A 70,377-nucleotide genomic window follows, 5' to 3' on the forward strand; every position below is an offset into this window, starting at 1 on the left:
GTCCGTCTGTCCTCTCCTGGACACGTCCCTCTGTCCTCTCCTAGACACGTCCGTCTGTCCTCTCCTAGACACGTCCCTCTGTCCTCTCCTGGACACGTCCGTCTGTCCTCTCCTGGACACGTCCGTCTGTCCTCTCCTGGACACGTCCCTCTGTCCTCTCCTGGACACGTCCGTCTGTCCTCTCCTGGACACGTCCCTCTGTCCTCTCCTGGACACGTCCCTCTGTCCTCTCCTGGACACATCCCTCTGTCCTCTCCTAGACACGTCTGTCTGTCCTCTCCTGGACACGTCCGTCTGTCCTCTCCTGGACACGTCCCCCTGTCCTCTCCTGGACACGTCCGTCTGTCCTCTCCTGGACATGTTTGTCTGTCCTCTCCTGGACACGTCCGTCTGTCCTCTCCTGGACACGTCCATCTGTCCTCTCCTGGACACGTCTCTCTGTCCTCTCCTGGACACGTCCGTCTGTCCTCTCCTGGACACGTCCGTCTGTCCTCTCCTGGACACGTCCCTCTGTCCTCTCCTAGACACGTCTGTCTGTCCTCTCCTGGACACGTCCGTCTGTCCTCTCCTGGACACGTCCCTCTGTCCTCTCCTGGACACGTCCGTCTGTCCTCTCCTGGACATGTTTGTCTGTCCTCTCCTGGACACGTCCGTCTGTCCTCTCCTGGACACGTCCATCTGTCCTCTCCTGGACACGTCCCTCTGTCCTCTCCTGGACACGTCCGTCTGTCCTCTCCTGGACACGTCCCTCTGTCCTCTCCTGGACACGTCTGTCTGTCCTCTCCTAGACACGTCCGTCTGTCCTCTCCTGGACACGTCCCTCTGTCCTCTCCTGGACACGTCCCTCTGTCCTCTCCTGGACACGTCCCTCTGTCCTCTCCTGGACACGTCCCTCTGTCCTCTCCTGGACACGTCCGTCTGTCCTCTCCTGGACATGTTTGTCTGTCCTCTCCTGGACACGTCCGTCTGTCCTCTCCTGGACACGTCCATCTGTCCTCTCCTGGACACGTCTCTCTGTCCTCTCCTGGACACGTCCGTCTGTCCTCTCCTGGACACGTCCGTCTGTCCTCTCCTGGACACGTCCCTCTGTCCTCTCCTAGACACGTCTGTCTGTCCTCTCCTGGACACGTCCGTCTGTCCTCTCCTGGACACGTCCCCCTGTCCTCTCCTGGACACGTCCGTCTGTCCTCTCCTGGACATGTTTGTCTGTCCTCTCCTGGACACGTCCGTCTGTCCTCTCCTGGACACGTCCCTCTGTCCTCTCCTGGACATGTCCGTCTGTCCTTTTCTAGACACGTCCGTCTGTCCTCTCCTAGACACGTCCCTCTGTCCTCTCCTGGACACGTCCGTCTGTCCTCTCCTGGACACGTCCCTCTGTCCTCTCCTGGACACGTCCGTCTGTCCTCTCCTGGACACGTCCGTCTGTCCTCTCCTGGACACGTCCCTCTGTCCTCTCCTGGACACGTCCCTCTGTCCTCTCCTAGACACGTCTGTCTGTCCTCTCCTGGACACGTCCGTCTGTCCTCTCCTGGACACGTCCCCCTGTCCTCTCCTGGACACGTCCGTCTGTCCTCTCCTAGACACGTCTGTCTGTCCTCTCCTGGACACGTCCGTCTGTCCTCTCCTGGACACGTCCCCCTGTCCTCTCCTGGACACGTCCGTCTGTCCTCTCCTGGACATGTTTGTCTGTCCTCTCCTGGACACGTCCGTCTGTCCTCTCCTGGACACGTCCATCTGTCCTCTCCTGGACACGTCCCTCTGTCCTCTCCTGGACACGTCCGTCTGTCCTCTCCTGGACACGTCCCTCTGTCCTCTCCTGGACACGTCTGTCTGTCCTCTCCTAGACACGTCCGTCTGTCCTCTCCTAGACACGTCCGTCTGTCCTCTCCTAGACACGTCCGTCTGTCCTCTCCTGGACACGTCCGTCTGTCCTCTCCTGGACACGTCCGTCTGTCCTCTCCTAGACATGTCCGTCTGTCCTTTTCTAGACACTTCCCTCTGTCCTCTCCTGACCTAGACACGTCCGCTGTCCTCTGTTGTATTCCTGGAGGTGGAATGTGGAAGTGATGGGAACATTTATAGGCCTCTGATGAGCCAAGCTAAATTTTTGGATGTCTAAACTACGGGGTCCCACCAGAGTCGGGTCAGAGTCAAGGCTGCGATTGGAGGGTTTTCTTGGCACATGGAAGGGATTATGGGGGAAACAGGAGCGGGTTCCTTTGTTTTTCATGAGTTTATTATAACTGAAGGTGTTGAAATAATAATAGTATCATATCTATTTAAATTGTATATATTAAACCCAAAACCAAACACATGATACATTGCAGCTCGTCAGTCATTAGATCAGGACGGGTTTTGTGAGTAAATGAACAGTAGAATGAATGAAGGTCTTCACAAAGATGGCGCCCGTGAGGGGGTGACACTTCCTCCGCCATGATTGATGGGTCTCCTTCCACTCTAGTGCGCGTCCTGGCAGTCACGTGACGAGGAAGGCCTCCTGGAGTCACTTGCGGAACTGCGGCTTTTTTTTCTCTCCACCTATCAGCATTGTCTGGCAGCCGCGCCCCTCGCCTGGCTCCGCCCCTCTGTCTGTCGCGCTGCATTTCGGGCGAGAGGAAGCCGCGGAGCGCTCCGGTAGGGAGAGTGACGTGACGTCACATCCGCCGTGTGTGGTGTTATTATTGTTCCTGTGAGCGGAGCGAGGCGGAGGAGAGGAGGACCGGGTGAGTGAGGGGGATGGGTGGAGGTACCGGGGGGTGCGGGGACACCGAGGAGGGGGAGGGGATCATAGAGGACAGACAGGTGTGTGCAGAGACAGAGGATGGAGGACAGAGGAGAGGATGGAGGACAGAGGATGGAGGACAGAGGAGAGGATGGAGGACAGAGGAGAGGACAGAGGAGAGGATGGAGGACAGAGGAGAGGACAGAGGAGAGGATGGAGGACAGAGGAGAGGACAGAGGAGAGGATGGAGGACAGAGGAGAGGATGGAGGACAGAGGAGAGGATGGAGGACAGAGGAGAGGATGGAGGACAGAGGAGAGGAGAGGATGGAGGACAGACAGACAGAGGAGAGAATGGAGGACAGAGGAGAGGATGGAGGACAGAGGAGAGGATGGAGGACAGAGGATGGAGGACAGAGGAGAGGATGGAGGACAGAGGAGAGGATGGAGGACAGAGGAGAGGATGGAGGACAGAGGAGAGGATGGAGGACAGAGGAGAGGATGGAGGACAGAGGAGAGGATGGAGGACAGAGGAGAGGATGGAGGAGAGGATGGAGGAGAGGATGGAGGACAGAGGAGAGGATGGAGGACAGAGGAGAGGACAGAGGAGAGGATGGAGGACAGAGGATGGAGGACAGAGGAGAGGATGGAGGACAGAGGAGAGGATGGAGGACAGAGGAGAGGATGGAGGACAGAGGAGAGGATGGAGGACAGAGGAGAGGATGGAGGACAGAGGAGAGGATGGAGGACAGAGGAGAGGATGGAGGACAGAGGAGAGGATGGAGGACAGAGGAGAGGACAGAGGAGAGGATGGAGGACAGAGGAGAGGATAGAGGACAGAGGAGAGGATAGAGGACAGAGGAGAGGATGGAGGACAGAGGAGAGGATGGAGGACAGAGGAGAGGATGGAGGACAGACAGACAGAGGAGAGGATGGAGGACAGAGGAGAGGATGGAGGACAGACAGATGTGTGCAGAGACAGAGGAGAGGATGGAGGACAGACAGATGTGTGCAGAGACAGAGGAGAGGATGGAGGACAGAGGAGAGGATGGAGGACAGAGGAGAGGATGGAGGACAGAGGAGAGGATGGAGGACAGAGGAGAGGATGGAGGACAGACAGAGGAGAGGATGGAGGACAGACAGAGGAGAGGATGGAGGACAGACAGAGGAGAGGATGGAGGACAGACAGAGGAGAGGATGGAGGACAGACAGAGGAGAGGATGGAGGACAGACAGAGGAGAGGATGGAGGACAGACAGAGGAGAGGATGGAGGACAGACAGAGGAGAGGATGGAGGACAGAGGAGAGGATGGAGGACAGACAGACAGAGGAGAGGATGGAGGACAGAGGAGAGGACAGAGGAGAGGATGGAGGACAGGAGGAGAGGATGGAGGACAGACAGATGTGTGCGGAGGACAGAGGAGAGGATGGAGGACAGAGGAGAGGATGGAGGACAGAGGAGAGGATGGAGGACAGAGGAGAGGATGGAGGACAGAGGAGAGGATGGAGGACAGAGGAGAGGATGGAGGACAGACAGACAGAGGAGAGGATGGAAGACAGAGGAGAGGATGGAGGACAGAGGAGAGGATGGAGGACAGAGGAGAGGATGGAGGACAGACAGACAGAGGAGAGGATGGAGGACAGACAGACAGAGGAGAGGATGGAGGACAGACAGACAGAGGAGAGAATGGAGGACAGAGGAGAGGATGGAGGACAGAGGAGAGGATGGAGGACAGAGGAGAGGATGGAGGACAGGAGGAGAGGACAGAGGAGAGGATGGAGGACAGACAGACAGATGTGTGCGGAGGACAGAGGAGAGGATGGAGGACAGACAGACAGACAGACAGACAGACAGAGGAGAGGATGGAGGACAGAGGAGAGGATGGAGGACAGAGGAGAGGATGGAGGACAGAGGAGAGGATGGAGGACAGACAGAGGAGAGGATGGAGGACAGAGGAGATAATGGAGGACAGACAGATGTGTGCAGAGACAGAGGAGAGGATGGAGGACAGAGGAGAGGATGGAGGACAGAGGAGAGGATGGAGGACAGAGGAGAGGATGGAGGACAGAGGAGAGGATGGAGGACAGAGGAGAGGATGGAGGACAGAGGAGAGGATGGAGGACAGAGGAGAGGATGGAGGACAGAGGAGAGGATGGAGGACAGACAGAGGAGAGGATGGAGGACAGACAGAGGAGAGGATGGAGGACAGACAGAGGAGAGGATGGAGGACAGACAGAGGAGAGGATGGAGGACAGACAGAGGAGAGGATGGAGGACAGACAGAGGAGAGGATGGAGGACAGACAGAGGAGAGGATGGAGGACAGACAGAGGAGAGGATGGAGGACAGACAGAGGAGGGGATGGAGGACAGACAGAGGAGAGGATGGAGGACAGACAGAGGAGAGGATGGAGGACAGACAGAGGAGAGGATGGAGGACAGACAGACAGACAGAGGAGAGGATGGAGGACAGACAGACAGACAGAGGAGAGGATGGAGGACAGACAGACAGACAGAGGAGAGGATGGAGGACAGACAGACAGAGGAGAGAATGGAGGACAGAGGAGAGGATGGATAGACAGACATGTATGGATAGATATCGAGGACAAAGAGACAGATGGACACACAGGCATATATAGACACAGAGGAGAGGATGGATGTGGACGGAAGAGGGGACGGACGTAAGGACGTGGACGGAGGATGGGACGGACATAAGGACGTGGACGGAGGATGGGACGGAGGATGAAAAGGAAGTGGACGGCAGAGGGGACGGGCGTAAGGACGTGGATGCAGGAGGGGACGGGTGTAAGGACGTGGACGCAGGAGGGGACGGGCGTAAGGACGTGGACGCAGGAGGGGACGGGCGTAAGGACGTGGACGCAGGAGGGGACGGGCGTGGACGGAGGAGGGGACGGACGTAAGGACGTGGACGGAGGAGGGGACGGACGTAAGGACGTGGACGGAGGAGGGGACGGACGTGTGGACGGAGGAGGGGACGGACGTGTGGACGGAGGAGGGGACGGACGTGTGGACGGAGGAGGGGACGGACGTAAGGACGTGGACGGAGGAGGGGACAGACGTAAGGACGTAGAGGAGGGGACGGACGTAAGGACGTGGACGCAGGAGGGGACGGACGTAAGGACGTGGACGGAGGAGGGGACGGACGTAAGGACGTAGAGGAGGGGACGGACGTAAGGACGTGGACGCAGGAGGGGACGGACGTAAGGACGTGGACAGAGGAGGGGACGGACGTAAGGACGTAGAGGAGGGGACGGACGTGTGGACGGAGGAGGGGACGGACGTGTGGACGTGGACGCAGGAGGGGACGGACGTAAGGACGTGGACGCAGGAGGGGACGGACGTAAGGACGTGGACAGAGGAGGGGACAGACGTAAGGACGTGGACAGAGGAGGGGACGGACGTAAGGACGTGGACGCAGGAGGGGACGGACGTAAGGACGTGGACAGAGGAGGGGACGGACGTAAGGACGTGGACAGAGGAGGGGACGGACGTAAGGACGTAGAGGAGGGGACGGACGTGTGGACGGAGGAGGGGACGGACGTGTGGACGGAGGAGGGGACGGACGTGTGGACGGAGGAGGGGACGGACGTAAGGACGTGGACGCAGGAGGGGACGGACGTAAGGACGTGGACGCAGGAGGGGACGGACGTAAGGACGTGGACAGAGGAGGGGACAGAGACAGACAGAGGGGAAGATGAACAGAAGATCTGAAGGACGGACGTGGAGGGGGACAGGTGAGAAGACAGACGGACGTGGAGGGGGACAGATGTGTAAAAAAACAGGAGAGGAAGGATGAATGGTGGAGAGGTGCCCCCCCCCCACCTAGATCGATGGCCGGAGGAGTGGTCTCCCCCAAGATTGGTGGGTGGTGGAGAGGTCTCCCCCTAGATTGGTGGCCTCCTCCTTAGATTTATGACAATTAAAGAAACACTGTGCTAAAGATTTGTGTTGAGGAATCCTCTGGTGGCTATCTCAGAGTAGCCTTTCTTTGATTGGTGGTCAGTGGAGAAGTACAATACCCAAGATCTGTTGGGGGAGGGGGGGGGGGGCTTTTCATAACCAGTGGAGATAGGCTTTTCCCCTCTTAGATTGGAGGCCAGTGGAGGGAGCCCCCTTCGCCTTAGGTTGAGAGAGGCCCCCTATTAGATTGATGCCCACTGGAGAAGGCCCGCCTCCCCTTAGATTGGTGGCCTGTGGAGGGAGGGCCTTCTCTTGGATTGGTGGCCTGTGGAGGGAGGTCCTTCTCTTGGATTGGTGGCCACTGGAGAAGGCCCGCCTCCCCTTAGATTGGTGGCCTGTGGAGGGAGGGCCTTCTCTTGGATTGGTGGCCTGTGGAGGGAGGGCCTTCTCTTGGATTGGTGGCCACTGGAGAAGGCCCGCCTCCCCTTAGATTGGTGGCCTGTGGAGGGAGGGCCTTCTCTTGGATTGGTGGCCTGTGGAGGGAGGGCCTTCTCTTTGATTGGTGGCCCCTGGAGAAGGCCCGCCTCCCCTTAGATTGGTGGCCTGTGGAGGGAGGGTCTTCTCTTGGATTGGTGGCCACTGGAGAAGGCCCGCCTCCCCCTAGATTGGTGGCCTGTGGAGGGAGGGCCTTCTCTTGGATTGGTGGCCTGTGGAGGGAGGGCCTTCTCTTTGATTGGTGGCCCCTGGAGAAGGCCCGCCTCCCCTTAGATTGGTGGCCTGTGGAGGGAGGGCCTTCTCTTTGATTGGTGGCCCCTGGAGAAGGCCCGCTTCCCCTTAGATTGGTGGCCTGTGGAGGGAGGGCCTTCTCTTTGATTGGTGGCCCCTGGAGAAGGCCCGCCTCCCCTTAGATTGGTGGCCTGTGGAGGGAGGGCCTTCTCTTAGATTGGTGGCCTGTGGAGTGAGGGCCTTCTCTTGGATTGGTGGCCTGTGGAGGGAGGGCCTTCTCCTGGATTGGTGGCCTGTGAAGGGAGGGCCTTCTCTTGGATTGGTGGCCACTGGAGAAGGCCCGCCTCCCCTTAGATTGGTGGCCTGTGGAGGGAGGGCCTTCTCTTGGATTGGTGGCCTGTGGAGGGAGGGCCTTCTCTTGGATAGGTGGCCACTGGAGAAGGCCCGCCTCCCCTTAGATTGGTGGCCTGTGGAGGGAGGGCCTTCTCTTGGATTGGTGGCCTGTGGAGGGAGGGCCTTCTCTTGGATTGGTGGCCACTGGAGAAGGCCCGCCTCCCCTTAGATTGGTGGCCTGTGGAGGGAGGGCCTTCTCTTGGATTGGTGGCCACTGGAGAAGGCCCGCCTCCCCTTGGTGGTAACCAGTAGAGTTTGAAGGGTTTGGTTGTCATTCAGTATCTCGGAACCCATCGGGATGAATGTATTTCCTTTATTATTTCGGGGTCACCTAGTAGTGATGTGTGACTCTCATGTCTGATCCCTCCCCCATCTCTGAGATTTGTAGAGCGCCCTCTACAGTTATCCTGAAGTATATTCCTGAACAATTAATAATTTTCTTTATTTTCAGCTTTCAGCGCTCTCGCACTTTGAATGACAATTACTCAGTCATGTAACACCGTACACACATATATTTTTATCGTTTTTTTTCCCAAAAAAATAGAGATTTCTTTTGGTGGTATTTAATCGCAACTGGGGTGGGTTCTTTGTTGCTGAATAAACAACAAAAAAAAGACCAAAATGTTTTGGGGGGAAAAAAAAGTTCATTTGTTTCTGTTATAACATTTTGCAAATAAGTAATTTTTCTGCTCTGCTGGGCCCTGGTGAGGTGACGCTGGTGGGGTGACGCTGGTGGGGCGGCACTGCTGGGCCCTGGTGAGGTGACGCTGGTGGGGCGGCACTGCTGGGCCCTGGTGAGGTGACGCTGGTGGGGCGGCACTGCTGCTGGGCCCTGGTGAGGTGACGCTGGTGGGGGCGGCACTGCTGGGCCCTGGTGAGGTGACACTGCTGGGGTGACGCTGGTGGGGCGGCACTGCTGGGCCCTGGTGAGGTGACGCTGGTGGGGCGGCACTGCTGGGCCCTGGTGAGGTGACGCTGGTGGGGGCGGCACTGCTGGGCCCTGGTGAGGTGACACTGCTGGGGTGACGCTGGTGGGGCGGCACTGCTGGGCCCCGGTGAGTTGATGCTGGTTGGTTGTTGCTGGTGGGGCGGCACTGATGGGTGCTGGTGGGCCGGTTACCGGCTCTCCTCCCCTCACACTGTGAGGACACATGAGGAAAGGAAACGATCGGTCTCTATAATTTTATTGGTCGGATTATTATAATAGTGAGAGAAGAACAATATCCAGAAAAACACATTTCATAAAAGTTATAAATGGATTTGTATTGTAATGAGTGGAATAAGTATGTGAACCCCTCACAGAACATGGCTTGGTAGTTGGTGGAGAATCCCTTGTTGGCTCTTTACCATGTGATCAGCTGTGGCCAATCGCAGTGTAAACAGGAAATTGCCGCTAATCGTCAAGAATCGTTCTCACATTTCTTTTCCCGTTGTGATCCTGACAAAGTATTTCCCGATCCTTCTATGCAGAGAATTCTCTCTCAGAACTTTCTATCCGTGACGTGAAACATTGTAACACTTTGTCTTTTACTTCAAAGGAATGAACTTCTGTCTGTAAATTAGAATTGTTTAACCACTAAAGCCCCGGACCTTAAGGCAGCTAAAGGACCCGGCCAGTTTTTGCGATTCGGCACTGCGTCGCTTTAACTGACAATTGCGCAGTCGTGCGACGTGGCTCCCACACAAAATTGGCGTCCTTTTTCCCCCAAAAAAGAGTTCTTCTGGTGGTATTTGATCACCTCTACGGTTTTTATTTTTTGCGCTATAAACAAAAATTTGAAAAAAATGCAATATTTTTTACTTTTTGCTATAATAAATATCCCCAAAAATATATAAAAAAACATTTTTTTTCCTCAGTTTAGGCCGATACGTATTCTTCTACCTATTTTTGGTAAAAAAAAATCGCAATAAGCGTTTATCGATTGGTTTGCGTAAAATTTATAGCGTTTATAAAATAGGGGATAGTTTTATTGCATTTTTATAAAAAAAAATTTTTTACTACTAATGGCGGCGATCAGCGATTTTTTTCGTGACTGCGACATTATGGCGGACACTTCGGACAATTTTGACACATTTTTGGGACCATTGTCATTTTCACAGCAAAGAATGCTACAAAAATGTGAAATTTTTTAAAATGTACAATTGCAGTTTGGGAGTTAACCACTAGGGGGGCGCTGAAGAGATTATGTGTGACCTCATCTGTGTTTCTAACTGCAGGGGGGTGTGGCTGTAGGTGTGACGTCATTGATTGTGTTTCCCCTATATCAGGGAACACACAATCGATGACGCCGCCACAGTGAGGAACGGGGAAGGTGTGTTTACACGCGGCTCTCCCCGTTCTTCAGCTTCGGGGAGCGATCGCGGGACTCCAGCGGCGGTCGGGTTCGCGGGTCCCGGTGCTTCGGACCAGGTCACGGGCGCGCGCTGCGGGCACACGCCCGTGACCCACGGCTGAGTACTAGCACAGGATGTACCTATACATGCTTCTGCCCAGCCGTGCCATTCTGCCGACATAAAAGTGCAGGAGGCGGTCCTTAAGTGGTTTACTACCAAACCTTTCTGACATTTGTTGTTTTCAAGATAAAATCTTTTTTTTTTTTTTGCTAGAAAATGACTTGGAACCCCCAAACATTCTATATATATTTTTTGTAGAGACCCTAGAGAATAAAATGGTGGTGGTTACAATATTTTATGTCGCACTGTAATTGCACAGCAGCCTTTCAAATGCAATTTTTTGGAAAAAAAATAATTTAATGAATAAAAAAAAAAAAAAAGAAGTATAATGTTAAAGATTTTACGCCGTGAGAGAATCGCGATCTTTATTCTAAGCAAAAAAATTGTGATTTTGTCATTTTGTCCAGAATCATGGCGCTCTAATGAGCGACATTCCTCAGTGGGAACAACTGAGCTGATCAGTGCAGCCCCAACAGTGCCCATTAGTGCCAACTATCGGTGAAGGAGAAAAACGAGTTTACAAAATTTTATAACTTTTTAAATTTTATTTATTCTTTCAAAAAAAAATGTTATTTTATTTATTTCGTCAAGTTTAAAATATACCCCCCCCCCCCCCCCCCCCCCCGTGGTGATTAACCTCCTCGCATCCACGCAATCGCCTAATAACGGCTACAGCGCGGCGCGCTCTGTGATCACCAAGTCAATGAGACTCGGCTGATCAGAGATAGGAGTAAGGAGTCGATCCCCCCACCCCCTTACCACGTGATCAGCTGTCGGCCAATGATAGCTGATCACATGATGTAAACAGAAGATCAGTATTTATTTATTTATTTTCTTCACGCTGTCAGCCAATCACTGGCTTCTGTGACATCCGTCCCAAAGAGGAAGAGCCACAGCCACCTCATCTGTGCCCACTAATGCATATCTGTGCCACCAATCGGTTCCACCTATCAATGGTGCCAATCGATGTCGCCCACCAGTGCATATCAGTTCCACCTATCAATGCCCACCAGTGGTGCCAATCAGTGTCGCCTACCAGTGCATATCAGTGCCACTAATCAGTTCAACCTATCAATGCCCACCACTGGTGTCGCCCACCAGTGCCACCTATCAGTTCCCATCAGTGCAGCCTTATCAGTGTATATCAAAAATGTCATTTGTGTAGAGTGTCACATGACCGTGTAATTGTCATTCAAAGTGTGACAGCTCTGAAAATTGGCCTGGGCAGGAAGGGGGTAAATGGTTAAGCAAGCTGCTAGCAGGCTTCCAACAAGCTTCAAGAAGTTCTGAATCCTGCTAGCAGCTTAAAGTGGCAATCAGAACCCCCATTAGGATCTGTGGTTGATCTCGTGTTTTTGCCTCCTCACTGTAATGGATTTGCACAGAGCAGCCCCGGTCCTCCTCTTCTCGGGTCCCCTGCTGGTGCTCCTGGCCCCACCTCTCTGTCCAGTGGCCTCCACCCGAGCCAAGTCGCAGCTGTTTGTGTCCATTCAGAAACGGAGCTGCGGTTCAGCCCCGCCCCCCTCTCTTCTGATTGGGAGCCAATGGCACAGCTGCCGTGTCTCAGCCAATCAGGAGGGAGAGTTCCAGCCAGCTGGACGAGGCACTCGTGGGCATTGCTGGATTGAGAGGGGGCTCAGGTGAGTATTGGGGGGGGGGGGGCTGTAAATGTTGGAAGACGATCACGTTTACAATCTGTAGCTGAATGGAAAACTCTTGCCGGTCCCGCGGCTCCTCGTCCGGGTGAAGTCCGGGGGAGACGGCCTGACGGTGACCCCACCCTAGTATTGGTTTTGTCTGGTGGCATTTCTTTTTAGTGAATAAAGAGAACCTGTCAGTGAGATGATGAGAGACTACGAAGCGCCTCGTCTGTATCACGGAACTCGCTGAATCTGCACTTATTTCCGAGGATTTTCACCACCCAGAATGCAATGCATTGATCGCTGAGACGCCTGCAGAAACCCGTCTCGGCCCCCCGGGGCACTCTGGGTGTTTAGGCCGGGTTTACACTCGTGTGATGAATCGCATGTGACCCGCATGGGAATCTCAACACATTCCTGTGCGGATCGGATGTGATTCTGTGCGGTGCTCGGTGAGCCCATTCATGTTTCTGTACGGCTCAAATCGCACCGCATCCCCATGTAAAAGATGCATGATTGCTATGTAATGCAGGAAACAGCGATTCCTGTGCGCTCCCCACATCGCATCAGTGTGAACGGAGCCTTAGTCTGGTTGCATGGGGCTCTGGTGTGGGTGGTGTGAGTAGAGGGCACGTGTGTGTGGGTGCTTGGGGCTCTGGTGTGGGTGCATCAAGGTCTAATGTGGGTGGAGGTCACAAGCGTGGGGGGCATGGGGTTCTGTTGTGCGTGGAGGGCACAGATGTGGGTGCATGGGCTTCTGATGTGGGTGGAGGGCACATGGGTGGGGTGCGTGCAGGGCACAGGTGTGGGTGCATCAAGGTCTAATGTTAGGTGGAGGTCACAGGCGTGGGGGCATGGGGTTCTATTGTGCGTGGAGGGCACAGGGGTGGGTGGGATGTGTGCAGGGCACAGGTTTGGTTGGAGTGCACAGTTGTGGGTGCATCAAGCTCTAATGTGGGTGGAGGACACAGGCGTGGGTGCATGGGGCTCTGGTGTGGGTGGAGGGCACAGGCGTGGGTGCATGGGGTTCTGGTGTGGGTGCATGGGGTTCTGGTGTGGGTGGAGGGCACAGGCGTGGGTGCATGGGGTTTTGGTGTGGGTGGAGGGCACAGGCGTGGGTGCATGGGGTTTTGGTGTGGGTGGAGGGCACAGGCGTGGGTGCATGGGGTTCTGGTGTGGGTGGAGGGCACAGGCGTGGGTGCATGGGGTTCTGGTGTGGGTGGAGGGCACAGGCGTGGGTGCATGGGGTTCTGCTGTGGGTAGAGGGCACAGGTGTGGGTGCTTGGGTCTGTTGGTGGAGGGCTCTGTTGTGGGTGCATAGGGCACAGGTGTGGCTGGAGAGCACAGGTGTGGGTGCAGGGCACAGGTGTGGGTGATGTGGTTTAAGGGCACAGGTGTGGGTGCAGGGCACAGGTGTGGGTGGGTGGGGGGGTCCCAGAGGCAGTTTGGAGGTGTCATATGCTGCCTACTATCCACACGTTTCCTTTATAACCTTCATCTTGTCTCAATGTGTAGATCAAGAATCTGGACTTCACTGGCTGCTTGCTTGTCCTGGGTTGTGCAAGCAATGAGTAAGGATGATGACATGAAGCGCTCAGCACCTTCTAACACTCAGCAGAGGCTTTTCTCTTATTATCCTTAAAGTGTTTGTAAACCTCAGACTTGAAATCTGAACAAAGCATATCCCTCTATAGTGTGTACTTGTCTCAGTCCAGAGCACTAAGTGTCATTTCTGTCTGCTGCTTCCTTCCTCTGCTATCTGCATGAGTCTCCTCCTCCTTCCTCCCCTCCTTCCTCTATCAGCAAGATGTTGGGTATCTATCTTCTCGGTGCGACCTCTGCTTTTATATTTTATCAAAACATCGGGTAACTTATTGTGTTTTTTGGCCCCTAAAATTAACTTTTAATGTGTTTTTTTTTTTTTTTTTGCTGAAATGTTGCATTTCCTAGACCTTTGCGGTAATAACGAGTGACATAAAAAATTGGAACTACCACCATTATATTCTCCGGGGTGTCTATATCCTTCCCTGGCCGTCTTCTCCTTCTCCTTCCTTGGTCGTCTTCTCCTTCTCCTTCCTTGGTCGTCTTCTCCTTCTCCTTCCTTGGTCGTCTTCTCCTTCTCCTTCCTTGGTCGTCTTCTCCTTCTCCTTCCTTGGTCGTCTTCTCCTTCTCCTTCCTTGGTCGTCTTCTCCTTCTCCTTCCTTGGTCGTCTTCTCCTTCTCCTTCCTTGGTCGTCTTCTCCTTCTCCTTCCTTGGCCGTCTTCTCCTTCCTTGGCCGTCTTCTCCTTCCTTGGCCGTCTTCTCCTTCCTTGGCCGTCTTCTCCTTCCTTGGCCGTCTTCTCCTTCCTTGGCCGTCTTCTCCTTCCTTGGCCGTCTTCTCCTTCCTTGGCCGTCTTCTCCTTCCTTGGCCGTCTTCTCCTTCCTTGGCCGTCTTCTCCTTCCTTGGCCGTCTTCTCCTTCCTTGGCCGTCTTCTCCTTCCTTGGCCGTCTTCTCCTTCCTTGGCCGTCTTCTCCTTCCTTGGCCGTCTTCTCCTTCCTTGGCCGTCTTCTCCTTCTCCTTCCTTGGCCGTCTTCTCCTTCTCCTTCCTTGGCCGTCTTCTCCTTCTCCTTCCTTGGCCGTCTTCGTCTTCTCCTTCTCCTTCCTTGGCCGTCTTCTCCTTCCTTGGCCGTCTTCTCCTTCCTTGGCCGTCTTCTCCTTCCTTGGCCGTCTTCTCCTTCCTTGGCCGTCTTCTCCTTCCTTGGCCGTCTTCTCCTTCCTAGGCCGTCTTCTCCTTCCTTGGCCGTCTTCTCCTTCCTTGGCCGTCTTCTCCTTCCTTGGCCGTCTTCTCCTTCCTTGGCCGTCTTCTCCTTCCTTGGCCGTCTTCTCCTTCCTTGGCCGTCTTCTCCTTCCTTGGCCGTCTTCTCCTTCCTTGGCCGTCTTCTCCTTCTCCTTCCTTGGCCGTCTTCTCCTTCTCCTTCCTTGGCCGTCTTCTCCTTCTCCTTCCTTGGCCGTCTTCTCCTTCTCCTTCCTTGGCCGTCTTCTCCTTCTCCTTCCTTGGCCGTCTTCTCCTTCTCCTTCCTTGGCCGTCTTCTCCTTCTCCTTCCTTGGCCGTCTTCTCCTTCTCCTTCCTTGGCCGTCTTCTCCTTCTCCTTCCTTGGCCGTCTTCTCCTTCTCCTTCCTTGGCCGTCTTCTCCTTCTCCTTCCTTGGCCGTCTTCTCCTTCTCCTTCCTTGGCCGTCTTCTCCTTCTCCTTCCTTGGCCGTCTTCTCCTTCTCCTTCCTTGGCCGTCTTCTCCTTCTCCTTCCTTGGCCGTCTTCTCCTTCTCCTTCCTTGGCCGTCTTCTCCTTCTCCTTCCTTGGCCGTCTTCTCCTTCTCCTTCCTTGGCCGTCTTCTCCTTCCTTGGCCGTCTTCGTCTTCTCCTTCTCCTTCCTTGGCCGTCTTCGTCTTCTCCTTCTCCTTCCTTTGCCGTCTTCTCTTTCTCCTTCCTTTGGCCGTCTTTTTCTTTGCCGCACCAGAATTGGATTACATGGGCACCCATGCGACCTGATTCTTGCGATCGCTCTGTGATCTGTTTTGGGGTGTCGTTAATTTAACATTGATGCTGATGGCAGGTCACATGAACAGGGTGCGATTTCAGTGCGGGAAATGCTCAGGATTCGTTGCACTTCCCGCACCGCATATATGTGAAGCGAGCCTAAGAGATGAGAATACATCTATCCTAGAACCTCTGTGCGTTGTGCAGAGCTTGGGGGGGGGGGGGGACGCGGTGTGCGGAGCTTGGGGGGGTGCGGAGCTCGGGGGTGGAGGTGAGATTTGATCCGCTTGTTTCGCACTAACGCTTCTTTCTGCTTCTTTTCAGACTTTTGTAACCTTCCCCCGCTGCTAATCCCGAGGAACCGCAGAGGAAGCCATGTTCAGCTTCATGAGGGACACCGAGCCACAGGACCCCGCCATGTTCCTAATGTAAGTCCCTCCACAGATTAACCCCCCTTTACCTCTGGAAGGTTTTACCCCCTTCAGGACCAGGCCGTTTTATGCTATTCAGCACTGCACTACTATAAAGGTGTTGTAAAGCCCCCCCCCCCACCTAATACCTGAGGTCAATTTTGATCCAGTGATGTTGCACGAGAGACTTTGCTGTCTGGGACGTTACCTCCTGATTGGCTGAGACGCAGCAGAGGGCGCCATTGGCTCCCGGTGCTGTCCATCAAAGTCAGTGAGCCAATGAGGAGAGACACAGAGCAGCTAAATGGCAATACTATGCACTGTCACTGTACTAATGACATGGTCTGGGAAGGGGATAACATCTGGGGGGCGATCAAAGGGTTAAATATGTACCTAACAATGTGTACTGTGTGCTGATCTTACTAAATATCACGGTTTCTTCTTCATGCTTTGCAGGGATAAGAAACTGACAGATTATAACCCCTGTACAGAGCTCTGTGTTGCTTTCCAACACAGAGCTCTGGGCTTTGATTGGACACAGCTGATCAGCAGGTCCCGGCCGTGAAGCATTGACTGGGATTCGTTGACGGTTGTAAACAAAAATTGCCAGATACTTGATACCCATCATCCCGGTGTAATTACTTCAACCTAAGGGCGTCCTATGGGAGGAAGGAGATGAAAAGCAGACAGAATCTGGTCTTCAATCGCTCAGTGTAGGATGGGAGTGACCAGGCAGAGGCGCTCTCGTGTACTCAGTGCAGGATGGGAGTGACCAGGCGGAGGCGCTCTCGTGTCCTCAGTGTAGGATGGGAGTGACCAGGCGGAGGCGCTCTCATGTCCTCAGTGCAGGATGGGAGTGACCAGGCGGAGGCGCTCTCATGTCCTCAGTGCAGGATGGGAGTGACTAGGCGGAGGCGCTCTCGTCTCCTCAGTGTAGGATGGGAGTGACCAGGCGGAGGCATTCTCGTCTCCTCAGTGTAGGATGAGAGTGACCAGGCGGAGGCGCTCACGTCTCCTCAGTGTAGGATGGGAGTGACCAGGCAGAGGCGCTCTCGTGTACTCAGTGCAGGATGGGAGTGACCAGGCGGAGGCGCTCTCGTGTCCTCAGTGCAGGATGGGAGTGACCAGGCGGAGGCGCTCTCGTGTCCTCAGTGTAGGATGGGAGTGACCAGGCGGAGGCGCTCTCATGTCCTCAGTGCAGGATGGGAGTGACTAGGCGGAGGCGCTCTCGTGTCCTCAGTGCAGGATGGGAGTGACCAGGCGGAGGCGCTCACGTCTCCTCAGTGTAGGATGGGAGTGACCAGCCGGAGGCGCTCACGTCTCCTCAGTGTAGGATGGGAGTGACCAGGCGGAGGCGCTCCCGTCTCCTCAGTGCAGGATGGGAGTGACCAGGCGGAGGCGCTCCCGTCTCCTCAGTGCAGGATGGGAGTGACCAGGCGGAGGCGCTCTCGTGTGCCCTCAGTGTAGGATGGGAGTGACTAGGCGGAGGCGCTCTCGTGTCCTCAGTGCAGGATGGGAGTGACCAGGCGGAGGCGCTCGCGTCTCCTCAGTGTAGGATGGGAGTGACCAGCCGGAGGCGCTCCCGTCTCCTCAGTGCAGGATGGGAGTGACCAGGCGGAGGCGCTCCCGTCTCCTCAGTGCAGGATGGGAGTGACCAGGCGGAGGCGCTCTCGTGTCCTCAGTGCAGGATGGGAGTGACCAGGCGGAGGCGCTCTCGTGTCCTCAGTGCAGGATGGGAGTGACCAGGCGGAGGCGCTCTCGTGTCCTCAGTGCAGGATGGGAGTGACCAGGCGGAGGCGCTCTCGTGTCCTCAGTGTAGGATGGGAGTGACCAGGCGGAGGCGCTCTCGTGTCCTCAGTGTAGGATGGGAGTGACCAGGCGGAGGCGCTCTCGTGTCCTTAGTGCAGGATGGGAGTGAGCAGGCGGAGGCGCTCTCGTGTCCTCAGTGTAGGATGGGAGTGACCAGGCGGAGGCGCTCTCGTGTCCTCAGTGCAGGGTGGGAGTGACCAGGCGGAGGCGCTCACGTCTCCTCAGTGTAGGATGGGAGTGACCAGGCGGAGGCGCTCTCGTGTCCTCAGTGTAGGATGGGAGTCACCAGGCGGAGGCGCTCTCGTGTCCTCAGTGCAGGATGGGAGTGACCAGGCGGAGGCGCTCTCGTGTCCTCAGTGCAGGATGGGAGTGACCAGGCGGAGGCGCTCTCGTGTCCTCAGTGTAGGATGGGAGTGACCAGGCGGAGGCGCTCTCGTGTCCTCAGTGCAGGATGGGAGTGACCAGGCGGAGGCGCTCACGTCTCCTCAGTGCAGGATGGGAGTGACCAGGCGGAGGCGCTCACGTCTCCTCAGTGCAGGATGGGAGTGACCAGGCGGAGGCGCTCTCGTGTCCTCAGTGTAGGATGGGAGTGGCCAGGCGGAGGCGCTCTCGTGTCCTCAGTGTAGGATGGGAGTGACCAGGCGGAGGCGCTCCCGTCTCCTCAGTGTAGGATGGGAGTGACCAGGCGGAGGCGCTCCCGTCTCCTCAGTGTAGGATGGGAGTGACCAGGCGGAGGCGCTCACGTCTCCTCAGTGTAGGATGGGAGTGACCAGGCGGAGGCGCTCTCGTGTCCTCAGTGTAGGATGGGAGTGACCAGGCGGAGGCGAGGCGCTCTCGTCTCCTCAGTGTAGGATGGGAGTGACCAGGCGGAGGCGAGGCGCTCTCGTGTCCTCAGTGTAGGATGGGAGTGACCAGGCGGAGGCGCTCTCGTGTCCTCAGTGCAGGATGGGAGTGACCAGGCGGAGGCGCTCTCGTGTCCTCAGTGCAGGATGGGAGTGACCAGGCGGAGGCACTCACGTCTCCTCAGTGTAGGATGGGAGTGACCAGGCGGAGGCGCTCCCGTCTCCTCAGTGTAGGATGGGAGTGACCAGGCGGAGGCGCTCTCGTGTCCTCAGTGCAGGGTGGGAGTGACCAGGCGGAGGCGCTCTCGTGTCCTCAGTGCAGGGTGGGAGTGACCAGGCGGAGGCGCTCTCGTGTCCTCAGTGCAGGATGGGAGTGACCAGGCGGAGGCGCTCACGTCTCCTCAGTGCAGGATGGGAGTGACCAGGCGGAGGCGCTCTCGTCTCCTCAGTGTAGGATGGGAGTGACCAGGCGGAGGCGCTCTCGTCTCCTCAGTGTAGGATGGGAGTGACCAGGCGGAGGCGCTCACGTCTCCTCAGTGTAGGATGGGAGTGACCAGGCGGAGGCGCTCTCGTCTCCTCAGTGTAGGATGGGAGTGACCAGGCGGAGGCGCTCACGTCTCCTCATTGTAGGATGGGAGTGACCAGGCGGAGGCGCTCACGTCTCCTCAGTGTAGGATGGGAGTGACCAGGCGGGGGCGCTCTCGTGTCCTCAGTGTAGGATGGGAGTGACCAGGCGGAGGCGCTCACGTCTCCTCATTGTAGGATGGGAGTGACCAGGCGGAGGCGCTCTCGTGTCCTCAGTGCAGGATGGGAGTGACCAGGCGGAGGCGCTCACGTCTCCTCAGTGCAGGATGGGAGTCACCAGGCGGAGGCGCTCTCGTGTCCTCAGTGCAGGATGGGAGTGACCAGGCGGAGGCGCTCTCGTGTGCCCTCAGTGTAGGATGGGAGTGACCAGGCGGAGGCGCTCTCGTGTCCTCAGTGTAGGATGGGAGTGACCAGGCGGAGGGGCTCTCATGTCCTCAGTGCAGGATGGGAGTGACCAGGCGGAGGCGCTCACGTCTCCTCAGTGCAGGATGGGAGTGACCAGGCGGAGGGGCTCTCATGTCCTCAGTGCAGGATGGGAGTGACCAGGCGGAGGCGCTCACGTCTCCTCAGTGTCGGATGGGAGTGACCAGGCGGAGGCGCTCTCGTGTGCCCTCAGTGTAGGATGGGAGTGACCAGGCGGAGGCGCTCACGTCTCCTCGGTGTAGGATGGGAGTGACCAGGCGGAGGCGCTCTTGTGTCCTCAGTGTAGGATGGGAGTGACCAGGCGGAGGCGCTCTCGTGTCCTCAGTGCAGGATGGGAGTGACCAGGCGGAGGCGCTCTCGTGTCCTCAGTGCAGGATGGGAGTGACCAGGCGGAGGCGCTCTCGTGTCCTCAGTGTAGGATGGGAGTGACCAGGCGGAGGCGCTCTCGTCTCCTCAGTGTAGGATGGGAGTGACCAGGCGGAGGCGCTCTCGTCTCCTTAGTGTAGGATGGGAGTGACCAGGCGGAGGCGCTCTCGTGTACCCTCAGTGCAGGATGGGAGTGACCAGGCGGAGGCGCTCTCGTCTCCTCAGTGTAGGATGGGAGTGACCAGGCGGAGGCGTTCTCGTCTCCTCAGTGTAGGATGAGAGTGACCAGGCGGAGGCGCTCACGTCTCCTCAGTGTAGGATGGGAGTGACCAGGCGGAGGCGCTCTCGTGTCCTCAGTGCAGGATGGGAGTGACCAGGCGGAGGCGCTCTCGTGTCCTCAGTGTAGGATGGGAGTGACCAGGCGGAGGCGCTCTCATGTCCTCAGTGCAGGATGGGAGTGACCAGGCGGAGGCGCTCTCATGTCCTCAGTGCAGGATGGGAGTGACTAGGCGGAGGCGCTCTCGTCTCCTCAGTGTAGGATGGGAGTGACCAGGCGGAGGCGTTCTCGTCTCCTCAGTGTAGGATGAGAGTGACCAGGCGGAGGCGCTCACGTCTCCTCAGTGTAGGATGGGAGTGACCAGGCAGAGGCGCTCTCGTGTACTCAGTGCAGGATGGGAGTGACCAGGCGGAGGCGCTCTCGTGTCCTCAGTGCAGGATGGGAGTGACCAGGCGGAGGCGCTCTCGTGTCCTCAGTGTAGGATGGGAGTGACCAGGCGGAGGCGCTCTCATGTCCTCAGTGCAGGATGGGAGTGACTAGGCGGAGGCGCTCTCGTGTCCTCAGTGCAGGATGGGAGTGACCAGGCGGAGGCGCTCACGTCTCCTCAGTGTAGGATGGGAGTGACCAGCCGGAGGCGCTCACGTCTCCTCAGTGTAGGATGGGAGTGACCAGGCGGAGGCGCTCCCGTCTCCTCAGTGCAGGATGGGAGTGACCAGGCGGAGGCGCTCCCGTCTCCTCAGTGCAGGATGGGAGTGACCAGGCGGAGGCGCTCTCGTGTGCCCTCAGTGTAGGATGGGAGTGACTAGGCGGAGGCGCTCTCGTGTCCTCAGTGCAGGATGGGAGTGACCAGGCGGAGGCGCTCGCGTCTCCTCAGTGTAGGATGGGAGTGACCAGCCGGAGGCGCTCCCGTCTCCTCAGTGCAGGATGGGAGTGACCAGGCGGAGGCGCTCCCGTCTCCTCAGTGCAGGATGGGAGTGACCAGGCGGAGGCGCTCTCGTGTCCTCAGTGCAGGATGGGAGTGACCAGGCAGAGGCGCTCTCGTGTCCTCAGTGCAGGATGGGAGTGACCAGGCGGAGGCGCTCTCGTGTCCTCAGTGCAGGATGGGAGTGACCAGGCGGAGGCGCTCTCGTGTCCTCAGTGTAGGATGGGAGTGACCAGGCGGAGGCGCTCTCGTGTCCTCAGTGTAGGATGGGAGTGACCAGGCGGAGGCGCTCTCGTGTCCTTAGTGCAGGATGGGAGTGAGCAGGCGGAGGCGCTCTCGTGTCCTCAGTGTAGGATGGGAGTGACCAGGCGGAGGCGCTCTCGTGTCCTCAGTGCAGGGTGGGAGTGACCAGGCGGAGGCGCTCACGTCTCCTCAGTGTAGGATGGGAGTGACCAGGCGGAGGCGCTCTCGTGTCCTCAGTGTAGGATGGGAGTGACCAGGCGGAGGCGCTCTCGTGTCCTCAGTGCAGGATGGGAGTGACCAGGCGGAGGCGCTCTCGTGTCCTCAGTGCAGGATGGGAGTGACCAGGCGGAGGCGCTCTCGTGTCCTCAGTGTAGGATGGGAGTGACCAGGCGGAGGCGCTCTCGTGTCCTCAGTGCAGGATGGGAGTGACCAGGCGGAGGCGCTCACGTCTCCTCAGTGCAGGATGGGAGTGACCAGGCGGAGGCGCTCACGTCTCCTCAGTGCAGGATGGGAGTGACCAGGCGGAGGCGCTCTCGTGTCCTCAGTGTAGGATGGGAGTGGCCAGGCGGAGGCGCTCTCGTGTCCTCAGTGTAGGATGGGAGTGACCAGGCGGAGGCGCTCACGTCTCCTCACTGTAGGATGGGAGTGACCAGGCGGAGGCGCTCCCGTCTCCTCAGTGTAGGATGGGAGTGACCAGGCGGAGGCGCTCACGTCTCCTCAGTGTAGGATGGGAGTGACCAGGCGGAGGCGCTCTCGTGTCCTCAGTGTAGGATGGGAGTGACCAGGCGGAGGCGAGGCGCTCTCGTCTCCTCAGTGTAGGATGGGAGTGACCAGGCGGAGGCGAGGCGCTCTCGTGTCCTCAGTGTAGGATGGGAGTGACCAGGCGGAGGCGCTCTCGTGTCCTCAGTGCAGGATGGGAGTGACCAGGCGGAGGCGCTCTCGTGTCCTCAGTGCAGGATGGGAGTGACCAGGCGGAGGCACTCACGTCTCCTCAGTGTAGGATGGGAGTGACCAGGCGGAGGCGCTCCCGTCTCCTCAGTGTAGGATGGGAGTGACCAGGCGGAGGCGCTCTCGTGTCCTCAGTGCAGGGTGGGAGTGACCAGGCGGAGGCGCTCTCGTGTCCTCAGTGCAGGGTGGGAGTGACCAGGCGGAGGCGCTCTCGTGTCCTCAGTGCAGGATGGGAGTGACCAGGCGGAGGCACTCACGTCTCCTCAGTGCAGGATGGGAGTGACCAGGCGGAGGCGCTCCCGTCTCCTCAGTGTAGGATGGGAGTGACCAGGCGGAGGCGCTCTCGTCTCCTCAGTGTAGGATGGGAGTGACCAGGCGGAGGCGCTCACGTCTCCTCAGTGTAGGATGGGAGTGACCAGGCGGAGGCGCTCTCGTCTCCTCAGTGTAGGATGGGAGTGACCAGGCGGAGGCGCTCACGTCTCCTCATTGTAGGATGGGAGTGACCAGGCGGAGGCGCTCACGTCTCCTCAGTGTAGGATGGGAGTGACCAGGCGGAGGCGCTCACGTCTCCTCATTGTAGGATGGGAGTGACCAGGCGGAGGCGCTCTCGTGTCCTCAGTGCAGGATGGGAGTGACCAGGCGGAGGCGCTCACGTCTCCTCAGTGCAGGATGGGAGTCACCAGGCGGAGGCGCTCTCGTGTCCTCAGTGCAGGATGGGAGTGACCAGGCGGAGGCGCTCTCGTGTGCCCTCAGTGTAGGATGGGAGTGACCAGGCGGAGGCGCTCTCGTGTCCTCAGTGTAGGATGGGAGTGACCAGGCGGAGGGGCTCTCATGTCCTCAGTGCAGGATGGGAGTGACCAGGCGGAGGCGCTCACGTCTCCTCAGTGCAGGATGGGAGTGACCAGGCGGAGGGGCTCTCATGTCCTCAGTGCAGGATGGGAGTGACCAGGCGGAGGCGCTCACGTCTCCTCAGTGTCGGATGGGAGTGACCAGGCGGAGGCGCTCTCGTGTGCCCTCAGTGTAGGATGGGAGTGACCAGGCGGAGGCGCTCACGTCTCCTCGGTGTAGGATGGGAGTGACCAGGCGGAGGCGCTCTTGTGTCCTCAGTGTAGGATGGGAGTGACCAGGCGGAGGCGCTCTCGTGTCCTCAGTGCAGGATGGGAGTGACCAGGCGGAGGCGCTCTCGTGTCCTCAGTGCAGGATGGGAGTGACCAGGCGGAGGCGCTCTCGTGTCCTCAGTGTAGGATGGGAGTGACCAGGCGGGAGGCGCTCTCGTGTCCTCAGTGTAGGATGGGAGTGAGCAGGCGGAGGCGCTCTCGTGTCCTCAGTGTTGGATGGGAGTGACCAGGCGGGAGGCGCTCTCGTGTCCTCAGTGCAGGATGGGAGTCACCAGGCGGAGGCGCTCTCGTCTCCTCAGTGTAGGATGGGAGTGACCAGGCGGAGGCGCTCTCGTGTGTCCTCAGTGCAGGATGGGAGTGACCAGGCGGAGGCGCTCTCGTGTCCTCAGTGTAGGATGGGAGTGACCAGGCGGAGGCGCTCTCGTCTCCTCAGTGCAGGATGGGAGTGACCAGGCGGAGGCGCTCTCGTGTCCTCAGTGTAGGATGGGAGTGACCAGGCGGAGGCGCTCTTGTGTTCTCAGTGCAGGATGGGAGTGACCAGGCGGAGGCGCTCTCGTGTCCTCAGTGCAGGATGAGAGTGACCAGGCGGAGGCGCTCTCGTCTCCTCAGTGTAGGATGGGAGTGACCAGGCGGAGGCGCTCTCGTCTCCTCAGTGTAGGATGGGAGTGACCAGGCGGAGGCGCTCTCGTCTCCTTAGTGTAGGATGGGAGTGACCAGGCGGAGGCGCTCTCGTGTACCCTCAGTGCAGGATGGGAGTGACCAGGCGGAGGCGCTCTCGTCTCCTCAGTGTAGGATGGGAGTGACCAGGCGGAGGCGTTCTCGTCTCCTCAGTGTAGGATGAGAGTGACCAGGCGGAGGCGCTCACGTCTCCTCAGTGTAGGATGGGAGTGACCAGGCGGAGGCGCTCTCGTGTCCTCAGTGCAGGATGGGAGTGACCAGGCGGAGGCGCTCTCGTGTCCTCAGTGTAGGATGGGAGTGACCAGGCGGAGGCGCTCTCGTGTCCTCAGTGTAGGATGGGAGTGACCAGGCGGAGGCGCTCTCGTGTCCTCAGTGCAGGATGGGAGTGACCAGGCGGAGGCGCTCTCGTGTCCTCAGTGCAGGATGGGAGTGACCAGGCGGAGGCGCTCACGTGTCCTCAGTGTAGGATGGGAGTGACCAGGCGGAGGCGCTCTCTTGTCCTCAGTGCAGGGTGGGAGTGACCAGGCGGAGGCGCTCACGTCTCCTCAGTGTAGGATGGGAGTGACCAGGCGGAGGCGCTCTCGTGTCCTCAGTGCAGGATGGGAGTGACCAGGCGGAGGCGCTCTCGTGTCCTCAGTGTAGGATGGGAGTGACCAGGCGGAGGCGCTCTCGTGTCCTCAGTGTAGGATGGGAGTGACCAGGCGGAGGCGCTCTCGTGTCCTCAGTGCAGGATGGGAGTGACCAGGCGGAGGCGCTCTCGTGTCCTCAGTGCAGGATGGGAGTGACCAGGCGGAGGCGCTCACGTGTCCTCAGTGTAGGATGGGAGTGACCAGGCGGAGGCGCTCTCGTGTCCTCAGTGCAGGGTGGGAGTGACCAGGCGGAGGCGCTCTCGTGTCCTCAGTGCAGGGTGGGAGTGACCAGGCGGAGGCGCTCTCGTGTGCCCTCAGTGTAGGATGGGAGTGACCAGCCGGAGGCGCTCACGTCTCCTCAGTGTAGGATGGGAGTGACCAGGCGGAGGCGCTCTTGTGTCCTCAGTGCAGGGTGGGAGTGACCAGGCGGAGGCGCTCTCGTGTCCTCAGTGCAGGGTGGGAGTGACCAGGCGGAGGCGCTCTCGTGTCCTCAGTGCAGGGTGGGAGTGACCAGGCGGAGGCGCTCTCGTGTCCTCAGTGAATAATGGCGCTCTTTTTCCTCTCTGCAGGGATCCTTTCGCGTTGCATCGCCAGCATATGAGACGCATGTTTTCTGGAAATTTTGGGATGTCGCCGTTCCTGAGCCTGACGGACGGGAGTGTGCCTGGACTCGCTCGTTCTGCAGCCCCTCGTGACATGCAGGTAAGACACACGGGGGGTTTATCTGGGGGTTGGGTCACACATCACACGCCCCGCCCCAACGCCTGACTCCTCTGTGTAAATTCCCTTATATTCCAGATGCAGCAGAATAAAAGGTTCATTCCCTCAGAAAGCAGCCACAGCCTGAGTAGTAGAGCCTGTCCTGTGCCAGCATGCTGCAGAGAAGGACCTTTGCGCTCTGTGTGGAAGCAGAGGTCTCTCTGCAGATGTCTGACACGCCTCCTGTTGAGTCAGATCCAGGGCTGTTAGAAATCACAGGGTCCCCATACAGCCTACCTGACACCCCCCCCCCCCCCCCAAGTGATTTGAGGACATAGATTTATCAGTCCCTTTCTCTGTAGCCTCAGCTGCACAAAATAATGAATAGGAAAATAGGAAGCGCTCGAGGCTTCGCGCTCATTCACAAACTGAAGCATAGTAAACAATTTACTGGAAGGGTGAGTCAGCGGAGGCGTCCGCTCTACGGAGGCTTCAGGGTCATTATAAGGAATTTAAAGCTTTTATTGTATTCTCTGAACAGAAAATAAAGCTTTGTTAAAAAAAAAATTCAGAGCAAATTTGTCACGCCCTCTACTATCTATGGTATAAGAATTCAGTCATGTGACCTCGCTGTATAACACTCCGCCCCCTTCTGTCTTCCAGGCCGGTGCCTTATCACCCTACGGTATGATGGGAATGGTAAGTCCGATCGTTTCAATTGGTCAATGCCGATCGTTTTTCATTGTTAAAGTAATTGTAACGCTTTAGAATGTTTTCATGGATAATATAAACAAGTGATACTTCCCTCTTCTGTGTAATGTTGTGCCCAGAGCAGCCCCAATCCTCCTCAGGGGGCCCCAGTGATCCTCCTCCTCTCTGGGTCCCCCCCAGTGATCCTCCTCCTCTCTGGGTCCCCCCAGTGATCCTCCTCCTCTCTGTGTCCCCCCCAGTGACCTTCGTCCCCTCTGTGTCCCCCCAGTGATCCTCCTCCTCTTCCCTGTGTCCCCCCAGTGATCCTCCTCCTCTCTGTGTCCCCCCAGTGATCCTCCTCCTCTCTGTGTCCCCCCAGTGATCCTCCTCCTCTCTGTGTCCCCCCAGTGATCCTCCTCCTCTCTGTGTCCCCCCAGTGATTCTCCTCCTCTCTGTGTCCCCCCAGTGATTCTCCTCCTCTCTGTGTCCCCCCAGTGATTCTCCTCCTCTCTGTGTCCCCCCAGTGATCCTCCTCCTCCTCCTCTGTGTCCCCCCAGTCATCCTCCTCCTCCTCCTCTCTGTGTCCCCCCAGTGATCCTCCTCTCTGTGTCCCCCCAGTGATCCTCCTCCTCCTCCTCTGTGTCCCCCCAGTCATCCTCCTCCTCCTCCTCTCTGTGTCTCCCCAGTGATCCTCCTCCTCTCTGTGTCCCCCCAGTGATCCTCCTCTCTGTGTCCCCCCAGTGATCCTCCTCCTCCTCCTCTCTGTGTCCCCCCCCAGTGACCTTCGTCCCCTCTGTGTCCCCTCTGTGTCCCCCCCCCCCAGTGACCTTCGTCCCCTCTGTGTGTCCCCCCCAGTGACCTTCGTCCCCTCTGTGTCGGAATAGGCCCCCCGGTATGGGAGGGGTTCAGGCGGCGCTGAGTTTGTAGTAGCCGATCTGCTGGCGGCCTTGAAGTGGAATTATCTTCGGGTCACACGGATTGGAAATCACGATACTTCAGTGCGATTTCAAAGCTGTCGATCGGTTCGATTTGCACATCCGGTTTCTTTGCATCTTACAACTTCTTTTCACAGAAGTCTGTGCGAGTCGTAATTGTGATGCAATTGCCTATATGCTTCAGTCTAATGCTCTCCCTGCTAACTTAATGCTGTGGGTTACAGGTAACAGGTGTTTCATGTGCGATTCATCTCTCTCTGTGAACACTGTTCATGTTAAATAAGGCTAGCTTTTGAAAGGCCTTTAATTGTGTGACAACGCTGTCTACAACCTAGTGATTCTCAGAGGTGTTAATAGGTGTCAAACTGGAAGCAGACGAAACGTCTGCTTAGGAAACTCAAGTGTGTGAAGGTGGTTTGTTGTGTAAGGAATGTGCAGTGATTAGACATAAGTGTCGGTCGGTGCCGACCTGTCTAGAATGTTTTAGTAATTAGCCTTAGTGTGTGATTGGGGGGGGTGGAGATTTCATTGTTGCTTCAATGTCTTGGACTGTATAAAAAGCTGAGAAGAAAAACCATTAAAGTCTGTGTTGTTCCAGCAGTAAGCTTGTCTCATGTGTGGCTTTCTGGGCGATTCCAGGGATATCCCTCCTCGTGGAATATTGGGGTGATTTTCGTTATGGGAAGAAGGGAACGTTGACGGGGATATCATACCGATACCGTCACAATTGGTTGGTAGCAGTGGGATTTTCCCTTCTATTCCCCTTCACACCCGGATTCCAAGCAGACACTGGAAGAACTACTGGAAGTTCGTGGAAGGATTGCTAGCAACAAAACCAAGCGGGTCATCATAGCAGAATCAATGGAGATAGACCAGGAGGACGGGATTGCAGCAACGCCAGCAGTACAAGAGATGGAGACACCAGTGATTCAGGAGGAGGAATCGCCAGCCAACAAGCTAATGAGAGAGAAGCTAGCGTGGTTCGGCCCGAACCCAGCGGCGGATGTGGTGCTGAAAGTGATGGACCTGTTAGCGGAGGAGGCTAAAGAAATAAGAGACGCGGAGCTACAGAAGGATAAACAAATAAGAGATGCAGAGCTACAGTTAAAACTGGCAGCAGTCCAACAAGCAGCCGCACATTCTCCAAACAGTGAGTACAGCACAGCAGACGCAAGGAAGATTCCGTTTAGCGCTTTTAAAGCTTTTGATGAAAAGGACTGTGATATTGATAACTTCCTGGTGGATTTTGAGCGACAATGTAACCTGCACCGAATAGCTAGAGGAGAGTGGGTTGCAATATTGTCAGGCAAACTGTCAGGCAAAGCTTCTGATGCTTTCGGGACCGTGCCAGATCAGGATATCCATAGCTACGCCCGGGTTAAAGAAGCGCTCCTGGCTCGTTATGCAGTAACCCCAGAGTCCCACCGACAGAAGTTCAGGGACTCACGCAAAACCACGAAAGACTCTTATGCGGAATGGGCATGCCAGTTGTCCCGGTCGGCCTCTAACTGGGTTAACAGCAGCCAGGCCACCACCGCAGAGGACATTTTGCAACTAATGCTCCTGGAGCAATTTTACAATCACATCCAGACGGACGTCAAAGACTGGGTGAGAGATCGCAGGCCCATGACTCTACCAGAGGCCGCTAAGTTGGCGGATGAATATGCAGATACTCGCAAGACGAACCAGGTCACACCACAGGAACAACCTCCACCACAAACGGTGCCCTCACACCCACCAACCGCTAGATACCAACCTCCTAACAGACCGGTGACATCTAGCCCTCGCTATCCACGCCAGGAGGGCAACGAACAACGCTGCTTCCGGTGCAAACAGTTGGGTCACTTCAAGCAGAATTGCCCCATGAATGACAACACCAGGTCAAATTGGTCTCAACCTGGGTACCGCCCACCAGCAGCAGCCCATTGTGTAGACTCGGCTTGGGATCCCCAGGAGCTGGGTCAGGAAGAACCATTGGGCACCCCTTACGAAGCCCTCATGGTACAATCTGTTATTACGGACAACAGGGAACACCATTGTCAGCTGGTCATGGGCTCCAGCCCTGAGCCAGAGGGGCCCTGGAGGGAGCTGGGCAGAAAGAGGCACCGCCGGCCACCCTCCAAGAAGAAGAGGTCCTGGAAGTCATATAACCAGCGGACCTGGGAGGAGAAGAAGCGACTGGAGGAGAGGGAGTCGCAGCGGGCGTCCCAGATGCAGGCCGAGATGTTCGCCAAGGGCCCACCGGTGGCCCCTTACACCACCACCCAGTTCCTGATGATGAAGGACCACGTGGAGAGCCTGCAGGACATGAGCAAGCAGGAGCTGATCCGTGAGTACATGGAGCTGGAGGAGTGCATAAGCCGCATGGAGGAGGAAAACAACCACCTGAGGTCACAGCAGGCTGACCCCCCCAGGCTCCATGAACTGGAGATGGAGCTGGAGAAGCTCAAAGAGGAGAACCGGTGGCTGCGGAGGGAGCAGAGGGTGGCTGACCCTATGGGGCACTGATCCCCCCCCCCCGGACTCTGAGCACCAGTGCTACAGCATTTCAACAAATATAACTTTTTATTTTTATGAATCTCCTGTGACTGTCACTTCAGAGCCATAACCTGCCCCTCCCATAGCGGGACACCTAGATGGTGGCGCACAGACCCATTCGCCGTCTTCACACTGACTTCTGGTGACTTTGCAGATCGCACAAAGACTTGGGGACTGACCGGCGTGTGATCTTAAGACCCGGTGGCATACCTGAGTCTGAAGCAGTTGCCAAGGGAGGTCAGTCACGCCAAACGGAGTTAACCTCGGACTAAAAGCTCTGAACCCGTCAACCCTACTGGACCAGGGAAGGTCCAACCGGGTTTGCCGGAGCAGGGAGAAAAAGGGGGGCCATTGTGATGCAATTGCCTATATGCTTCAGTCTAATTCTCTCCCTGCTAACTTAATGCTGTGGGTTAGAGGTAACAGGTGTTCATGTGTGATTCATCTCTCTCTGTAAAGACTGTTCATGTTAAATAAGGCTAGCTTTTGAAAGGCCTTTAATTGTGTGACAACGCTGTCTACAACCTAGTGATTCTCAGAGGTGTTAATAGGTGTCAAACTGGAAGCAGACGAAACGTCTGCTTAGGAAACTCGTGTGTGAAGGTGGTTTGTTGTTTAAAGCGGTAGTTCACCCTCTCGTACTTGATTTTACCATCGAGACAGGCATTGTAGCGCGAGCTACAGTATGCCTGTCCCGATTTTTTTAACCCCGTACTCACCTCGTAGTCGTCCATCGTAGATTTCGGCTCCCGCGGGGAATGGGCGTGCCTATGGAGAGGGAGGATGATTGACGGCCGGCCCTGGCACGTCACTCTCCCCGAAGACAGCCGGAGTAGGTCTCGGCTCTTCACGGCGCGTGCGCACAGGCTATGCGCACGCGTCGTGAAGACCAAGCCTATTTCGGCTATTTCCGGAGAAGCGTGACGCGCCAGAGCCGGCCGTCAATCATCCTCCGTCTCCAGAGGCACGCCCATTCCCCGGTATCTTCGATGGACGACTACAAGGTGAGTATGGGGGGAAAAAATTCGGGACAGGCATACTGTAGCTCGCGCTACAATGCCTGATTTAAAGGTAAAAGAAAAAAAATTATTTTTTTTCCCGTCGATAGGGTGAACCCCCGCTTTAAGGAATGTGCAGTGATTAGACATGATAATTGTCGGTCGGTGCCGACCTGTCTAGAATGTTTTAGTAATTAGCCTTAGTGTGTGATTGGGTTGGGTGGAGATTTCATTGTTGCTTCAATGTCTTGGACTGTATAAAAAGCTGAGAAGAAAACCATTAAAGTCTGTGTTGTTCCAGCAGTAAGCTTGGCATGTGTGGCTTTCTGGGCGACTCCAGGGATATCCCTCCTCGTGGAATATTGGGGTGATTTTCGTTATGGGAAGAAGGGAACGTTGACGGGGATATCATACCGATACCGTCACAGTAATCAATTCCCCAAAAAACTGAGTGCAGGAGCCGTTTCCAAAGTCGCTGTGGCTTAAGTCGCAACGGTTCCATTACAGCATTGGGGTGCAACTTGTCATGCAATTTTTTTTTTTTAACGGTCAAATCGCACCGGTGTGAACCAGGGCGTAAACCCTCCTATCCTTTACAATCAAGGAAGCTGCTTCTGTTTGATCTGCCACTGCCACTGTGCTGCTCATGTGAGTGAGTGAAAAACTTGTATAGCGCTGCACATGCAAACTAAATCACCTCTTGGCACTCGTTTGTCCATTTCTCCTTTGAACTCAAAAGAGATGAGTTTTGATCTTTCTCCTAAAGGTCAGGTGATTCTCCTCCAACCGAATGCTGGTTTGTAGAGCGTTCCATAGTCTGGGGCTCTGGAGCGCAAATCTTCTTTGGACTTGTATTTGGCTTTGGGTATCTGGAGGAGGTTTTGATTGGTGGATCGCAGAATGTGATTGGGGTTATGGGCTTTTCGTTTTTCGCATAGATATTGGGGGGCGTTGCCTTGAATACACTTATGTATTAGGCAGAGAGCCTTGAAAGTGATTCTGTCTTTTACCGGGAACCAATGAAGGGATCTCGGTGAAGGGATCTCGGTGAAGGGATCTCGGTGAAGGGATCTCGGTGAAGGGATCTCGGTGAAGGGCTCTCGGTGAAGGGCTCTCGGTGAAGGGCTCTCGGTGAAGGGCTCTCGGTGAAGGGCTCTCGGTGAAGGGCTCTCGGTGAAGGGCTCTCGGTGAAGGGCTCTCGGTGAAGGGCTCTCGGTGAAGGGCTCTCGGTGAAGGGCTCTCGGTGAAGGGCTCTCGGTGAAGGGCTCTCGGTGAAGGGCTCTCGGTGAAGGGATCTCGGTGAAGGGATCTCGGTGAAGGGATCTCTCTCAGTGAAGGGATCTCAGTGATGTCAGTGACGGGATGTCAGTGACGGGATGTCAGTGACGGGATCTCAGTGAAGGGATCTCAGTGAAGGGATCTCAGTGAAGGGATCTCAGTGAAGGGATCTCGGTGAAGGGATCTCGGTGAAGGGATCTCGGTGAAGGGATCTCAGTGAAGGGGAGATTGATTCCCATGTTTTTTTCCCAGTCACTAGTCGAGCGGCCGTATTTTGAACGACTTGCAGACGAGTGATTTGGTATTTGGGGAGTCCTAGATAGAGGGCATTTGCGTAGTCCAGTCTGGAATTCACGATTGTTCCCACCACGACTGCAATGTCCTCTTTTGGGATAAATGGGAGGAGTCTGCGTAGTAGGCGCAGCAGATGTTGGGATCCGCTGACTACTGACCCTATTTGTGCTTCCATTGTCATGTGGGTGTCGAAGATGACTCCGAGACTTTTGACTTTGGTGCTAGGGGTGATGATTTTACCCAGAATGGGCGGGGGGGTCCAAGTTGTTGCGGGATGATTCTTTTGATTGGCGTGGAACAGAAGAAGTTCTGTTTTCGATCCGTTGAGTTTAAGATAACTCTTTGTCATCCAGTTTTCTATCAAAGAGAGACATTTCTCTAGACCGAGATAATGATCCTTTTTGTTGCAGATGCAAAAATACAGTTGTGTGTCGTCTGCATAGGAGTGGTAAAGTAACTTCTGGTAACTGATGATTTCAAAGAGAGGGGGAAGATAGATATTGAACAGCACAGGCGACAGAGGGGATCCCTGAGGGACTCCGCATGACACCGTACGTTTTTCAGAAGCGAAAGGTCCCAGTTTCACTATTTGTGATCGGTTTTCCAAAAAGGAGGAGAACCAGGACAGGTCACCTTCCACGACTCCGGCTACTTCAGTTAGCCGAGTCAGTAGTGGTTTGTGGTCTACAGTGTCAAAAGCCGCGCTTGGGTCCAACAGTACTAGAAGAGAAGATTCTCCTTTGTCTGTGGCCTCGAGAACATCATCCCATATTTTGAGCAATGCTGTTTCTGTCCCGTGTCCGGGACGGAAGCCTGATTGAAATCGATCGAGCAAATTATGGGTATCTAGATGCTGTTGCAGCTGTTGTACCACTACTTTCTCCATTACCTTGGAGAGGACGTTTAGGCCTGTTATGGGACGGCAGTGTTTTGGGTCTTTGGGGTCGAGGGCGGGTTTCTTTAAGATGGCTTTGATTATGCCTTGTTTCAACTGGGAGGGCACTATGCCTTCCTTGAAGGACTGGTTTATAAGCTGCGTGATAGGTGGTGCCAGGATATTGGCACATTCCTTCAGCAGTTTAGTGGGGATGATATCATTAGGCGCTGTGCTGTCTCGCAGAGTACCGATGATATTGTTGGTGGCCTCGATTGGGGATGGGTTTAAGAGTGAACTTTATTGATTGTGGTGAGTTTATGTGGGTATTGGGTGAGTGATTTGAGGGCAGGGTTAGAGGGGGTACTGTTTTTTGCTGAATGATTTCACTGATTTCTTCAATTTTGTTAACAAAGTAATCCAATAATTCATTGCAAAATTCTTGGGTATCAGAATTGGGGGCTTCAAGACAGACTGGATTCATGGTCTGGGTGACCAGCTTGAAGAGTTCACGAGGGCGGTTTAGGGCATTGGTGATAGCATTGGAAAAATGCTTTTTTTTGGATTTGAAGATTTCCTTATGATATTTTTTTGTTATTGCCTTGTAGATGATATGGTTTTCCTCTGAAGAGCTTCTTTTCCAGGCGGCTTCCGCTCTTCTGCCGTCTTGCTTCAGCAAGGACAGCTGATCGTTAAACCAGCTGGAGTTGTTTTTTCGGATGCAGGTTTTGCATTTTGGCGCTACTAAGTCGGCTGACTGTAGTAGAGCTGTGTTGATGGCATCCAGGGTTTCTGTGGCTGTTTGATGTAGTTGATTGTTTTTATTTTATTCCCTAATGTAGTTTTGAAGAGCTCTGAATGGAGCTTCTTCAGAGATCTGGTCCAGTGTGTTGTCACCGGTTTTAGCCTTTTTGTTAGGGGTGGCGTTTTTGGTAATTATGAATTTAATTACATGGTGGTCAGTCCATGGTAACGGCTCATTTTTCAGATTGTTTATTTCCAGATCTTGTCTGAAAATAAGATCGAGCGTATGACCTGAAGCATGTGTGGGCCCACATTCTAGTTGTTGCAGCCCTAATTGTTCCAAATGGGTGATGCAGGCGTCGGCAACAGGATCCTGTGGGGCGTTTGCCCAGAGGTTAAAGTCCCCCAGCAGCAGAAGATGTTTGCTGTTTAGGGTATAAGTGGAAATGAACTCTGTCAAAGGTGAGAGAAGCTGCGATTTTGGACCTGGTGGTCTATAGCAGAGAAGAATATGGACGGTTTCCTGGGGATTAGTTTGCAGAGTGAGAGTTTCCATGAATGGAAGAGGGTTTTGAAGGCCTGGTTTAGTGATCGCGATGTGAAACTTGTGGATCACCGCCAGGCCTCCTCCTCTTTGCCCCACTCTGTAGATCTGGTTTAGTGATCGCGATGTGAAACTTGTGGATCACCGCCAGGCCTCCTCCTCTTTGCCCCACTCTGTAGATCAGGTTTAGTGAGCGAGAGGTGAGTCTTGTGGATCACTGCCAGGCCTCCTCCTCTTTGCCCCTCTCTGTAGATCAGGTTTAGTGAGCGAGAGGTGAGTCTTGTGGATCCCCGCCAGGCCCCCTCCTCTTTGCCCCTCTCTGTAGATCAGGTTTAGTGAGCGAGAGGTGAGTCTTGTGGATCACCGCCAGGCCTCCTCCTCTTTGCCCCACTCTGTAGATCAGGTTTAGTGAGGGAGAGGTGAGTCTTGTCGATCACCGCCAGGCCTCCTCCTCTTTGCCCCTCTCTGTAGATCAGGTTTAGTGAGCGAGAGGTGAATCTTGTGGATCAACGCCAGGCCTCCTCCTCTTTACCCCACTCTGTAGATCAGGTTTAGTGAGGGAGAGGTGAGTCTTGTCGATCACCGCCAGGCCTCCTCCTCTTTGCCCCACTCTGTAGATCAGGTTTAGTGAGCGAGAGGTGAGTCTTGTGGATCACCGCCAGGCCTCTTCCTCTTTGCCGCACTCTGTAGATCAGGTTTAGTGATCGAGAGGTGAGTCTTGTGGATCACCGCCAGGCCTCCTCCTCTTTGCCCCACTCTGTAGATCAGGTTTAGAGATCGAGAGGTGAGTCTTGTGGATCACCGCCAGGCCTCTTCCTCTTTGCCCCACTCTGTAGATCAGGTTTAGTGATCGAGAGGTGAGTCTTGTGGATCACCGCCAGGCCTCTTCCTCTTTGCCCCACTCTGTAGATCAGGTTTAGTGATCGAGAGGTGAGTCTTGTGGATCACCGCCAGGCCTCTTCCTCTTTGCCCCACTCTGTAGATCAGGTTTAGTGAGCGAGAGGTGAGCCTTGTGGATCACCGCCAGGCCTCCTCCTCTTTGCCCCACTCTGTAGATCAGGTTTAGTGAGCGAGAGGTGAGCCTTGTGGATCACCGCCAGGCCTCCTCCTCTTTGCCCCACTCTGTAGATCAGGTTTAGTGAGCGAGAAGTGAGTCTTGTGGATCACCGCCAGGCCTCCTCCTCTTTGCCCCTCTCTGTAGATCAGGTTTAGTGAGCGAGAGGTGAGCCTTGTGGATCACCGCCAGGCCTCCTCCTCTTTGCCCCACTCTGTAGATCAGGTTTAGTGAGCGAGAGGTGAGCCTTGTGGATCACCGCCAGGCCTCCTCCTCTTTGCCCCACTCTGTAGATCAGGTTTATTGAGCGAGAGGTGAGTCTTGTGGATCACCGCCAGGCCTCCTCCTCTTTGCCCCACTCTGTAGATCAGGTTTAGTGAGGGAGAGGTGAGTCTTGTGGATCACCGCCAGGCCTCCCCCTCTTTGCCCCACTCTGTAGATCAGGTTTAGTGAGCGAGAGGTGAGTCTTGTGGATCACCGCCAGGCCTCCTCCTCTTTGCCCCACTCTGTAGATCAGGTTTAGTGAGTGAGAGGTGAGTCTTGTAGATCACCGCCAGGCCTCCTCCTCTTTGCCCCACCCTGTAGATCAGGTTTAGTGAGCGAGAGGTGAGTCTTGTGGATCACCGCCAGGCCTCCTCCTCTTTGCCCCACTCTGTAGATCAGGTTTAGTGAGCGAGAGGTGAGCCTTGTGGATCACCGCCAGGCCTCCTCCTCTTTGCCCCACTCTGTAGATCAGGTTTAGTGAGCGAGAGGTGAGTCTTGTGGATCACCGCCAGGCCTCCTCCTCTTTGCCCCACTCTGTAGATCAGGTTTAGAGATCGAGAGGTGAGTCTTGTAGATCACCACCAGGCCTCCTCCTCTTTGCCCCACTCTGTTTTCAGTTATAATACGATAGTTTTCTGGCACCAGTTCTCCGAGAATGGTGTTAGTCGGCTGTGAGCCAGCTTTCTGTGATAAAGAGGCAGTCTAAATCGTATTGCAGGATGAAATTATGGATTTCTAATCAATGTTTTACTGCCGATCTTGTGTTGATCAAAGTGCATGATATGTGTTTAGGGTGTGGTAAGTGGCTGAATTTTTTGGGAGTCGATCGATTCTCAACAGTTGCTCAATTCTTAGAGCTTTTTTGGTGACGGCTGGCAATATTGCGGCAAACCTAAATGGTATCTGCAGAATATCTCAGATTAACCATAGTTGCCGAATGCCGGGGGGGGGGGGGGACAGGTGTTAATGGGGGATGGCGGTGGGAAGGAAGATTCCACGAAATCCTCCCTCCCTGGTTGATCCAGAGGAAGGTAAAAAAAAACGTAGCCGTGCTATGCCAATGTGCAGCGGCCGGGGGGGAAAAAATTCCTTCATGATCCCTGAAGGGCAATCGGGCGAACCCTGGATCAAGTTGTGGGGGATGGAAGGGGGGGGGGAGTGAGTGGGGATGCCCCAGTGCTGGATGGGGATCCTCCTGTAGCCCAAGAAGAGGGGGGGGGGGGGTTTAAAGTAGTTGGGGGAGATTGCTGGGTGTAAGTGCAGCGTGCCAACTAGGCCGCGGGTGAAACCGCGGTCTTTCCTACTTGCGGTCGCCGCAAATTGTTCCAGGAGGTGGCGGGGGTGCACAGGGGCCCAGGTATGGTTATGGCCCGCTGGAAAACTGAGGCTGGGTGGTGGCGGGCGGATGCCTCAGTAACGGCTAGTAGTTGGGGGAGATTGCTAGGTGTTTGGTGCGGCACGCCGACTAGGCCGCGGGTGAAGCCGCGGTCTTTCCTAGTCGCGGGCGCCGAGAAACGTTCCAGGAAGGGGGCGCGGGGGCCCTGGTATGATTATGGCCAGCTGGATCTGAGGCGGGGAGGTGGCGGGGGGATGCCTCAGTAACGGCTAGTGGTGTGGGGGTAAGGTGAAAAGGACGGCCGCCAGCGGTCCCAAGGGAAGGTGGAATGGCCCTGAGAAACAGGGGCTTACCTTACCGGGCTCTCCGGGAGGTGATGCTTGCGGAGCAAGGAGGGAGGCTCGGGGGGAAGGAGGAAAGTCCTGGGTGCTTATGGTAGCAGATGTTGTCGCAAGGACTAGGACTAGGAGGAACTGGATGCTGCTGTTTGTTGTTTGCCGCTGGGGGCTAGGAGGAAAAAAGCCTGCCTGACTGACTGTCAAAGCTTGTCTCTGGGTGAGAGCAGACTCGTCGGGAAGCGTCCTACTCCACCAGCTGACTCGCACTGACTATGGTCTGGTTTGGGATCGGTTATGACGCCGGCCATCTGATGGCTTGACAGTTTGGTTGAGGACACAATCAAATGTGACATTTGGCAATCCCAGCATTCCAGGAATGTAACTTTTTTTTTTTTTTTTTTTTAAACCGTTAAATCAATGGGTTTTATTTCTGCTATATGATTTACTTCTGCTCAGGGGCTCTGGGCTTCAGCAAAATGGCCGCCGCCAGCAAGAAGAAACGGGAACAGCACTGGAGGCAATTTACAGCACAATTGGCAAGATTTGCAGTTGTAAAGTGGCTGTAAAGGCTGAAGGTGAATTCAAGGTGCAGCTCCCCCCAACCCACTCCCCCCCCAATACTCACCTGAGCTCCTTTTTGATCCAGCGGTGTGCACGAGAGGCTCTGCTCTCCGCGACTGCCAATAAGGAGAGAGGGGGCGGGGCCAAGCCACGGCTCAGTGTGTGACTGGACACGCAGAGCAGCAGCTCAGGAGCGAGCCTGACTGGGGGGGCCCCCATAGCAAGCTGCTTGATTGGAGGGAGGGGCCAGGAGCGCTGGCGGGGGACCTGAGAAGAGGAGGATCGGGGCTGCTCTGTGCAAAACCATTACTGAGCTGGAAAGTAGAACATGATTGTTATTTTTTGTGTTTATCAGTGTAAGTTGTGTGACGAGACGTCTTCCTTTGTTCCTCTCTAGGGGGGCGGATTCATGGACATGTTTGGATTGATGAACGATCTTATGGGAGGTATGGTGAGTATGTTTGTATCTTATTACTTTTCCTATACTCTAGAGCACATCTGTCAAACACAAGGGCCGGGGGCCAAATCAGGCCCGCCAGGCTTCTTCATGTGGCCCTCACACCCAGTTATTCAGCTGGGATGTTGCAAAACTCTACTGTGCATAGTGTGCCCCTAAATCTGTCTCTCTGTACACGGCACCCCCCCTGAACTCTGCGCACGGCACCCCCCTGAACTCTGCGCACGGCACCCCCCTGAACTCTGCGCACGGCACCCCCCTGAACTCTGCGCACGGCACCCCCCTGAACTCTGCGCACGGCACCCCCCTGAACTCTGCGCTCTGCACACGGCACCCCCCTGAACTCTGCGCTCTGCACACGGCACCCCCCTGAACTCTGCGCTCTGCACACGGCACCCCCCTGAACTCTGCGCACGGCACCCCCCTTAACTCTGCGCACGGCACCCCCCTTAACTCTGCGCACGGCACCCCCCTGAACTCTGCGCACGGCACCCCCCCCCTAAACTCTGTACATGGCACCCCCCCCTGAACTCTGCGCTCGGCACACGGCACCCCCCCCTTAACTCTGCGCTCGGCACACGGCACCCCCCCCTGAACTCGGCACACGGCACCCCCCCCTTAACTCTGCGCTCGGCATGTAGGACATCCCAGATACAATCAGCCCTTGGATGGCAACCATACTGCTGATGCGGCCCGCAATGAAATTGAGTATGACACCCTTGCTCTAGAGTGTGGTCCTTGCAGCTACCTCTTCTTTCTTCTTATAACTCCCTTCACTTTCCACACACTTCAGAGACACGCCCTCTGGTCATTACACCCATAAGAGCTTGTTGGCTATCCCATTCCAAAACCAGGATTACGGAGTTGATCAACCCCCCCCCCCCCCCTTTGCAGTCATTACAACCTCCACTCTTCTGGGAAGGCTTTTCCTGGACATGTTGGAGGGTGTTTGCGGGAATTTGTCATACACGGGGGAGTGTGCATGTCAGCCACTTCCTGTCCTCATACACGGGGGAGTGTGCATGTCAGCCACTTCCTGTCCTCGTACACGGGGGAGTGTGCATGTCAGCCACTTCCTGTCCTCATACATGGGGGAGTGTGCATGTCAGCCACTTCCTGTCCTCGTACACGGGGGAGTGTGCATGTCAGCCACTTCCTGTCCTCATACATGGGGGAATGTGCATGTCAGCCACTTCCTGTCCTCATACACGGGGAAGTGTGCATGTCAGTCACTTCCTGTCCTCATACACGGGGGAGTGTGCATGTCAGCCACTTCCTGTCCTCATACATGGGGGAATGTGCATGTCAGCCACTTCCTGTCCTCATACACGGGGAAGTGTGCATGTCAGTCACTTCCTGTCCTCATACACGGGGAAGTGTGCATGTCAGTCACTTCCTGTCCTCATACACGGGGAAGTGTGCATGTCAGCCACTTCCTGTCCTCGTACACGGGGGAGTGTGCATGTCAGCCACTTCCTGTCCTCGTACACGGGGGAGTGTGCATGTCAGCCGCTTCCTGTCCTCATACATGGGGGAGTGTGCATGTCAGCCGCTTCCTGTCCTCATACACGGGGGAGTGTGCATGTCAGCCGCTTCCTGTCCTCATACACGGGGGAGTGTGCATGTCAGCCACTTCCTGTCCTCGTACACGGGGGAGTGTGCATGTCAGCCACTTCCTGTCCTCATACACGGGGGAGTGTGCATGTCAGCCACTTCCTGTCCTCGTACACGGGGGAGTGTGCATGTCAGCCACTTCCTGTCCTCATACACGGGGGAGTGTGCATGTCAGCCACTTCCTGTCCTCGTACACGGGGGAGTGTGCATGTCAGCCACTTCCTGTCCTCATACACGGGGGAGTGTGCATGTCAGCCACTTCCTGTCCTCGTACACGGGGGAGTGTGCATGTCAGCCACTTCCTGTCCTCATACACGGGGGAGTGTGCATGTCAGCCACTTCCTGTCCTCATACATGGGGGAGTGTGCATGTCAGCCACTTCCTGTCCTCATACATGGGGGAGTGTGCATGTCAGCCACTTCCTGTCCTCATACATGGGGGAGTGTGCATGTCAGCCACTTCCTGTCCTCGTACACGGGGGAGTGTGCATGTCAGCCACTTCCTGTCCTCATACACGGGGGAGTGTGCATGTCAGCCACTTCCTGTCCTCATACACGGGGGAGTGTGCATGTCAGCCACTTCCTGTCCTCGTACACGGGGGAGTGTGCATGTCGGCCACTTCCTGTCCTCGTACACGGGGGAGTGTGCATGTCAGCCACTTCCTGTCCTCGTACACGGGGGAGTGTGCATGTCGGCCACTTCCTGTCCTCGTACACGGGGGAGTGTGCATGTCGGCCACTTCCTGTCCTCGTACACGGGGGAGTGTGCATGTCGGCCACTTCCTGTCCTCGTACACGGGGGAGTGTGCATGTCAGCCACTTCCTGTCCTCGTACATGGGGGAGTGTGCATGTCAGCCACTTCCTGTCCTCATACATGGGGGAGTGTGCATGTCAGCCACTTCCTGTCCTCGTACACGGGGGAGTGTGCATGTCAGCCACTTCCTGTCCTCATACACGGGGGAGTGTGCATGTCAGCCACTTCCTGTCCTCATACATGGGGGAGTGTGCATGTCAGCCACTTCCTGTCCTCATACATGGGGGAGTGTGCATGTCAGCCACTTCCTGTCCTCATACATGGGGGAGTGTGCATGTCAGCCACTTCCTGTCCTCGTACACGGGGGAGTGTGCATGTCAGCCACTTCCTGTCCTCATACACGGGGGAGTGTGCATGTCAGCCACTTCCTGTCCTCATACACGGGGGAGTGTGCATGTCAGCCACTTCCTGTCCTCGTACACGGGGGAGTGTGCATGTCGGCCACTTCCTGTCCTCGTACACGGGGGAGTGTGCATGTCGGCCACTTCCTGTCCTCGTACACGGGGGAGTGTGCATGTCGGCCACTTCCTGTCCTCGTACACGGGGGAGTGTGCATGTCAGCCACTTCCTGTCCTCGTACACGGGGGAGTGTGCATGTCAGCCACTTCCTGTCCTCGTACACGGGGGAGTGTGCATGTCAGCCACTTCCTGTCCTCGTACACGGGGGAGTGTGCATGTCAGCCACTTCCTGTCCTCTTACACGGGGGAGTGTGCATGTCAGCCACTTCCTGTCCTCGTACACGGGGGAGTGTGCATGTCAGCCACTTCCTGTCCTCGTACACGGGGGAGTGTGCATGTCAGCCACTTCCTGTCCTCGTACACGGGGGAGTGTGCATGTCAGCCACTTCCTGTCCTCGTACACGGGGGAGTGTGCATGTCAGCCACTTCCTGTCCTCGTACACGGGGGAGTGTGCATGTCAGCCACTTCCTGTCCTCATACATGGGGGAGTGTGCATGTCAGCCGCTTCCTGTCCTCATACACGGGGGAGTGTGCATGTCAGCCGCTTCCTGTCCTCATACATGGGGGAGTGTGCATGTCAGCCGCTTCCTGTCCTCATACACGGGGGAGTGTGCATGTCAGCCGCTTCCTGTCCTCATACACGGGGGAGTGTGCATGTCAGCCTCTTCCTGTCCTCCTACACGGGGGAGTGTGCATGTCAGCCACTTCCTGTCCTCCTACACGGGGGAGTGTGCATGTCAGCCACTTCCTGTCCTGTCCTCATACACGGGGGAGTGTGCATGTCAGCCGCTTCCTGTCCTCATACATGGGGGAGTGTGCATGTCAGCCACTTCCTGTCCTCATACACGGGGGAGTGTGCATGTCAGCCGCTTCCTGTCCTCATACACGGGGGAGTGTGCATGTCAGCCGCTTCCTGTCCTCATACACGGGGGAGTGTGCATGTCAGCCACTTCCTGTCCTCATACATGGGGGAATGTGCATGTCAGCCACTTCCTGTCCTCATACACGGGGGAGTGTGCATGTCAGCCACTTCCTGTCCTCTTACACGGGGGAGTGTGCATGTCAGCCACTTCCTGTCCTCGTACACGGGGGAGTGTGCATGTCAGCCACTTCCTGTCCTCATACATGGGGGAGTGTGCATGTCAGCCACTTCCTGTCCTCGTACACGGGGGAGTGTGCATGTCAGCCACTTCCTGTCCTCGTACACGGGGGAGTGTGCATGTCAGCCACTTCCTGTCCTCGTACACGGGGGAGTGTGCATGTCAGCCACTTCCTGTCCTCGTACACGGGGGAGTGTGCATGTCAGCCACTTCCTGTCCTCGTACACGGGGGAGTGTGCATGTCAGCCACTTCCTGTCCTCGTACATGGGGGAGTGTACATGTCAGCCACTTCCTGTCCTCATACATGGGGGAGTGTGCATGTCAGCCACTTCCTGTCCTCGTACACGGGGGAGTGTGCATGTCAGCCACTTCCTGTCCTCATACACGGGGGAGTGTGCATGTCAGCCACTTCCTGTCCTCGTACACGGGGGAGTGTGCATGTCAGCCACTTCCTGTCCTCGTACACGGGGGAGTGTGCATGTCAGCCACTTCCTGTCCTCGTACACGGGGGAGTGTGCATGTCAGCCACTTCCTGTCCTCGTACATGGGGGAGTGTACATGTCAGCCACTTCCTGTCCTCATACATGGGGGAGTGTGCATGTCAGCCACTTCCTGTCCTCGTACACGGGGGAGTGTGCATGTCAGCCACTTCCTGTCCTCGTACACGGGGGAGTGTGCATGTCAGCCACTTCCTGTCCTCATACACGGGGGAGTGTGCATGTCAGCCACTTCCTGTCCTCATACATGGGGGAGTGTGCATGTCAGCCACTTCCTGTCCTCGTACACGGGGGAGTGTGCATGTCAGCCACTTCCTGTCCTCATACACGGGGGAGTGTGCATGTCAGCCGCTTCCTGTCCTCATACACGGGGGAGTGTGCATGTCAGCCACTTCCTGTCCTCATACTCTCTCTCGCTCTCTATCTCTACTTCTCTCTCCTTTCTTCTCTCGCTCTCTCCACACATATATACACTTAATAAATCATTGCTTCTCATTACACTCCCCCCCCCCCCCCCGGGCTGTAAATATATTGATCAGTGTTTGCCGTTGTTTACCAACAGGAACAACTGTCCAGCGGGTCAAACTGTCAGACATTCTCTTCTTCCACGGTCATTTCCTACTCCAATATGTTGGGGAGCGGCACCCCTAAAGTATATCAGGAGACATCACAGACGTGCACCGCTCCCGGCGGGGTGAGTAATTCCCGAATCCTAGATATAGAAGATTGTGTCCAGATCATCGATCTCCAAACCTGCAAAGGGCCCGTTTATTATCCTTCAGAGAGGAATAGTGTCCCATCATTGGTGTCAGTGGGAGGAATAGTGTCCCATCATTGGTGTCAGTGGGGGGAATAGTGTCCCATCATTGGTGTCAGTGGGGGGAATAGTGTCCCATCATTGGTGTCAGTGGGAGGAATAGTGTCCCATCATTGGTGTCAGTGGGAGGAATAGTGTCCCATCATTGGTGTCAGTGGGGGGAATAGTGTCCGATCATTGGTGTCAGTGGGGGGAATAGTGTCCCATCATTGGTGTCAGTGGGAGAAATAGTGTCCCATCATTGGTGTCAGTGGGAGGAATAGTGTCCCATCATTGGTGTCAGTGGGAGGAATAGTGTCCCATCATTGGTGTCAGTGGGAGGAATAGTGTCCCATCATTGGTGTCAGTGGGAGGAATAGTGTCCCATCATTGGTGTCAGTGGGAGGAATAGTGTCCCATCATTGGTGTCAGTGGGAGGAATAGTGTCCCATCATTGGTGTCAGTGGGAGGAATAGTGTCTCATCATTGGTGTCAGTGGGGGGAATAGTGTCCCATCATTGGTGTCAGTGGGAGGAATAGTGCCCCATCATTGGTGTCAGTGGGAGGAATAGTGCCCCATCATTGGTGTCAGTAGGAGGAATAGTGCCCCATCATTGGTGTCAGTGGGAGGAATAGTGTCCCCATCATTGGTGTCAGTGGGAGGAATAGTGTCCCATCATTGGTGTCAGTGGGAGGAATGGTGTCCCATCATTGGGGTCAGTGGGAGGAATAGTGTCCCATCATTGGGGTCAGTGGGAGGAATAGTGTCCCATCATTGGTGTCAGTGGGAGGAATAGTGACCCATCATTGGTGTCAGTGGGAGGAATAGTGTCCCATCATTGGTATAAGTGGGAGGAATAGTGTCCCATCATTGGTATCAGTGGGAGGAATAGTGTCCCATCATTGGTATCAGTGGGAGGAATAGTGTCCCATCATTGATATCATTGGGAGGAATAGTGTCCCATCATTGGTATCAGTGGGAGGAATAGTGTCCCATCATTGGTGTCAGTGGGGGGAATAGTGTCCCATCATTGGTGTCAGTGGGGGGGAATAGTGTCCCATCACTGGTGTCAGTGGGGGGGAATAGTGTCCCATCACTGGTGTCAGTGGGAGGAATAGTGTCCCATCATTGGCGTCAGTGGGAGGAATAGTGTCCCATCATTGGTGTCAGTGGGAGGAATAGTGTCCCCCATCATTGGTGTCAGTGGGAGGAATAGTGTCCCCTCCTTGGTGTCAGTGGGAGGAATAGTGTCCCATCATTGGTGTCAGTGGGAGGAATAGTGTCCCATCATTGGTATCAGTGGGAGGAATAGTGTCCCATCATTGGTGTCAGTGGGAGGAATAGTGTCCCATCATTGGTGTCAGTGGGAGGAATAGTGTCCCATCATTGGTGTCGGTGGGAGGAATAGTGTCCCATCATTGGTGTCAGTGGGGAGGAATAGTGTCCCATCATTGGTGTCGGTGGAAGGAATAGTGTCCCATCATTGGTGTCAGTGGGGGGAATAGTGTCCCATCATTGGGGTCAGTGGGAGGAATAGTGTCCCATCATTGGTGTCAGTGGGAGGAATAGTGTCCCATCATTGGTGTCAGTGGGAGGAATAGTTCTCTAAGGGTTAGATAAAGGATAGCAAAGTGCTAAATCCGGCCCCTGGGCCGCAATTTGGAGACCCCTGGTCTAGCCCAAGCTCAGTTTTTAGCGAGTCATAGAAGCCAATAGGATTTCTCTTCCTCTGATGTGACGATCTCATTGGACGATGGAAGGTCGATCGATGTGTAATCTGCTCTTCTCTCCTGTCTGGCAGATTTGTGAGACGAGACGCACAATGCGGGATTCGGATAGCGGAATGGAACAGATGAGCATCGGTCACCATATTGGAGAGCGGGCGCACATCATGCAGCGCTCTCACAACCGTCGCACGGGAGACCGCGAGGAGAGGCAGGAGTATATAAACATGGATGAAAGTAAGCTGTGCGCTCGGGTGGGTCTAGACATGAAAGCTTTTACCTGATTGGCTCCCCCTTACTGAGCCGGAGCGGCGGGATCCACGCCCGCGGCGCTCTGTACTAAAGCGGAAGTGGCCGGCGTTGGGGGCGTCAACCTCCTCAAACCTTCTGGAAGCTTCTGTCCACAGTCAAGTCGCTGGTCATGTGACCTAAGCTGAGGTCATGTGACACTGCCCATTCAGGGGGAGGTGACCGTGCTGAGAGCCCATCCCCCCCAGCAGGTTATACTGCCCAATCCCAGCTCCCCGCCCCCGCTACATTGGTGTCATTGCTGGAAGTGTGGCTCCTCCTATGAATCATGTGTCTGTGTTCAGGCCTGAGCGACCCGTCACTGGACCCAAATGCCACAAGAGGGCGGTGGCATCCGGGGGGGGGGGGAGCACCATTCACCCTGGGTCATCTCAGCCACCAGAACATACCCAGGGTGCACTCCTACCAAGGGGAGGTGGTGAGGGAGGAGCCAAGTAAATGTTACTGTGAGGGTGGCCAATCAGTAGGCAGCGTCCCTTCATGATGCATCGGCAGGTGACAGGAACTTTGGGCCAGATTCACGTAGAATCGCGGCGGCGTAACGTATCCTAGATACGTTGCACCACAGCAATTTTTCATCGCAAGTGCCTGATTCACCAAGCACTTGCGATGAAAACCTCCGCCCGCGGCCTCCGGCGCAAGGCGGGCCAATTCAAATGGGCGTGTGCCATTTAAATTAGGCGCGATCCCGCGCCGGACCTACATGCTCCGTTTCCTAACTCCCGCCATGCTTTGCGCGCCGTGACGTAATTTTTTTGAACGGTGATGCGCGTAGCGTACTTCCGTATTCCCGGACGGCTTACGCAAACGACGTTAATTTTTAAATTTCGACGCGGGAACGACGGCCATACTTTAGACAGCAATACACTTGCTGATTAAAGTTAAGGCACCAAAAAAAAAGTGTAACTTTGCGACGGGAAACTATACTAGCGGCGACGTAGCGAACGTGAAAAACCGTTGTGGATCGGCCGTAACTCCTAATTTGCATACGCGACGCTGGTTTACGACGCAAACTCCCCCCAGCGGCGGCCGCGGTATTGCATCCTAAGATCCGACAGTGTAAAACAATTACGCCTGTCGGATCTTCTGGCTATCTATGCGTAACTAATTCTATGAACCAGCCGCATAGATAGAAACAGAGATACGCCGGCGTATCAGGAGAAACGCCGTCGTATTTCCACTGTGAATCTGGCCCTTTGTTTCTTTTTAAAAAAAAATTACAGTTAAATTTGTATCTTGATATTTTCAGTGTTACATTTTATAACAAATTTGCTAAACTTCTCTTTGTCAAATATATTGGAGACGTCTCACTTGTATCCCCAATTGATTAACCACTTCAGTTCCGGAAGGTTCCCCCCCCCTCATGACCAGGACATTTTTTGCTATTCAGTACTGCACTACTCTAACTGGCACAACTAACTGCGACATTGTACCCAAATTACATTCATATCATTTATTTTTTTATTCACACAAATAGAGATTACTTTTGGTGGTATTTGATCCCATCCTGCATTTTTTTATATATATATATATATATATATAAATATATATATATATATATATACACCGTATATACTCGAGTATAAGCCGAGTTTTTCAGCACATTTTTTTGGTGCTGAAAAGGCCCCCCTCGGCTTATACTCGAGTCTCTCTGATCAGCCCTTGTGTCATGCAGTCACACGCCATCCAGCGTAACCCCGCCCCGCCTCCTCCTCGCCCTCTTCCGTGATAGGTGAAAACACTGAAGACTGACTCTGAGAAACTGAGTGTTCCGTCTATCACGGAGGAGGCGGGGCGGGGTTACACTGGACGGCTGCCGACTGCATGACACCGAGATCAGGTATGCAGATCGGCACAGTGAGGCTTGCAATGGGGCACGGTGAGGCTTTGCGATGGGGCACGGTGAGGCTTTGCGATGGGGCGTGGTGAGGCTTTGCGATGGGGCGAGGCTTTGCGATGGGGCGCGGCGAGGCTTTGCGATGGGGCGAGGCTTTGCGATGGGGCGCGGCGAGGCTTTGCGATGGGGCGAGGCTTTGCGATGGGGCGCGGCGAGGCTTTGCGATGGGGCGTGGTGAGGCTTTGCGATGGGGCGAGGCTTTGCGATGGGGCACAGTGAGGCTTGCAATGGGGCACGGTGAGGCTTTGCGATGGGGCACGGTGAGGCTTTGCGATGGGGCGTGGTGAGGCTTTGCGATGGGGCGAGGCTTTGCGATGGGGCGCGGCGAGGCTTTGCGATGGGGCGCGGCGAGGCTTTGCGATGGGGCGAGGCTTTGCGATGGGGCGCGGCGAGGCTTTGCGATGGGGCGAGGCTTTGCGATGGGGCGCGGCGAGGCTTTGCGATGGGGCGCGGCGAGGCTTTGCGATGGGGCGCGCCGAGGCTTTGCGATGGGGCGCGGCGAGGCTTTGCGATGGGGCGTGGTGAGGCTTTGCGATGGGGCGAGGCTTTGCGATGGGGCACAGTGAGGCTTGCAATGGGGCACGGTGAGGCTTTGCGATGGGGCACGGTGAGGCTTTGCGATGGGGCGTGGTGAGGCTTTGCGATGGGGCACGGTGAGGCTTTGCGATGGGGCGTGGTGAGGCTTTGCGATGGGGCGAGGCTTTGCGATGGGGCGCGGCGAGGCTTTGCGATGGGGCGCGGCGAGGCTTTGCGATGGGGCGAGGCTTTGCGATGGGGCGCGGCGAGGCTTTGCGATGGGGCGAGGCTTTGCGATGGGGCGCGGCGAGGCTTTGCGATGGGGCGTGGTGAGGCTTTGCGATGGGGCGAGGCTTTGCGATGGGGCACAGTGAGGCTTGCAATGGGGCACGGTGAGGCTTTGCGATGGGGCACGGTGAGGCTTTGCGATGGGGCGTGGTGAGGCTTTGCGATGGGGCGAGGCTTTGCGATGGGGCGCGGCGAGGCTTTGCGATGGGGCGCGGCGAGGCTTTGCGATGGGGCGAGGCTTTGCGATGGGGCGCGGCGAGGCTTTGCGATGGGGCGAGGCTTTGCGATGGGGCGCGGCGAGGCTTTGCGATGGGGCGCGGCGAGGCTTTGCGATGGGGCGCGCCGAGGCTTTGCGATGGGGCGCGGCGAGGCTTTGCGATGGGGCGTGGTGAGGCTTTGCGATGGGGCGAGGCTTTGCGATGGGGCACAGTGAGGCTTGCAATGGGGCACGGTGAGGCTTTGCGATGGGGCACGGCGAGGCTTTGCGATGGGGCGTGGTGAGGCTTTGCGATGGGGCGAGGCTTTGCGATGGGGCGCGGCGAGGCTTTGCGATGGGGCGCGGCGAGGCTTTGCGATGGGGCGAGGCTTTGCGATGGGGCGCGGCGAGGCTTTGCGATGGGGCGAGGCTTTGCGATGGGGCGCGGCGAGGCTTTGCGATGGGGCGCGGCGAGGCTTTGCGATGGGGCGCGGCGAGGCTTTGCGATGGGGCACGGCGAGGCTTTGCGATGGGGCACGGCGAGGCTTTGCGATGGGGCGAGGCTTTGCGATGGGGCACGGCGAGGCTTTGCGATGGGGCGCGGCGAGGCTTTGCGATGGGGCGCGGCGAGGCTTTGCGATGGGGCGCGGCGAGGCTTTGCGATGGGGCGAGGCTTTGCGATGGGGCGCGGCGAGGCTTTGCGATGGGGCGCGGCGAGGCTTTGCGATGGGGTACGGCGAGGCTTTGCGATGGGGCACGGCGAGGCTTTGCGATGGGGCGAGGCTTTGCGATGGGGCGAGGCTTTGCGATGGGGCACGGCGAGGCTTTGCGATGGGGCACGGCGAGGCTTTGCGATGGGGCACGGCGAGGCTTGCAGATGGGGCGAGGCTTTGCGATGGGGCGCGGCGAGGCTTTGCGATGGGGCGCGGCGAGGCTTTGCGATGGGGTACGGCGAGGCTTTGCGATGGGGCACGGCGAGGCTTTGCGATGGGGCGAGGCTTTGCGATGGGGCGAGGCTTTGCGATGGGGCACGGCGAGGCTTTGCGATGGGGCACGGCGAGGCTTTGCGATGGGGCACGGCGAGGCTTGCAGATGGGCATTGTTGACCCTCTTTTCCACTTACAGTAGCTGCTGCATTTCCTACCCTTGGCTTATACTCAAGTCTCTACGATCAGCCCCTGTGTCATGCAGTCAGACGGCGTCCAGTGTAACCCCGCCTCCTCCTCATCCTCGTCCACGATAGGCGGAAGACTGAAGACTGACTCACTGCTGGGAAACTGAGTATTCCGTCTATCGCGTACAACAAGGAGGCGGGGCGGGGTTACACTGGACGGCTGCCGACTGCATGACACGGAGATCAGGTGTGCAGATGGGGCACAGAGAGGCTTTGCGATGGGGCAAAATAGGGCATATATTTATGGCATTTTAATTTTTTTTACTAGTAATGGCGGCGATCAGCAATTTTCTTTTAATTTTTTTTATCGGGATTGCGGTGGACAGAACTGACACTTTTTTGACACTTTGCAAATTCGAAAAGCCGCGCAACACCCTGTTTAAGTCTATGGGAGAAATCTAAAGTGCTAATTTTAAAGGTTAATATGCAAGTTATTGTCCTAAAAAGTGTTTGGGGACCCGGGTCCTGCCCCAGGGGAGTGTTTGGGGTCCCGGGTCCTGCCCCAGGGGAGTGTTTGGGGTCCCGGGTCCTGCCCCAGGGGAGTGTTTGGGGTCCCGGGTCCTGCCCCAGGGGAGTGTTTGGGGTCCCGGGTCCTGCCCCAGGGGAGTGTTTGGGGACCCGGGTCCTGCCCCAGGGGAGTGTTTGGGGTCCCGGGTCCTGCCCCAGGGGAGTGTTTGGGGTCCCGGGTCCTGCCCCAGGGGAGTGTTTGGGGTCCCGGTTCCTGCCCCAGGGGAGTGTTTGGGGTCCCGGGTCCTGCCCCAGGGGAGTGTTTGGGGTCCCGGGTCCTGCCCCATGGGACATGTATTAATGCAAAAAAAAAAGTTTTAAAAACAGCCATTTTTTCAGGAGAAGTGATTTTAATAATGCTTAAAGTGAAACAGTAAAAGTGAAATATTCCTTTAAATTTCGTACCTGGGGGTGTATAGTATGCCTGTAAAGTAGCGCATGTTTCCCGTACTTAGAACTGTCTCTGCACATAATGTCATTTCTGAAGGGGAAAAAAAGTAATTTTAAAAATGACTCTCGGCTATAATGAATAATCGGCTCCCGGCAATTCAGAGAAAATTCATTCATAAAGAAAAAAAATTTAAAAAGCGTGCGGGTCCCCCCAAATTCAATTACCAGGCCCTTCAGGTCTGGTGTGGATTTTAAGGGAAACTCCACCCCAAATAAAAAAAAAATGGCGTGGAGTTCCCCCAAAAATCCACACCAGACTCCTTATCCGAGCACGTAACCTGGCCGGCCGCAGAAAAGAGGGGGGGACGAGAGAAAGCCCCCCCTACTGAACCGTACCAGGCCACACGCCCTCAACAAGGGGCCTCATCCCCACAACCCTGGCCGGTGGTTGTGGGGGTCTGCGGGCGGGTGGCTTATCAGAATTTGGAAGACCCCTTTAACAAATGGGACCCCCAGATCCCGCCCCCCTTTGTGAATTGGTAATGGGGTACATTGTACCTCTACCAATTCACTAAGGAAGTGTAAATAATTGTAAAAAACACAGACACCGTGGAAAAAAGTCCTTTGTTAAAAAAATAAAAATCCAGCGGTGGTAATCCACTCTCGATCCACTCCCTGCTACTCGCTCCAACGTTGTCGGTATCCAACGACGGGTGAGCTCCTCTCCGCCGGGGTCCAGCGATGAGGAGATCCATCCAGGTCCGGGATCCAGAGCGCACGCATCGTCGGCCGCCTGTCTCCACCGGAGACAGCCCGGCGAATGACGCAGCTTAAGCCAGTGGCAGCTCTTATATAGGTGAGGCGGGGCCACCCGTCACGTGACCCGTCCCCCTGACTACGTCGCTGGGGAAGCCCAGGCTTTCCCTTGCGTCAGAGGGGGGCGGGGTCACGTGACGGGTGGCCCCGCCTTAGTATCGGTACTTGTACTTGGGACAACACTAGTCTATGGTGCCAAGGTTCTCCATCACTGGTCTTAGGAATATGATTCGGATTCTAGTGCTTTCTATATGTGAAGTGAGAGTCCTCCCTGGTAATGGGAAGGGGGTCTCTGCGGTCAGTGACTGATTTCCTTCCTTCTCTGTAGATGATGTTGGTGGTTTTAATGAAGAATGGCACAGGGGGACCTCCCGTTACCGGAGTCAGAGGGGCCTGCAGTATAGAAGGAGAGCAGCCCCAGAGGAGAGACTCGCCATCCAGGGACCTGAAGACAGCACAGCCCGCCCATCCCGCCGATACGACTGGTGATAGGTGAGCAGACGTCAGAAATTACCGAACAATGGCGCTTGTTTAGTGTAGATGAGATCTTTGGCAATAAGTGACATTTCTTGTGTTTGTGAATGGACAAAAGTGACAGCGGTGCCCTGACTGTGCAGTTTTGTGTTTGACTGATAGAGTTTTTCATATCGCAACTGTGTTGCTCACTGTTCTCCTTGCTGGAGGGGAAGCTGTGCCTAAGGACCTGCAGTGCAAGGATCTCCCTACTTCACCCAGCAGTTTTATACTGCCACCTACAGGAGGGTTGAACTGTGTTGCTCACTGTTCTCCTTGCTGGAGGGGACGCTGTACCTGAGGACCTGCAGTGCAAGGATCTCCCTGCTTCATCCAGTAGGTTATACTGCCACCTACAGGAGGGTTGACCTGTGCTGATCTCTGATCCCTTTGCTGGAGGGGGAAGCTGCACCTGAGGACCTGCAGTGCAAGGATCTCCCTGCTTCTGCTTCATCTAGCAGGGTATACTGCCACCTACAGGAGGGTTGAACTGTGCCACTCGCTGTTCTAACCTTGCTGGAGGGGACGCTGTACCTGAGGACCTGCAGTGCAAGGATCTCCCTGCTTAATCCAGTAGGTTATACTGCCACCTACAGGAGGGCTGAACTGTGTTGCTCACTGTTCTCCTTGCTGGAGGGGAAGCTGCACCTGAGAACCAGCAGTGCAAGGATCTCCCTGCTTCTGCTTCATCCAGCAGGTTGTACTGCCACCTACAGGAGGGTTGAAATGTGCAGCTCACTGTTCTTGCAGGATGGGAAGCTGTACCTGAGGACCTGCAGTGCAAGGATCTCCCTGCTGTATTCATTCTGTGGATCTGTGCTCCCCTACCCCCCTCTCCTGCTGCTTCTTGAATATTTCCCTACCGGTCATTGGGGGTGTGGGGGCTGCTCTGACATGAGGAGGCAAAGCCCTCTACCAAGATGGCCACCTCCACATAGAGACAGTGTAGAGCAAGGTATGGTAAATCGGTGACATGGGGGGGGGGGGGGGGTCAGCTGTCAGGAGACCACAGGCAACACTGGTGACTACTCCTTTGCTCTCTGTGAACCTTTTCCAAAATGAATGGTGCCGCTCTAGGGGATGCCAGGTCCTCATCTGCTGTCAGCCGCTAGGAGTGCAGGTCGTCCCATCTCCATGGATATCGATGCAAAGAAAGTCCCAAAAGCCACAAATCATAGCAAAACCCTGTGTGTAGAAAGTGGAAACAGCCCTAGCCTGGGCTCCGTCCAGGCCACTCCTCCAACGTGTTTCGCCCTGCCCATGGGACTTATTCATAAAGGTTAATCATGGGGATTTCCCATGATTAAGCCCCATGGGCGGGGCGAAATGCTTTGGGGGTGTGTGGCCTGGACTGAGGCTGTTTCCACTTTCTACACACAGAATGAAAAGTATGGACTGGGTTGGGTCAGGTGCAGGTACAAGAGAGCAGGTAGGTGTGCAGAACGGCAGAAACACTCCGCACAGGTCTCTGCTGCAGGGCTTTCCGTTTCATCTTATTACTCTGGAACCCATAACAGTTCATCTGTGACTTCAGAAACCTTCACGTCTCCCGATAATCACGAGCGAGTCTGTTGTGCGTGACGGATCGTTGGCTGCAGCACCTAGTAACGGCCAGTAGGTGGAGTTGTGATTTCGCAGTCTTTTCTCATCAGCAGCTGCTTTTGGTGGCTTCAGCATACGGAGAAGACAGCTGAGGCCCATTTATTAAAGCCATTGCAGTCCAGATTGCAGCTGTTTAGATTTTCTGGCGGGGGCTAAAAAAAAAATAATCAAATCGCACATCTGATTGCGGAGCTTGGCACTGCGCTTCTTCATCAGGTTACTGTAAACGAGCCTCGTTATCGCCCAGCAATCAGTCTCATCAGGAGCTGTCAGCTTCGCTTCCAGTGAGCTCTGCGTGTTCATTAAAGGAGATACGTCTACGGGTTCCGTCTGACCCCTTTGTACGAAATTCCCCCCTCCCCCTCCACAGATACATACCTGAAAATGCAAAAAGAAAGTAAGGCGCCTCTTATGTATCAAATGGAGCATTATGTATTCTAATCGTGTGCGTAAAATTGTATATATAGAGCGGTGACATCACTGAGGATGCAGCCTATCCAATCACTAGAGAGCGGTGACATCACTGAGAATGCAGCCTATCCAATCACTAGAGAGCGATGACATCACTGAGAATGTGTCCGTATTATTGGGTTGTCGGAGTTCTCTAGTGTCCGTATTATTGGGTTGTCGGAGTTCTCCAGTGTCCATATTATTGGGTTGTCGGAGTTCTCTAGTGTCCGTATTATTGGGTTGTCGGAGTTCTCTAGTGTCCGTATTATTGGGTTGTCGGAGTTCTCTAGTGTCCGTATTATTGGGTTGTCGGAGTTCTCCAGTGTCCGTATTATTGGGTTGTCGGAGCTCTCCAGTGTCCGTATTATTGGGTTGTCGGAGTTCTCTAGTGTCCGTATTATTGGGTTGTCGGAGTTCTCTAGTGTCCGTATTATTGGGTTGTCGGAGTTCTCTAGTGTCCGTATTATTGGGTTGTCGGAGTTCTCTAGTGTCCGTATTATTGGGTTGTCGGAGTTCTCTAGTGTCCGTATTATTGGGTTGTCGGAGTTCTCTAGTGTCCGTATTATTGGGTTGTCGGAGTTCTCCAGTGTCCGTATTATTGGGTTGTCGGAGTTCTCTAGTGTCCGTATTATTGGGTTGTCGGAGTTCTCTAGTGTCCGTATTATTGGGTTGTCGGAGTTCTCCAGTGTCCGTATTATTGGGTTGTCGGAGTTCTCTAGTGTCCGTATTATTGGGTTGTCGGAGTTCTCTAGTGTCCGTATTATTGGGTTGTCGGAGTTCTCTAGTGTCCGTATTATTGGGTTGTCGGTGTTCTCTAGTGTTCGTATTATTGGGTTGTCGGAGTTCTCTAGTGTCCGTATTATTGGGTTGTCGGAGTTCTCCTTTGTCCGTATTATTGGGTTGTCGGAGTTCTCTAGTGTCCGTATTATTGGGTTGTCGGAGTTCTCTAGTGTCCGTATTATTGGGTTGTCGGAGTTCTCCTTTGTCCGTATTATTGGGTTGTCGGAGTTCTCTAGTGTCCGTATTATTGGGTTGTCGGAGTTCTCTAGTGTCCGTATTATTGGGTTGTCGGAGTTCTCTAGTGTCCGTATTATTGGGTTGTCGGAGTTCTCCAGTGTCCGTATTTTTGGGTTGTCGGCGTTCTCCTTTGTCCGTATTATTGGGTTGTCGGAGTTCTCTAGTGTCCGTATTATTGGGTTGTCGGAGTTCTCTAGTGTCCGTATTATTGGGTTGTCGGAGTTCTCTAGTGTCCGTATTATTGGGTTGTCGGAGTTCTCCAGTGTCCGTATTTTTGGGTTGTCGGCGTTCTCCTTTGTCCGTATTATTGGGTTGTCGGAGTTCTCCTTTGTCCGTATTATTGGGTTGTCGGAGTTCTCTAGTGTCCGTATTATTGGGTTGTCGGAGTTCTCTAGTGTCCGTATTATTGGGTTGTCGGAGTTCTCTAGTGTCCGTATTATTGGGTTGTCGGAGTTCTCCAGTGTCCGTATTTTTGGGTTGTCGGCGTTCTCCTTTGTCCGTATTATTGGGTTGTCGGAGTTCTCTAGTGTCCGTATTATTGGGTTGTCGGAGTTCTCTAGTGTCCGTATTATTGGGTTGTCGGAGTTCTCTAGTGTCCGTATTATTGGGTTGTCGGAGTTCTCTAGTGTCCGTATTATTGGGTTGTCGGAGTTCTCCAGTGTCCATATTATTGGGTTGTCGGAGTTCTCTAGTGTCCGTATTATTGGGTTGTCGGAGTTCTCTAGTGTCCGTATTATTGGGTTGTCGGAGCTCTCCAGTGTCCGTATTATTGGGTTGTCGGAGTTCTCTAGTGTCCGTATTATTGGGTTGTCGGAGTTCTCTAGTGTCCGTATTATTGGGTTGTCGGAGTTCTCTAGTGTCCGTATTATTGGGTTGTCGGAGTTCTCTAGTGTCCGTATTATTGGGTTGTCGGTGTTCTCTAGTGTTCGTATTATTGGGTTGTCGGAGTTCTCTAGTGTCCGTATTATTGGGTTGTCGGAGTTCTCTAGTGTCCGTATTATTGGGTTGTCGGAGTTCTCTAGTGTCCGTATTATTGGGTTGTCGGAGTTCTCCAGTGTCCGTATTATTGGGTTGTCGGAGCTCTCCAGTGTCCGTATTATTGGGTTGTCGGAGTTCTCTAGTGTCCGTATTATTGGGTTGTCGGAGTTCTCTAGTGTCCGTATTATTGGGTTGTCGGAGTTCTCTAGTGTCCGTATTATTGGGTTGTCGGAGTTCTCTAGTGTCCGTATTATTGGGTTGTCGGAGTTCTCTAGTGTCCGTATTATTGGGTTGTCGGAGTTCTCTAGTGTCCGTATTATTGGGTTGTCGGAGTTCTCTAGTGTCCGTATTATTGGGTTGTCGGAGTTCTCCAGTGTCCATATTATTGGGTTGTCGGAGTTCTCTAGTGTCCGTATTATTGGGTTGTCGGAGTTCTCTAGTGTCCGTATTATTGGGTTGTCGGAGTTCTCCAGTGTCCGTATTATTGGGTTGTCGGAGTTCTCCAGTGTCCGTATTATTGGGTTGTCGGAGTTCTCTAGTGTCCGTATTATTGGGTTGTCGGAGTTCTCTAGTGTCCGTATTATTGGGTTGTCGGAGTTCTCTAGTGTCCGTATTATTGGGTTGTCGGTGTTCTCTAGTGTTCGTATTATTGGGTTGTCGGAGTTCTCTAGTGTCCGTATTATTGGGTTGTCGGAGTTCTCCTTTGTCCGTATTATTGGGTTGTCGGAGTTCTCTAGTGTCCGTATTATTGGGTTGTCGGAGTTCTCTAGTGTCCGTATTATTGGGTTGTCGGAGTTCTCTAGTGTCCGTATTATTGGGTTGTCGGAGTTCTCCTTTGTCCGTATTATTGGGTTGTCGGAGTTCTCTAGTGTCCGTATTATTGGGTTGTCGGAGTTCTCTAGTGTCCGTATTATTGGGTTGTCGGAGTTCTCTAGTGTCCGTATTATTGGGTTGTCGGAGTTCTCCAGTGTCCGTATTTTTGGGTTGTCAGAGTTCTCCGGTGTCCGTATTATTGGGTTGTCGGAGTTCTCTAGTGTCCGTATTATTGGGTTGTCGGTGTGTTTTCTGTGACGATCGATCGATCGATTTTCGGATGATTAGTAATTTTCTCTCTCCTTCTCTTTCAGCTGATTTAATGCACAAAAACGGGACAATTTGAAATCCCAACCGTTCCGAATATTCCCGAAGGGACCACTTCTTCCTCACGCCGCTCCATCATCTCCCTGACAACTCTCTTGTGCCCCTCCCCCTTCCTCGCTCCCCGTATTTTTTCCTCCTAGGTTTTTCCACGTCTGCACTTTTTTATTTTTATTTGCCGATTTACCTGAAAAGCATTGGACATCCCGGGAGCTTCTGTAAGGGAGGGGATGGGAGGTTCTGCGGGGGCGTATCCATGGGAAATGGTTTGTATGGGAAGGCGAGGGGAGGTAGAGGGGGAGGAATAGTCAGGTAGGGGTGGGGTGGGCGGGGGAGGGGGCGGGAGAGGGGGAGGGGTTAATATTTAAGTTAAGTAGTTTTTTCGATGTACATAGGCAGAGTTTCTGTGGCGGTTGGGTAGAGACGTTTCCGGTAGAGGTGACTGGAAGATAATCAGACGTTCCGTAAATTGGGAGATTTTTTTACAGTGTAAAGGAGGATTATCTGTTACTTTTCTAATCGTTCGCCCAACATGAGCCTGGGCGGCGTCACCGGGAGCCATCATGTATGAAATGTTCTGCGGAAGGATCTCATGTCAGGAGACACAATGACGGAACTATGCTGTACCTAGTAGGGGTGATGATAGTAGAACTTTTTTTTTTTTTTTTCTTTTTTTCTTTTTTTTTTTTGTTTCACAATGTTTAATATTACAACTGTAAAACTTAATAAAGGAGAATGTGTTCTGTTCTTCTGTCTCCATTTTTTATTTATTACTACTAGGGTTGTACCGATACTAGTATCGGTATCGGGACCGACTCCGAGTATTTGCGGGAGTACTTGTACTCCCGCAAATACCCCCGATACCGAAATAGAATACCCCCCCCCCCCCCTCCCGCCGCCGCTGATGCATCCCGCCGCATCCCCGCTTGGATAATACGCGCGGGGAACATTACAGCATTCATTTGAATAGCTGTAGTCTTTCCCGCCCCGCCGCGTATAGACACTCCCCCTTGCTCGGGTGAACTGTCCAATCCCGAGCAAGGGGGAGTGTCTATACGCGGCGCGAATCATTACAGCTATTCAAAGCTGTAATGTTCCCCGCCCGTATTAACCAGTCGGCGGCAGCGGGGATGCGGCTCGATGCAGGTAAGGGGGACATGGCTGCATATGGGGGAGACATTGCTGCATATGGGGGGGGACATTGCTGCATATGGGGGGGACATGGCTGCATATGGGGGGGACATTGCTGCATATGGGGGGGACATGGCTGCATATGGGGGGGACATGGCTGCATATGGGGGGGACATGGCTGCATATGGGGGGGGACATTGCTGGATATGGGGAGACATTGCTGGATATGGGGAGACATTGCTGGATATGGGGAGACATGGCTGCATATGGGGGGGACATGGCTGCATATGGGGGGGACATGGCTGCATATGGGGGGGACATGGCTGCATATGGGGGGGACATGGCTGCATATGGGGGGGGACATTGCTGCATATGGGGGGGGACATTGCTGGATATGGGGAGACATTGCTGTATATGGGGAGACATGGCTGCATATGGGGGACATGGCTGCATATGGGGGACATGGCTGGATATGGGGGGAGACATGGCTGCATATGGGGGACATGGCTGGATATGGGGGGAGACATGGCTGCATATGGGGGACATGGCTGCATATGGGGGGAGACATGGCTGCATATGGGGGGAGACATGGCTGCATATGGGGGGAGACATGGCTGCATATGGGGGGAGACATGGCTGCATATGGGGGGAGACATGGCTGCATATGGGGGACATGGCTGCATATGGGGGACATGGCTGCATATGGGAGACATTGCTGGATATGGGGAGACATGGCTGGATATGGGGAGACATGGCTGGATATGGGGAGACATGGCTGGATATGGGGAGACATGGCTGGATATGCGGAGACATGGCTGGATATGGGGGGACATGGCTGGATATGGGGGGACATGGCTGCATATGGGGGGACATGGCTGCATATGGGGGGACATGGCTGCATATGGGGGGACATGGCTGCATATGGGGGAGACATTGCTGCATATGGGGGAGACATTGCTGCATATGGGGGACATGGCTGCATATGGGGGGGACATGGCTGCATATGGGGGACATGGCTGGATATGGGGAGACATTGCTGCATATGGGGAGACATTGCTGCATATGGGGGACATGGCTGGATATGGGGAGACATTGCTGCATATGGGGAGACATTGCTGCATATGGGGGACATGGCTGGATATGGGGGAGACATGGCTGGATATGGGGGAGACATTGCTGCATATGGCGGACATGGCTGGATATGGGGAGACATTGCTGCATATGGGGAGACATTGCTGCATATGGGGGACATGGCTGGATATGGGGGGAGACATGGCTGGATATGGGGGAGACATTGCTGCATATGGCGGACATGGCTGGATATGGGGAGACATTGCTGCATATGGGGGACATGGCTGGATATGGGGGGAGACATGGCTGCATGGGGGGGACATGGCTGGATATGGGGAGACTTGCTGCATATGGGGGACATGGCTGGATATGGGGGGGACATGGCTGGATATGGGAGGGACATGGCTGGATATGGGGGGGACATGGCTGCATATGGGGAAACATGGCTGCATATGGGGGACATGGCTGGATATGGGGGGGACATGGCTGGATATGGAGGGACATGGCTGCATATATGGGGGGGACATGGCTGTATATGGGGAGAGACATGGCTGGATATGGGGGGAGACATGGCTGCATGGGGGGGGACATGGCTGCATATATGGGGGGGACATGGCTGGATATGGGGGGGGACATGCCTGCATATGGGGGGGACATGGCTGCATATGTGGGGGGACATGGCTGCATATATGGGGGGGACATGGCTGCATATATGGGGGGGACATGGCTGCATATATGGGGGGGACATGGCTGCATATGGGGGGGACATGCCTGCATATGGGGGGAGACATGGCTGCATATGGGGGGGACATGGCTGCATATGGGGGGGACATGCCTGCATATGGGGGGGACATGGCTGCATTTGGGGACACTTTTTAAAAAAAGTATCGGTATTTGTACTCGGTCCTAAAAAAGTGGTATCGGGACAACCCTATTTATTACAGATACTTTTATAACGTCCTCCATTTACGCAGAACTTTACATATACCCCCCCCCCCCCCCCCCCTAGACCAGTGACGGTGAACCTCGGCACCCCGGATGTTTTGGAACTACATTTCCCATGATGCTCAGGCACTCTGCAGTGCAGTGGAGCATTGTGGGAAATATAGTTCCAAAACATCCGGGGTGCCGAGGCTCTCCATCACTGCCCTAGGGGGAAAGAAAGATTACCGCTCCAGGTGGGTATGCTGGACAATCCGTGGCTACTCACAAGGCAAAATGTAAAGGGGCTAAAAGGATGGACAGCTGCACCTCCCAAAAAAAAACTGAGGTTGTCTTTATTTTTAAAAACCGTGGATGGAAAATGCACTACAGGTAACAGCAAAAGGGTGGGAAACGGCCTACGCGTTTCGCCTTGCAATCAGTGCTTAGTCATGGAGCCCTAGGCTGTTCCTTTGTTTGTACCTAGTGTCCTTCACCTGCAGGTGGCACTATAACTAGAAAAAAAAAAGGTTTTTGACTCTACATATGCCATCATTTTTTTTTTTAACCACTTCAGCCCCGGACCATTATGCAGGTAAAGGACCCGGCCAGTTTTTGCGATTCGGCGCTGCGTCGCTTTAACTGACAATTGCGCGCTCGTGCGACGTGGCTCCCAAACAAAATTAGCGTCCTTTTTTTCCCACAAATAGAGCTTTCTTTTGGTGGTATTTGATCTCCTCTGCGTTTTTTTTTTTTTTTTTTTTTTGCGCTATAAACAAAAATAGAGCGACAATTTTGAAAAAAAAAATGCAATATTTCTTACTTTTTTGTATAATAAATATCCCAAAAAAAGATATTAAACCTTTTTTTCCTCAGTTTAGGCCGATACGTATTCTTCTACATATTTTTGGTAAAAAAGATCGCAATAAGCGTTTATCAATTGGTTTGCATAAAAGTTATAGCGTTTACAAAATAGGGGACAGTTTTATGGCATTTTTATTAATTTTTTTTTTTACTAGTAATGGCGGCGATCAGCGATTTTTATCGTGACTGCGACATTATGGCGGACACTTTTGGGACCATTGTCATTTATACAGCGAAAAGTGCTATAAAAATGCACTGATTACTGTGAAAATTACACTGGCAGTGATGGGGTTAACCACTAGGGGGCGCTAAGGGGTTAAGCGTGTCCTAGGGAGTGATTCTTACTGTAGGGGGGCGTGGCTGTGCGTGTGACGTATTTATTTTTTTATTTTTTTTTACTACTAATGGCGATCAGCGATTTTTTTTATTTTTTTTCATGACTGCGACATTACGGCGGACACATCGGACACTTTTGACACATTTTTGGGACCATTGGCCCAGATTCAAGAAGCAATTGCGCCTGCGTAACCATAGGTTACACAGCGCAATTGCTTACTTGCCCCGGCGTTACGAATGCTCCTGATTCAGGAACCTCGATACGCCGACTGCAGCCTAAAATCTGCGCGACATAAGGCTCTTATGCCACGCAGATTTTATGCTGCATTCTTGCGATGACCGCTAGGGGGCGCTCCCATTGTGCTCAGTGTATAGTATGCAAATTGCATACTAACACCGATTCACAATGTTGCGCGAGCCCTGCGTACGCAAGTTACGGAGTTTCCGTACGGCGTCTTTAGCGTAAGGCTGCCCCTTCTAATAGTAGGGGCAGCCAATGCTAAAGTATACAGGCCATTCCCGCATTGTGAAATTAGAATTTCACGTCGTTTGCGTAAGTGATTCGTGAATGGCGCTGGACACCATTCACGTTCACTTGGAAGCAAATGACGTCCTTGCAACGTCATTTGCCGCAATGCACGTCGGGAAGGTTTCCCGACGGAGCATGCGCTCGGAGCGGGAGCGCGCCTACGGGATCATTTACATTAGGCGCCCTTACGCAGGGCAATTTTAAAGAGCGCACACGCAATTTACGGTGAATCGCGCGCAGCACAGATAATTTGCGGGGGCGCAGGGCAAAAACGCTGCCCTGTGCCTCCGTAAAAAAGGTGCAAATCGTACCTGAATCTGGGCCATTGTCTTTTTCACAGCGAAAAGTGCTATAAAAATGCACTGATTACTGTGAAAATTACAATTGCAGTTTGGGAGTTAACCACAAGGGGGCGGTTAAGGGGTTAAGTGTGACCTCATGTGTGTTTCTAACTGTAGGGGGGCGGGGCTGTAGGTGTGACGTCATCGATCGTCTTTCCCTATACCAGGGAACAGACTATCGCTGACATTGGCCACAGAGAAGAACGGGGAAGGTTTGTTTACACACGCCTCTCCCCGTTCTTCAGCTCCGGGGACCGATCGCGGGACACCGGCGGCGATCGGGTCCCGCGGTCACGGAGCTTCGGACCGGGTCACGTGCCGGGGGCGTGCACGCGACCCACGGCTGGGCTCTTAAAGGGGACATATATATACGTCCATGTGCCCAGACGTGCCATTCTGCCGACGTATATCGGCGTTAGGTCGTCCTTATGTGGTTAAAGAAATGTACATAGACCACCCAATGTTAGAAAATAAAATAACAATATCACATGGGCAGCTTGGTGATCCAAGTGATTAGAATTTCCATCTAGCAGCACTGGGGTCGCCGGTTCGAATCCCACCCATGGAGTTTACATGTTCCCCTGGTACCTGCGTGGGTTTCCTCCCACACTCCATAGACATGCTGGGAGGTTAATTGCCCCCAGTATGTGTATGAATGAGTGCGAGTTATGGGCCTTAGATTGTAAGCTCCTCAGGGCAGGGAGTGAGGTGAAGGTTCAGTATACACTATATTACCAAAAGTATTGGGACGCCGGCCTTTACACACACACGACCTTTAATGGCCCCCCAGTCTTAGTCCGGAGGGTTCAATATTGAGTTGGCCCCGCCCTTTACAGCTATAACACCTTCACCTCTTCTGGGAATGCCACCCACAAGGTTTAGGGGTGTGTCTATGGAAAGGCTGTCCACAAGGTTTAGGGGTGTGTCTATGGGAAAGCCGTCCACAAGGTTTAGGGGTGTGTCTATGGGAAGGCTGTCCACGAGGTTTAGGGGTGTGTCTATGGGAAGGCCGTCCACAAGGTTTAGGGGTGTGTCTATGGGAAGGCTGTCCACAAGGTTTAGGGGTGTGTCTATGGGAAGGCCGTCCACAAAGTTTAGGGGTGTGTCTATGGGAAGTCTGTCCACGAGGTTTAGGGGTGTGTCTATGGGAAGGCCGTCCACAAGGTTTAGGGGTGTGTCTATGGGAAGGCCGTCCACAAGGTTTAGGGGTGTGTCTATGGGAAGGCCGTCCACAAGGTTTAGGGGTGTGTCTATGGGAAGGCTGTCCACAAGGTTGCCTGACCTCACAAATGTTCTTCTGGAAGAATGGCTAAACATTCCCATAGACACACCCCTAAACCTTGTGGACGGTCTTCCCATAGACACCCTCCTAAACATTGTGGACGGCCTTCCCATAGACACGCCCCTAAACCTTGTGGACGGCCTTCCCATAGACACCCTCCCCATAGACACACCCCTAAACCTTGTGGACGGCCTTCCCATAGACACACCCCTAAACCTTGTGGACGGCCTTCCCATAGACACACCCCTAAACCTTGTGGACGGCCTTCCCATAGACACACCCCTAAACCTTGTGGACGGTCTTCCCATAGACACACCCCTAAACCTTGTGGACCGCCTTACCATAGACACACCCCTAAACCTTGTGGACCGCCTTACCATAGACACACCCCTAAACCTTGTGGACGGCCTTCCCAGAAGAGGTGAAGGTGTTATAGCTGCAAAGGGCGGAGCCAACTCAATATTGAACCCTCCGGACTAAGACTGGGATGTCGGTTCATGTGTGTGTAAAGGCCGGCGTCCCAATACTTTTAGTAATATAGTGTATACTGAACCTTCACCTCACCCCCTGCCCTGAGGAGCTTACAATCTAAGGCCCATAACTCGCACTCATTCATACACATACTGGGCCAATTAACCTCCCAGCATGTCTTTGGAGTGTGGGAGGAAACCCACGCAGGTACCAGGGGAACATGTAAACTCCATGGGTGGGATTTGAACCGGCGACCCCAGTGCTGCTAGATGGAAATTCGAATCGCTTGGCCACTATGCTGCTCATGTGATGTCATTGTTTTATATTTTTTCTAACATTAGGTGGTCTACGTACATTTTATAAAATAAAAATTGATAGCCTGCAGGTGAAGGATGCTAGGTACAAACAAAAGAACAGCCTAGGGGTGGCCCCTACTGGTGGAATCCATGGGCACCTTTTTTGTTTTTGTCTTTCTGTCCTTACTACATACCCCTTCCACTTTGTGGCAGAAAGGAAGATGGGGGAGGTGGCATCAGCCCGTGACCCTTTGCTCATCTTCCAGATCACAGTGGGTCCCTCTTGGCCAGGAGTGTTGATTGGCTTTCTTTTGGGTCGTTTCTAGTCGCCCACTTTGCCCGGCCTGCAAACCATCCCCCTAACCTAGAAGTTGTCCTCCTGTCAGTGGTGGATTTAGGTTTTGTGCTGCCCTAGGCCTGACTATATTTGTGCACCCCCTAATTTAAATATGACCCACCCCCTTCCTGTCAAGGCCAAACCCCTTTCTGTTTCAGACCCGCCCTGTCATCTTTGTGGGATGCCCCCCCTAATGTGACCATTTCCAAACTACAATACAGGGACACCCCCCCCCCCCCCCCTTCCCAAAAATCAACTTGTGTTGTAAGGAATCACAGCACAGTGATTGGACACAAGAGGCGGGATTTATGATTTCTCCAATCACAAGCAGGGGGCGGGGACTGTGCTCCTACAGGCATTCCCGGCCTGTCGGCGAGTAAAGCGGTGATGTGGCGGCCTTATTTGGGGGCATCAGATTGGCCCGGGGGGGGGGGGGTGGCTGTGTCAGTTTCATTCTGGGACACTGTATTGTCCTGGAATGAAGGTGCCCGGGACAGACCTGCAAAATGCGGGACTGTCCCGGGCATCTGGGATACGTGGGCACCCTAGCCCCCCTTCCCAGTTAATGTGTCCCCCTCCACTGTAAACAATTTACAGACCTCAGAACAGCAGAGCAGCTCTTGCAGTGCACTCATGTCCCTCCTCTGCGGCTCCTCCTCCTCATGGCTGTGTACACAAGAACATTGGAGCTGAGGAGGGGGATCCTCAGTGAGCTGTGCGTGTCTGTCAGTGGGGAGAGGGGTGTCGGCTGCCACAGAAGGGTGATCGCAGTGTGTGTGACCCCGGGCCGCAGATTTCCCAGGTGGCCACGCTGGCACGCCCCTGTCAGGCCAGTTCCTGGAGCTCAGTGCCAGAACTTGTTGTGGCACTGAGCTGCGGGATTCAGCCCGAGTGCCCTATGAGTTGGTGCGGCCCCAGTTGGGACCCGAGCCCCCTACATTAGTATGGGCTGTGCCCCCCTGATGGCGGCCCTGTGTGGAGCCGGAACTCGGGGGAGGTTTTTTTTTTGCTGCCCCAAAAGTGCCACCCTAGGCCTGGGGCTTGTCAGCCTAGGCCAGGATACAGTGCTGCCCCCTGTTGAGGCACAACATGGGGATTATTGGACAGCGTGGAGAAGGTGTCTGGTCATAGGCTGTCACAGGGAAATTATTGGTCCCTAATAAATCCATGAAAGAAACTTTCCTCTTCCAAGGATATCCCAATTCTGTTTGGCACTTGCAAACCCATGCGGCCCGCTAGAGCAGTGGTCATCAACCCGTCCTCAGGGCCCACTAACAGGCCAGGTTTGCAAGATAACTGAGATGCATGACAGGTGATCTCATTTGCTCCTCAGTGATTGGAGTATTCTAGTCTGCATCTCCCCCCCAAGGTAATCCATAAAACCTGGCCTGTTAGCGGGCCCTGAGGACAGGATTGATGACCGCTGCTCTAGACCCTTTTCCCTACCATTGATTGACTCACCTAACTGTTTTTTTGGGATTCTCTCCCTTTTTGAGGGTTTTTTTTGGCAAGCGATCCCACCAAATTTATAGCGTTTACAAAATAGGGGATGTTTTTATGGCATTTTTTTTTTAACTAGTAATGGCGGCAATCTGCAGTTTTTTATTGCGTTGGACACATCGGACACTTTTGACACATTTTTGGGACCATTCACATTCATACAGCGTTCAGTGCTATAAAAATGCTCTGATTACTGTGTAAATGTGACTGGCAGGGAAGGGGGTTAATTGTGTGTCCTAGGGAGTGATTCTAACTGTAGGGGGAGGGGACTCACAAGGGGAGGAGACCGATCGGTGTTCCCCTGTACAAGGGACACAGCATCGGTCTCCTCTCCCTGACAGGACGTGGATCTCTGTGTTTACACCCCATCATTACACACAGAGCTCCACGTCCCTGCACTGTTACCGGGCAATCGCGGGGGTCCCCGGTGGTCATCACCCCGTCCTCAGGGCCCACTAACAGGCCAGGTTTGCAAAATAACTGAAATACGACAGGTGATATCATTTGCTGCTCAGTGATTGCATCTCCCCCCAAGGTAATACATAAAACCTGGCTTGTTAGTGGTCCCTGAGGACAGGAGTTGATGACCACTCCACTAGACCCTTCTCCCTACCATTGATTGACTCACCTAACTGTTGGGATACTCTCCCTTTTTGGCAAGCGATCCCACCACAGCAGTGGAGGACCCTCCAGTTTCCAGACTTGACAAGGCCACAGTCATTCCAGCAATGCCCAGGCCTAGGGCAGCACTTTGCAGGGGGGCAGCACGGAAAGAGCTCCCGCTTGCTTGCGTTATACTGTTAGTGTAGTGCCAGTCTTATGGGGCAGACTGGGCTGAGATTCACATGAGTCTAGTGCCCCCCATAAAGCGGCCGCACTACTTCTGGTATGCAGGCGGCCGGCATTTCGCAGCTGTGGGGGCGGTGCTTCTAATTTTGACTGTTTGACCGGACCCCCTGCTGTGAGACGAATTCGGCTCATATGTGAACCCGCCCTTAACCACTTCAACACCGGGCATTTTCACCCCCTTCCTGCCCTGGCCAATTTTTCGTTTTCAGCACTGTCGCACTTTGAATGACAATTGCACGGTCGTGCTACACTGTACCCAAATAACATTTTTTAATGTTTTTTCCCCACAAATAGAGCTTTCTTTTGGTGGTATTTGATCTCCTCTGCGGTTTTATTTTTTTGCGCTATAAACAAAAATAGAGCGACATGTTTGAAAAAAAAACCACAATATTTATTGCTTTTTGCTATAATAAATATCCCCAATTTAAAAAAATATATTATTTTTTCCTCAGTTTAGGCCGATACGTATTCTTCTACATATTTTTGGTAAAAAAAACGCAATAAGCGTTTATTGATCGGTTTGCACAAAAGTTATAGGCCCAGAACCACAAAGAGCCGCCGTAACTTAAATATTCTGATTTAAGTTACACCGCCGCAAAATCTCTACCTAAGTGCCCGATCCACAAAGCACTTACCTAGAAATTTTGGGCTGTGTAACTTAAATCCGTCCGGCGCAAGGCGTTCCTATTTTCATGGGGCGAGTCCCATTTAAATAAGGCGCGCTCCCATGCCGGACGTACGTGAGCGCATGCTCACGACGTCATTTTCCCGACGTGCATTGCGTGGTTTTACGTTACGCCGAGTTTTGTGAATCGCGCCGGGAAAAAAAAGTTGCGTCGGAAAAAAAAAAGATACAGCGGAAAAATTAAAAAAATAAATAAATAAAAATAACAGCGTCGCGGGATAGAAGGGTCTGCTTTTACAAGGTGTAAACAGTTTACACTTTGTAAAAGCAGCCCTAATTTTACACATGCAACTTAATACTTACGGAGAAAAAACGAAGCTGAAAAGCTTCGTGGATCTCCGTAAGTGCTAATTTGCATACCCGAGGCGGCATTTCGACACGAAATGCCACCAGCGGCGGATGCGGTACTGCATCCTAAGATTCGGCAGTGTAAGTCCCTTACACATGTCGGATCTTCTGCCTAACTATGAGAAACTGATTCTGTGGATCAGTTCCAAAGATAGAAACAGGGATACGACGGCGTAACAGCAGATCCGCCGGCGTATCCCTTTTGAGGATCTGGCCCATAGTGTCTACAAAATAGATGATACATTTATGTCATTTTTTTTTTTTAACCACTTAAGGACCGCCTCCTGCACATATACATCGGCAGAATGGCACGGCTGGGCACATGTACGTACAGGTACGTCCTGTGCTAGTGCCCAGCCGTGGGTGCGCGCCCGCGGCCCGGGCCGAAGCTCCAGGACCGCAGGACCCGCGGACCCGATCGCCGCTGGAGTCCCGCGATCGGTCCCCGGAGCTGAAGAACGGGGAGAGCTGTGTGTAAACTCACCTTCCCCGTTCTTCACTGTGGCACTGTCATCGATCGTGTGTTCCCTTTTATAGGGAATCACAATCAATGACGTTACAGCCACACCCCCCTACAGTTAGAAACACATATTAGGTCACACATAACCCCCAAACTGCAATTGTCATTTTCACAGTAATCAGTGCATTTTTAATGCATTTTTTTGCTGTGAAAATGACAATGGTCCCAAAAATGTCAAAATTGTCCGAAGTGTCCGCCATAATGTCGCAGTCACGAACAAAAACGCTGATCGCCGCCATTCGTAGTAAAAAAATTTTTTTTTTATAAAAATGCAATAAAACTATCCCCTATTTTGTAAACGCTATAAATTTTGCGCAAACCAACCGATAAACGCTTATTGCGATTTTTTTTTTACCAACAATTTGTAGAAGAATACGTATCGGCCTAAACTGAGGAAAAAAAATGTTTTTTTTTATATTTTTGGGGACATTTATTATAGAAAAAGTAAAAAATATTGCACCAAAAGAAAGCTCTATTTGTGGGAAAAAAAGGACGCCAATTTTGTTTGGGAGCCACGTCGCACGACCGCGAAATTGTCAGTTAAAGCGTGCCGAATCGCAAAAACTGTCCGGGTCCTTTAGCTGCCTAAAGGTCCGGGTTTTAAGAGGTTAACTAGTAATGGCGGCGATCTGCAGTTTTTTTATTGCGGTGGACACATCGGACACTTTTTACACATTTTTGGGACCATTCACATTTATACAACGATCATTGCTATCATAGGCGTGTGCACAGGGTGTGCCAGGTGTGCCTGGGCACACCCTAATGACCCTGTGCTGGGCAAATTCCCTCTGCTTCTCTGCAGAGAAAGTGACTATGGAATCACTGTCTCAAAAGTGAGACATCAGGGGTTGGTTTTGACCCGTTATATTTCACCTAGGCCCCCTTGGGGCTCCCAAAAAAAATAACATAATAATATTGTAAAAAATAAAAACATTGTAAAAAGGTCATAATAAAAAAATAAACTGACGCCAGTCTCTGCCCTTTTGACATCGTCCACTTCGCTACTGACACTGTTCATTGCCCTATTGCTTTGGGATGCACACCCTAATGCAGGGGACTCCAAACTTTTCAAAGGGCCAGTTTGGGCTTTAGGAGGGCCGGATTGTGGCCAGCGGAGGTAGAAATGTCTGGGGCCCAGCATCGGTAAGAATAAATATGGCCTCAGGGTTGGTGGTCAATAGAAGGAGTAGTGTCCTTCTTAGTAGTAGGAATAGTATCCCATCAGTGGAAGAAATAGGGCCCCATTGTTGGTGTCAGTGGGAGGAATAGTGCCCAAGGGCCGGATAAGGGCTAGCAAAGGGCCACAGTTTGGAGACCCCTGCCCTAATGCAATAGGCTGTGTAAATGTGACTGGCAGGGAAGGGGTTAACACTAGGGGGCGATCAAGGGGTTAATTGTGTGTCCTAGGGAGTGATTCTAACTGTAGGGGGAGGAGACCGATCGGTGTTCCTCTGTACAAGGGACACTCCATCGGCCTCCTCTCACCTGACAGGACGTGGATCTGTGTGTTTATACCCCATCATTACACACAGAGAGATCCACGTCCCTGTACTGTTACCAGGCAATCGCAGGTGCCCGGTGGTCATCGCGGCCGCCAGGCACGCGCAGCGGCTCCTGAGAGACGCCGCGCCCACACCCCCTAGACGGTCGGGAAGCCCAGGACGTCATATGGCGCCCGCCCAGGATGGGAGATTCCTCGTATGTCTATGGGCGGGATATGAAGTGGTTAAAGGTTCACATTTTTATCGCTCTTCAAAGCTTGTTTATAAGACATTAAAAACAGACGAAAGGGAAAATAATTTGATGTCGGCGACGGAAACGCCTCTTGGCTTAAAACAATGGAGGGTTGTGAACATCAATGCTTCTCTATAGAGACTCGG

The 70,377-nt window shown here is 54.3% G+C and overlaps 1 protein-coding gene across 2 annotated transcripts; it reads left to right on the plus strand.

Annotated features, from left to right (window-relative positions):
* The first annotated feature begins 2,572 nt into the window (after nt 1–2,572).
* On the plus strand, nt 2,573–57,226 carry LOC120946600 (myeloid leukemia factor 2-like). 2 transcript variants are annotated; one of them, XM_040361155.1, is made up of 10 exons: nt 2,573–2,723; nt 13,367–13,422; nt 15,690–15,793; nt 25,185–25,317; nt 25,978–26,013; nt 38,160–38,213; nt 43,268–43,399; nt 45,304–45,463; nt 51,648–51,811; nt 57,007–57,226. In XM_040361155.1, exons 3-9 carry the CDS (start codon nt 15,741–15,743, stop codon nt 51,806–51,808), a joined length of 729 nt encoding a protein of 242 aa, XP_040217089.1. In that variant the 5' UTR covers nt 2,573–2,723; nt 13,367–13,422; nt 15,690–15,740; the 3' UTR covers nt 51,809–51,811; nt 57,007–57,226. The 2 variants fall into 2 exon arrangements, with proteins under 2 accessions (XP_040217089.1, XP_040217088.1); XM_040361154.1 differs by lacking the exon at nt 13,367–13,422.
* Nucleotides 57,227–70,377: the final 13,151 nt, after the last annotated feature.

The sequence above is a fragment of the Rana temporaria genome, chromosome 8 (assembly GCF_905171775.1).
Source record: "Rana temporaria chromosome 8, aRanTem1.1, whole genome shotgun sequence".
NCBI lineage: Eukaryota > Metazoa > Chordata > Amphibia > Anura > Ranidae > Rana > Rana temporaria.

What these genes read in the sequence shown, in the direction of transcription:
- LOC120946600 (XM_040361155.1), top strand. Translation starts at nt 15,741, where the DNA reads ATGTTCAGCTTCATGAGGGACACCGAGCCACAGGACCCCGCCATGTTC. An exon ending in CAGCCCCTCGTGACATGCAG is followed by an intron (nt 25,318 to 25,977) that starts GTAAGACACACG and finishes TCTGTCTTCCAG; the next exon opens with GCCGGTGCCTTATCACCCTA. An exon ending in GTATATAAACATGGATGAAA is followed by an intron (nt 45,464 to 51,647) that starts GTAAGCTGTGCG and finishes CCTTCTCTGTAG; the next exon opens with ATGATGTTGGTGGTTTTAAT.